Here is a 71,210-nt window from a genome sequence, read left to right as displayed (position 1 = left end):
AGGCAAAAATCACTGCTTAGAACTGAATGTGAAAAGAGGAGCCAGGGAGAAATAAAATCCCAACGGTACCAAAGCAAAGCCTGGCTGAAACCTGGAACTTTATAGGTCAAGAGAGCAAGAACTCACTCCCAGCCTCCTCCACAGTGAGGTGTGCCATGCCTTCATGATGAGAAACACCCTCCCCGCCGGAGGACAGCTCTGACGGCCACACCAGCATCCAGCCCTTCTCTAGTCCTCTGGGCTGCCACATGGAGGAAGGTGGGTCTCTCTCCACCTGCCAGCTCAGCAGGACCAACTTCACCGAGTCCTGCCTTCAATAGAGATCTGTGCATAATTTTCTGATCTAACTGTCATCTGCTAGATTTGAAAAAAAATAAAAAGGAGAAAGGAAGAAAAGAATAGAAAGCTCTGGACCAAGTATATTAACTTAAAAAGTTAGAAGGGACACCAATTATATTGACAACACTTTCTTTAAAAAATAGAATCACTTTCTTTTGAAATCAACCACAGTGGTGAGACGTGTTTTTCTTTCCAGGTGCCCCGTGGCAGCACACAGCTTGACCCGGCAAATCCTGACAGCTTCCGAGTCCGGGGAGCAGGGGTGGGGTGGGAGGCTGGCCTGCCCACACACGGTGGGGGGCATCACTTCCCACCAGCGTAGAGAAGAGCACATGTCACCACTGGGCAAGGAGAGCGCTGACATGGACCCTTGGCCTCTCAACGCCAGACACGGCGGGAGACTTTCCTTGTTCTGTTAGAAAAGTTCATGAGGAAGCTGTGAATAGGATCAGTCCAGAGAAGTCAAACTCTTTTCTTGTCACTGTCCGAGCATCAGTCAATGTACTGCGAGAGCCAGCGGAAGCCCTCGCCGTAGCCTTGCCTCTTGAGCACGCTGCACATGAACACTTCCAGGGGGCGGGCGTTGAGCTCCTTCAGGGTCACGTTGCCCTAAGGGGGGCAAGACCAAGGAAGACCCGTCAGTGGGGGAAATCACAAAAACAACTTTCTCCTTCCCTCATAGGCGTGAGGAATCTCAGTGCTAGGGAAGTACCACAAATGATCATCATGATTTATAACCTGAAACCTTCCCTCAAAACAATAAAAATGGTCTGGCCCAGAAATGCTCTTTCAAATTAAGTTTTCTCATAATCAGATCTGAAAGGAAAGTCTTAGGACAGTAATTCTGGCTTTTCTACCGTCGCCTTCCTTCCTCCTCAAATACCTGGGGAATTAATGTCGTTAGAAAACAGGTAGGAGGGGCTGGGGAGCTGGCTTGACAGGCTAAGCGCAGGAGCTGCACACAGGAGGCCTGGGCAGGTGGGGCCCAAAACAAAACAACTATAAAAAAAGAAACAGGTAAGAAAGAAAGTGCTCCTGCCTTCACGTAGAGTAAAGCAAATGCCAAGCTGAGTTAAACTAAAAGTAAAATTTATAGACTGCGCCCTGTGAATTTCCTTGAGGTGCCCCTGTTGATTTTTCTCTTACCTTTCCTGTGGTCTGTCCATAAAGTCCAAATATTTCACGGAGCTTTTCTTCACTGATTGCATCTGTTCTGTCAATTTTGTTGCCCAAGATAAGAATTGGCACATTGGATATTGTTTCATCAGTCATTAAAGCCTGAAGATAAAAGTTTTTAAAAAGAGCTAGATGAGGAACCTCTAAAAGACCACCAAACATTTAAAAACAAGTTTGACGTCCACCTGTCTCTAAGTCTTCAAGGTTAACATGAAAATACAATTTTCTTTATATCTAGGTGATAAACTAAAAGTCAATCTTGACATCAATAACACCTTTACAACTAAAATTAGGTAAAAATTATCTTAAAGTTACCTTGAATTTAAAAGATACCTTGATGTAAAATTCCTTAACAGCCTCAAACTTGCATCTTAGGCTGTGTTTTCTCTGAGGGCAGAAGTAGCCAGCCCTTAGTTTGAGCTAAATCAATCATCCACAGGTCACTCTCAAGACATCACCTGGCAAGTCCAAGAATAAATGCTCTGCCTTCAAAGCAGAGCCTTGACAGTTGAAGACCTTCAGAACTCAGCCACAGACATGCTCAAGGCCACTCTCCACACGGTCGGACAAGCCTCACACATGAAAGGACCGGTAGAGGAACCCAGATGTGCCGGATGCGGGGCTGAGACCTCCAAGCCTGCTCGGATTGGGACTGGGCCTTCTCCACCCAGACCCCCCATTTTCCAGTAGCTTGGCAGCCACACCCACAAACTGCCCCGTGCACCGTGTAATCCCACCAACGGCCAACATCCAGAGACTATAAAACCAAGCTCCCGGAAGCACACGGGAGTGGCAGAGTGGGACATGTAATACCCTTGTTCTCCCTCTTGGAGAACTTGACAAGCTACCAAGAGTCTATTGCCTGCACGGGAGAGCCTTGCAAGCTTCCCATGGTGTATTCATATCCCAAAAATAGGAAAAGATATATACATACCTCTCGGAGAGCCCGGCAAGCTACTAAGAGTATCCCATCCACACGGCAGAGCCTGACATGCTACCAGTGGCATATTCGATATGCCAAAAACAGTAACGATAGGTCTCAATCCCCTGACCCTGAAAGAGCCTCCAATCGTTGGGAAAGATGAGTAAGGAGAGGCTGCTAAAATCTCAGGGATGAGTGTAATAGAGACGTTACTGGTGCCCGCTCAAGTAAATCTACAAACAACGGAATGACAGTGATACATGCAAAGTGCTACTAAAGCACTCTGTCAGGAACTGAAAGGGATACAAGAGAAAGGAAAAGATCTACACTTGGCTTCAAGAAATACTCATTCTGGGGCTGGAGAGATAGCAAAGCGGGTAGGGCGTTTGCCTTGCACGCGGCCAACCTGGGTTGATTCCCAGCATTCCATATGGTCCCCCGAGCAACACCAGGAATGACTCCTGAGTGCAGAGCCAGGAGTAACCCCTGTGCATCACCGGGTATGACCCAAAAAGAAAAAAAAAAAAAAAGAAAAGAAAAGAAATCCTCATTCTTATGTTCATACGTTTCAACACGATTGTGTAGTAAAGGGGTCAAAATGAATTGGAACAGAACTACTGAAAGATCAGAAAAATTAACTTTAATAAAAATAAATCCTAAACTGGGCTCTGAAAGAGGAGCAGGATTTGGGCAGGTGAAAAGGAAAAAGGATCGAAGCAATGGCTTCAGAGGGAAAGGACCCCTGGAAGCCTCATGGAGCGTACGGCCAGGTTTAAGCACCTATGCTTCTAGAAATAGAGCAGATGGAATCACGAGGCAGACTGATGGTTTGAACCCCAACCCCAGAAGCTCCTGGACAGGCTTTCTTCCTTGATGAATTCACAAATAGCTCTCTGTCCTATCTTGAATGTTACTTCAAGGTAGGAAAGAGAGATAACAGAAGCTGCAGCAATAATACAGATGAAGCCCACTGGACAACTGCAGTATGTGAACTGAGCGTTTCCGCCAGGCCGCCCGTGCGGGGGCCGGTGTTCCTCTTTTTTTTTTTAATCTCTCTCTCACTCTCTCTCTCTCTCTCTCAACCTCTCCTGGGCACAGCACAGCCTCCACCCCACTTCTCTGAGCACAAAATGGAGACACGCACCCAAATGCGCGGCGCGGCTTGCGGGAGATAGAGGGGCGGGGAAGTACCGGTCTCCGCCCACTGCGGACACTTAAGGACAGTGAAGCCACGTGGGCTTCCCACTTCGCCGCGCCCGCCGCGCCAGTATGACCGAGGAGGACAAGGGAGCTGCTTTGGACACCAGCAGCCCACTGGACAACTTGCAGTATGTGAACTGAGCGTTTCCGCCAGGCCGCCCGTGCGGGGGCCCGGTATTTCTCTACGTTTTCCCATCTTATGACCACCATAAAAGGGTAAAAGATTGTAGCGATAGAATTTCAGGCAGAATTTTCCCTGGACTTTATACAGAAACCCAAAACCGCGCGGCCGCTGCCGTGGCAGCGAGACCTAATATCATCTAATCATCAGCAATATGAAATGGTTCCTTTATAACGGGTCGGACTTTGGTGGGAAACCCTAACAAGAATAGTAAGTTTTTTGTTGAAATATTGAAGGCAACCAAAGTGGTAGCCATCTCTCTAGATTGAACTAAGCCATACACCCACGCCAGCTGAGAAGAAATATCCTTCTTTCTCAGGAAGAAACGCGGCGTGGCATTAACCATAGTATTATGTCCATTAAGTTGACACGGACCTGGTGGCATGGGAATGGGATACAAGGGAATAAAGTATTATGTACATGGAACAGCGCGACGCAGGTGGAATCTCGAGCCGGGGCCGATACCAGCGCACTACTTTTGGTTCCAGAAATTGCAGACTTTCTACCAGACTATCAACTAAGGCGGAGCCCCACGCCGGCTGATGACGGGAAATAACCATCTTTTTTGGTTTTTTTTCCCTTTGTCAGGCAGCATGGTGAATACTAAACAGGCGTGAACTCGGTGGCGCGGGACAAGGGGGGAAAAAAATAGAAAAGTTATGTAACAAACAGCGGGACTTAATATCTCTACATTCTCAGCAATGGAGAACTATCAAATGATTCCTTGACAATATGATTGTCTTTTTCTTTTTGGGGGGAAACCCCAGCAACAATAGCGAGTTATGTGTTGAAACATAGAATGTTACCAAGATAAAGCGTAAACGAAGTGAAACTTATCACCTACAAGGGAGGGGACGGAGGGAGGGGAGGGGGTGGGAGGTATACTGGGGTGGTTGGTGATGCAATAGGGGCACTGGTGAAGGGAAGGGTATTTGTGTATTGTATAACTGACATAATCCTGAGAACTATGTAACCCTCCACATGGTGATTCAATAAAATTAAAAATAATAATAATAATAATACAGATGACCAGGTAGGATGGCAACACAACCCGAATAGAGCAACAGACCCCCCCCCACCGTGGAAAAGGACAAGCATTATCACTTAATAATGTGGCAGAGTCCGACATCTACATGACAAGTTAGGTAAAAAAAAAAAAAAAACCTACTAGCAGAGACTTCAAGTCTGAGACACAGTTCTTTAAGGACCGGAAAAGCTAAGAAAGGAGAGTGAGTTGAAAGCATAAAAGGTAACATGCCAGACCATCTTAAATGCTAGGAAATGGCAGAAATGGCAGAAAAAAAGAGCAAAGATGGCATTTACTTATTAAATACTAATAAAAGGTCTGCTAGGTATCCTATGCTTTGCTGGAAGCAGGGATTTTGCAAAGAACTATGGCAAGTCCCCTAAAATCAAAGCACGATTTGGTGGAAAAAGCTGGCAAGGAACCAGTCAAGCCAAGAGACTCTCATAAGGTGGAGAATGCAAGAGTGTGAGAGATCAAAAGCTCTTCTTAGCTATGGAGTAGCCACACCGGAACTCTGCAATCTCTTAAGCCTATGAGCAAAGAGTTGGGGGCTAGTGAAGTCAGGCAGGGAAAGGCACTTCTGCAAACTTAAGGAAGGACAAGAAGTTCTGCATGGCTGAAGTCTAGTCCAAGATAGTAAACAGAGAGAAAAGAAGCTGAAGAAAAAAAGCAGAAAAGCACATAAGATCTTACAATGAAGAAGATTTGTGGATTCCATCCCAAAGTAATCTGTTGAAGGATTTTGAACAAGTCTAAGAAAGTTCATTCTAGGGGCTGGAGTGATAGCACAGCAGGTAGGGCGTTTGCCTTGCACGCGGCCAACCCGGATTCAATTCCCAGCATCCCATATGGTCCCCTGAGCAACACCAGGAGTGATTGCTGAGTGCAGAGCCAGGAGTTACCCCTGTGCATCTCCGGGTGTGACCCAAAAAGCAAAAAAAAAAAAAAAAAAAAAGTTCATTCCAGCATTACAATTTGTAGCAGAGTGTTGGAGGAATCTTGAACAATTCTCTGGATCCAGGACTGCTTCATTCTGAGAGAATAAAACGGTAGGAAAGGGGCTGGAGCAATAGCACAGCGGGTAGGGCATTTGCCTTGCACGCGGCCGACCCGGGTTCAATTCCCAGCATCCCATATGGTCCCCCGAGCACCACCAGGAGTAATTCCTGAGTGCATGAGCCAGGAGTAACCCCTGTGCATCGCCGGGTGTGACCCAAAAACAAACAAAAAATAAATAAATAAAATAAAATAAAACGGTAGGAAAGTTGTTTTGTTACTTAAGAGATTGCAGCCTAACACAGAAATCCACTGAGGATCAATGCCTTAATGGGTGGCAGAAGAGGGAATCAGGGTGGACAAGTTGAAAGAAGAGCCTGGAAAACACTGACCCTTAAGACTAGGCAGAGAAACAGGAACAGGTTGGTCTGAAAACGTTTAAGAAGCGCTAGCCACAGAGTGCTCCTAACCAACGGGTATTTGTGTAAAAAAGTGCCAAGAAATCAAGTAAGGCTGGAAGGACTTCCCTGCATGTGATTCTATGGGAGACATGGGCTAGATTTGCAGAACAAACTTACAATTTCGAGACGAATTCAAATTGCCAGGAGTTAAGAATGAGTAGTAACAGTCGTAAGCCAAGGGAAGGAAACAGCACAGGGTTAGGCAGTAGGAGTAACATGGTCACGTTATAGAAACTGTCAAGTCACAAAAACACAATGCTGAGAAAAGAGAAAACCTGTAACCAGCCCTTGATGGTATCAAACACAGCACTGACCAGAACTTAAACCTCAGAATAGGCTGCTATGGTCTGGCGAGGTACACAGAGGCAGAGTATGCAGCCACAACCAAACAATGCAGATTCAAAAGCAAAGGACCTTAGCTCTTTCAAGGTTTCACTATGCCAACACATCAGAAAAACTAACCGTAAATGGTGTAAAAGTATAAAAGACATTAATTTAATTGTTCTGGCATAAAGAGGCATAAATTAGAAAATTACCCAGTAATGGATGCAAAGTTAATTTACTCAATTTCAAAATGAATGTCCACAGGACACTGAAAACCATTGTCTTAAGACTCTGAAACACTTCTTCCTATAACTCAGTCTTCTATTAAATGTTAATTGGAATGATGAAGTTCTGGCAGCACTAACCTACAGTCACTCAAGGAAACCCAGGCCAAGAATGGGAAAAACAGAACCTACATTAAGCTCCACTTTGGATTCCATGAGGCGAGGGTGATCTGCACAGTCCACCAGGAAGACAATCCCATTGATTGCTGGGAGGTAATTTTTCCAAACCCGACGTGCTGTAAGACAAAGTTTATAGTTACATCAATAAAAGTATTTATTTTTTTAAAAAATAAATGGCCTCACAGGTCTATAAAACTGGCAAATCTTGGCCAAGTTTCAGTATCTCTAGACTCCATATGGATTCGGCAAGTCGCAGCCAGTGTAAGGTCCGAACAGAGAGTTATCAATGGATGGTTCATGGACTGAATTTGGTTTCTCAAGTATGTAGATGATTCTGCCCAACACCCAGAGCCTCAGGCTGCCCACCTGGTCATCACTCAGCAGCAGGACAGGAGCAGTGGCTTCCCATTTCATGGGGTCTGGGCTCCACCCCAGTCTCCACTACTCCCTACCAGCCCAGTCAATTCACAGAATTTCAATGGCCTTCCTTGTCCCTAGTGCCATTTAAGTTTGCAAGCTCCAGAATTAGAATAGCAGGGTGCAAACTTGTCCACATAACTTACCTGAGAGTTTCACTGCAAGGACAGTTTACATAAGCTGAATACTCACACCACAGTGCTCAGGGAAACCGGGCCTGGTAGGGGAGTTGAGTTCATACACCAACTGTCCCAGACCTCAGTGTTCAACCCAGTGTACCCAGTATTTAATTTTTCCATCTAACATGAAGTGATGGTACTTTGGGAAGAAATGTTTTAGTTGCATTACTAAAGTAATACACTAGGGGCTGGAGCGATAGCACAGCGGGTAGGGTGTTTGCCTTGCACACGGCCAACCCGGGTTCAAATCCCAGCATCCCATATGGTCCCCTGAGCACCGCCAGTAGTAATTCCTGAGTGAAGAGCCAGGAGTAACCCCTGTGCATCACCAGGTGTGACCCAAAAAGCAAAATAAATAAATAAATAAATAATTTTTAAAAAAGAAATAAATAAAGTAATACACTAACTACTCAAGTAATTTCTAAGACCTTTACTGGATGAATAGGAAGCATCTGTCCTCAACAGTTAATAACTGTTACCATCTGAAAAAAGGAGACTAAGAAGGAAGAGTTGAAGGACTTTCCTTTGTTTTTCTGTCTTACTTATGGACCACCGTGTGGCCAGCAGCTGTGCTCAGGGCTTATTTCTGGCTCTGTGCTCAGGGATCGATCCTGGAGGGGCTCAGGGGACTCTATTTGGTGCCAGGGATCAAACCCCACTAGGCAGCAAGCATGGCAAGCACACTGACCCCTGCACTCTCTCTCCAGCCCAAACTTTCACTTTTCCCTTCCATTATCTATATACTGACTACATACTGAATTTGATACTCTGGGCCTGTACTACTTCTGCAACTTAAAATCTTAAAGTAATAAAAAATAATACCTATTTGTAACTCCACAATAGTAGCTAAGCAGCTACTGCTAAAAAGTGTTTCTTTTTCCCCCGGACAAATGATGTGCCATCAACACATTTCCCCTTTGAGTGTCGAAACCTGAAACCTGGATCTATCACACCAAATGCAAATACATACACAATTCCCAGTTTGGGTTAAAAAAAAAAAAAAAAGAAAAGAAAAAAAAAACCTATTCCTTCTGAAACTCCAGGTAGTCTCAGTTCAACTTAGAATTGTATTACCGAGGGCTGGAGCAAAAGCACAGTGGGTAAGGCGTTTGCCTTGCACTCGGCCGACCCGGGTTTGATTCCCCTGAGCACCACCAGAGGTAATTCCTGAATGCAGAGCCAGGAGTGACCCCTGTGCATCGCCAGGTATGACCCAAAAAGCAAAAAAAAAAACAAAGAATTGTATCACCTCTAAATCTAAACCTGCAAGCGGTTTGGAACTATTTGAAAGAAGCATAAAAAGATGCCGCCTTACTCCAATCAAAATAAAAACTGAAAGAAAAACAAGGCAAATTATAAAAATCCGTCATAAAACTTTACATCTACTGCTCATGTTCTCATGTACGTCCTTTCAACATTTTTTTCCCCCTTTTCAAACCCAGGGTCTCAAACATACCAAGTCAAGTTTTACTGCTGAGGTACATGTACATGAGGTCCTGTATCTCTTTTTCCCTATACATGTATTTCATGTGGCTATGATCATGTTATGTTGTGATTATAAATATTTCACAAATAGAACTCTACAGGACATAAAACTTAAATGAAATAGTAAAACAAAATTTTATCAATAAAGGGGGCTGGAGCAATAGCACAGTGGGTAGGGCGTTTGCCTTGCACGCGGCCGACCTGAGTTTGATTCCCAGCATCCCATATGGTCCCCTGAGCACCGCCAGGAGTAATTCCTGAGTGCAGAGCCAGGAGTGACCCCTGTGCATCGCCAGGTGTGACCCAAAAAGCAAAAAAAAAAATTTGATTTTTTACAAACTTACACTGAATAAGAGATACAAGGAGACATGAATAAGGCCTATGTGTAAAACACTGCACTGACCTTCATTTAAAAAGAAAGACACTATAAAGCAGCTTTAATGGTAAATGGAAAAAGCGTGGAGATTTAATTTTTTAATAGTAACTCTATAGAGTAAATGAAAACAAAATATCCAGACTTGATAACAATTATGATTATATTAAAGATCTAATGCTTTTCTTAGAAATATGCAATAAGCTTATTGCATATTAATTGCAATAAGCTTTTAGGTAGTAAAAGAATGATGAGCCAAAGAACAGCTCAAGAAAAAAATGTGGAGCTGGAGTGATAACACAGCGGGTAGGGAGTTTGCCTTGCACGCAACTGACCCAGGTTCAATTCCCAGCATCCCATATGGTCCCTGTAAGCACCGACAGGAGTAATTCCTGAATGAAGAGCCAGGAGTAACCCCTGTGCATCGGGGGTGTGACGCAAAAAAAAAGGAAAAAAAGAAAAATATACATTATATACAGAGGGAAACTAATAAATCTGTGTCTAATTATTGCACGCGGCCAACTTGGATTCATTCCTCCATCCCTCTCAGAGCTCAGCAAGCTACCAAGAGTATCCCGCCTGCACGGCAGAGTCTGGCAAACTCCCCGTTGTGTATTCGATATGCCAAAAATAGCAACAAGTCTCACACTGGAGACATTACTGGTGTCCGCTTGAGCAAATCGATGAACAGGACGACAGTGCTACAGTGCTAATTATTTCTACTATTTTTTTTAGTTTTGGGGGGGACCACCCTAGCTATGTTCAAGGTTTACACTTGGCTCTGTACTCATCAGTCACTCCTGGTGGGGCTCAGGGGACACTGTGTGGTGCCAGGGGATCAAACCCAGGTCAGCTTAGGGCAAGGCAAGTGACTAGCCATTGTACTATCTCTTTGGGCCCCCAGGAAATTACTTAAAACTAAGTGACCATAACAACATTATACAAGCATTAAGTTCTCAATCTTAAACATAGGGAACTTGAAGATAAACTGACAGAACTCCTCTGTAAAAAGAGGGCCACAAAATGAAGATGCCAACACCCACCACCTCCACTGCACCCTCTTACCTTGCTCGTGCCCACCGAGATCAAAAGTGGTGAACGTCATTCCTGCAATGGTCAGCTCTTCTGATGCTGAAAAGAAGAAAGAAATAAACTTCTCCTTCCAACACGGTCCAGCGGCCAATACAAACACAAAACTAACGACACTCTCACTTTGTAAAGGATACAGAATGAAGTCCACGTCTCTTCCTTCTCCCCTGTGCCCACAGCTTCTCAAACAGAGATGCGGGGTGTTCTGTCTATCAGAACAGACAGCGATCACGCCCAGGGATTCGGATATTCAAGCATGTGACCTGAGTCTGTGCAACCCAAGTTTTGTTTCTAGTGAGATTTCTTTGGGGACTTCAGTTAATTAAAGATCAGCATCAACTGGGGATTGATCCTCCAAGCCTAACACTGACCTTCAAGCACCAAAGGTCACTGGTATTTTCAAACCTACTCGGATGTAATGTTGGTACGTGCTGGCCCAATCTGTCATCTTTGAGCATGTGTAGAAGAGTGGTTTTCCCTGCATTGTCCAAACCCAAAAACACAAGTTTTCCGGATTTCTTGTAGAGTCCTACAAAGGAAAAGACATTTTTTAAAAAATCTAATTTAATTCTCTCTACACCCAAGGCAGCTCCTATTTATACTGGTGTAGGAAACTAACAAAGTTTGAAACCTATGATGAATTTTTCTTTTCCTTTCTTTTCTTTTCACTTCTTTTCTTTTCTTTTGCTTTTTGGTTCACACCAGCGATGCTCAGGGGTCCTGGCTCTCCACTCAGGAACTACTCCTGCCAGTGCTTGGGGAACCATATGGGATGCCAGAGATTGAATCCAGGTCAGCCACGTGCAAGGCAAACACCCGCCCTGCTGTACCATCACTCCAGCCCCCTATGATGAATTTCAAGGAAATGGCTTTCTTTACCTAGGAACTGGAGCACACTGCTGAAGCCATTGTAGATCCACTCAAAGATGAAAGACATTCTGAGCACTTACTACCTGCAGAAAACACAAAAGCAGCACAATTAGCTTTCCTAAGGCCGGTGCTGTTCTGGAAAAGTCAACACGCTTTGGCTGACACATGTTTACAGTTTCTTTCAGGAGGAAGAAAACAAAAGATTTGTGCACTTGGAAGGAAAGGTCTGGGGTTCTTTGACCTGGACAAATCTCTGTCTTTCTGGCGAGTTTTCCATCTCCGAGACTCAGGAGCACTTTCCCCTTTCCTTGGGTGACGCCCGAGAACCCTCCCAGCAGCTGCTCATTCACACTCCCTAGATATATCGCTGCTATCTACCAGTGACCGAAACCTCTAGAAAAACAGTCTCATTGAAATGATTCGGATCGAAATGCTACACACATGCCTGAGTAAAAATTAGGAATGAAAAATATACTATCTATCTCTCTTTAAACAACTCTAAACACTAAGCCACAGAGACGCTGTCAGCAGGCACAAACTTCCCTGCTGTTTACCAATGCCCTCCTTACACAACCTCCTTCTGAATTCCCTTTGCAGAAATAGATCTCCACTCGTAATGAGCACTCTGACTGGGGAACTATTTTGCACAGGGATAAGAGAATCCTTCATAATGTCCACTTCGCTAATAGGGTGTCCACTCTCACCATAAGACAAGAGTGCTCACGCAGGGCACAGCGAGGGTTCCCAGTCGGGTACACCTCTCGATTAGTACTGACAGGAACACCACAGCTCTTACTTTCCAGAGCCGAGACAAACCAAGGGAATGCCAAAGCTGCCAGACCTGCAAACTCGGGTAACAGGCAAGAGGAGCCTGCACTGGGCCTTGAGGCTGCTGAGAGCTCGCACTTCCTGGCCACAAAGAACGCCTGCCTACTTTTCTCCACTAGCAGGTACACCCACACGCCAGGTTTTATACCAGATGTGACCAACTGATACCAAACAAACACAGGCGCGACGGCCAGGAGAAAGCACCAGGCTTCCGGCACATGCCCTACATGCACAGGGGCCCTGGGCACAATCCCATCCCAGGTACCACAAGGCCTACCGAGTACCGAGCACCGCCAGATGTAAAGGCCTCTGGGACCCAGCACCACTGGGGAGGCCAGAGAGAAGATTTCCTAAGCAGTGAGCACAGCCATCCAGAGTCCACCAATATTCTTCACCCAGGTCAAATCAGGTGATGTTTTCTTTTTCGTCCAATTACTGGGTTTTATTGGAGAGGGGCTGGGGGTGAGCGATCGTGCAGTAGGCAAGGCCTTGCACGCAGCCTACATAACCGGATTAGATCCCCAGCACCACACACTGTCCCCCAAGTCCTGCCGGGAGTGATCTCTGAGTGCAGAGCCAGGATTAAACCCTTTACACACTGCCAGGGTGTGGTTCCAAAGAAACAAACAATTACTGTAGGGTTTTTTTTTTTAGGGAGGGGTGGTCAGGCCCATGACTGGACCTACAAACTTAATGCCTTAATGCTCACTTTCTATGGTTTTTACTAAGAGTACCAAATGAAGCCTGGAAGAGAAATAGAAACAAGAGAGAAAAGCTCTTATTATAAGATATTAAATGTGCTTCTACTGTTTTCTTTCTCCACACTCGGCAGTGCTCAGGGCCAACTCTTGGCTTAGTGCTCAGGGATCAATCTTGGAGAGGCTAGAAAGACCATATGGGGTGCCTGGGATTGAAGGCAAGCACCTGTTCACTGTACGATTGTTTCGGTCTGTCTGTTTAGAGATTCTAAACGTGGAGAGTAGGAGACACAGCATTAGAGTACTTTACCTTGATGCCCAAGACTGGGGGAAAAGTACTAAAGGAACTATTTGATCTTTTTCAATTCTATCAAAATATATATTACGGAAAGATGAAATCTAACATTTTAATAAGAGTTTTGCCTGGAAATTTAATGTGCACTTTAGGAGGTCTGAGGACTCAAGACACACACATGAAGCAGGTGTGTTTCAGTTCCTACTATGGGTAAGAGAACACTATCCCCTCCCCCTGCCAGCCAGCCTTCCTCTTCTCATTAAGGTTCATCATACTCTGATTTCGGTAGGACAGGTGGGGGGGAGGGAGGAGGAACACTTCCTGTGGTGTCCAGGCCAGTTCATGACACTGGGCCATGTGGTGTTGGGAAGTGCAGCCTGTGCTGTACTATTTAGCCTTTAACACACAACACCTATATATGCTCTTTTATATATATATTACACTGCTCAGCAGTCAATGCTTTATAAAACTGCCAACTTCATAGCGTTTCAGAAGTATTTCTAACTAGAGGGACTGCAAAGATGACAAGAATATCTCACTATTGATGGCATTTTCCATACTAAGTGAACTCCTTTAATTGTGGTATTTTCCCTTGCTATCCCGGCTTTAAAAATTCTCTAAATCCTCACTCTAAAACGATCGACAGAGTGTGTAAAGTAACCATTCAGGGGATGTTAAAAAAAAAAAAAAGAGGAGGAGCTGGGGAGACAGTGCCTGCCCGGCACACAGTCAAGCTGGGTTCAACACTCCCCCCCTCCTCGACACCCCATATGGTCCTGAGTCCCGGCCAGGAGTGATTCCTGAGTGCAGAGAGAGGAGTAACGACACTGGGTGTGGCCCCAAAACAAAACAAAAAGAGGGTCAGAGAGAGATGACAGAGTGGGCAGGGCACCTGTCTAGAATGCAACTCAAGAGTTCAGCCCTGGGTACCACATATGGTTCCCAGATCCCAACAGGAGTGATCCCTGAGCATCGCCAGGTGTGGCCCAAAATACAAAACTCAAACAAACAAAAAAGAATCATTTGAGCTGTAATGGTTCCCAATGTTACGGATCGGGTCTGGATGTTTCTCCATCTTCTAGATCTTAGACCATGTGTCCCTCACTCCTGAGTAGTTTCAGAGATTATTCGTGGATGCATGACTTCTGTGGCTCCAGCTGCCAGCTCATTCCCTACACTACACGGTTCCCCCCAGCACTGCACAGTCTAGTCACTGATGGCCCTGGCCCACCCCAGGATCGAGGCATGCAGGCCTGGAGGCCCCTGCAAATGAAAAACCCATAAACTTAAAAATAAGTTTATTGAGTGCCTGCGCAGACATCTCATTTCAACTTCACACCAACCTCACAAAAGCCAGAATCTCAAGCCTCATTTCCCAAGGCAGAAGCACTGATAGTCTTGGTGAGTTCCAGACAGCTCAGCTGAAAAAGGCAACAGTGGCTGTCACCCCTTTTTTGGGTGTGACACCTGCCTGGTGTTTGGGGAATCACACAAAGCTGGGGCGCCAACCGGGGCCTCCTGAATACCTAGTATTGGCTCCAGCCTCTTGAACTTTGCCCAGGAAGCCCTCCTCTTTTTATCCCAGCACCAAAGTTCTTCCCCATTACCATCACAGCAAATCCAAATCACCAAATAACTTTTTATCAGGAACGTAAAAACTTCCTTAAGGCCACCAAGAACAGACTATCACCTGGGAGAGTTTTCTTCCGTGTAAATTCCTCACCCCTCTGCATCTTGGCAACTAGCATTTACTTCTACTCGCTTTGCTCTAGCACCTAACAGCACGGGCTCTCGCAACTCCCAACGAAAGCACTGCCGGATGCACCGAAAAGCTTCCACTTGCAGATTTCAGGCCCGACTGACTCAAATAAAGAGGGGGATCAGCATTAGCCCATCAAGTGCCTATGCGCCGTTTCTCATACACCCTCGCACCAGCCCTAGGACCGATCCTTCCAGACTTGCCCGGGAGAACTGGCTTTTAGCTAAAAAACAAAAACCCCTGCTCAGAAGCAAGGCTCCAAGGTGGGCGCCAGTGCACATCTCTACAAACCCTCCAGCACGACCTGAGCAGATGGAGGGATGGGTTGGGGGGCACAGGAGAGGGCCGAGCGGGACAGTTTTATGCCAGCCTCCCCCCCCCCCGCAATGGCATTCAATACCCCATCTCTCAGCTGGGACCGTGAAAACCGTCCCCTACCACTGGACGCAGGTGAAGGAATTTTTCCTTGCCCCAGAGAGCAGGGGGGGAAGGGGAGGTAAATTAAAAAAAATTCGGCTCCGACCCAGAACACAGGGTACCACGGGGCTGGGGGGGTCTGACCCTCACTCGGCATCGGGACGGCACGGGGTGGAAAGGGGATGGGAGGCGCGGAGCCGGGGTCGAGGAGCCGCGAGGCGGCCGGGGTCACTCCTGCGGGGCCGGGGCCGAGGCCGGGGGGCTGGACACCCGGGCGGGCGCGGTCCCCGCAGCAGCTGCGAGCCCCCGGGAGGAATGTGGACCCACCAGACAGCTCCGCGGCCCGCAGGGGCCCAGCGGCCCCTCCCCGCCCAGAACCAACCCCAAGGCCCGGCAGAACCGCCTGCGTGTCACTTCCCCCCCCACCCCCCGCGCACACACACACGCCCCGCCCGCGCCGCCCCGCCCGCGCCCCGGCCCTGCGCCCCCGGTCCGCTCCCCCGCCGCCCGCCCGGACTCACCGGCCCCAGGGGCTCCTGCGGCGGCGGCGGCGGCGGCGGCGGGATGCCTCGACCCTCCTCCGAGCACACAGCACAGCAGCCACCGGGACCGCCAGCTACTCGCCGGATGTACGTCACTCCCCGCCCCCGGGACTTCCGGCGCGCGCTGGCCCCGCCCCCTCGCAACGTCACGGAGCTCGGCCTCCCCGGCGCTGCCCTCCCAGGAACTCGGGCGGCGGAGGGGCAGGGCTCGGGGTGGAGGGGCGGGGCTCTGGACGGAGGGGCGGGGCTAGACGTGACGTAGCGCGTGCGGGGGCGGGGCAGCAGGGCAGGCTCGGCCCCGCCCTCCCCCTGCCTGCGCTGCCCGCACTCCCGAGACGTGGCAGTGCTACCGGCCAGAGGATGGGCGTGGGTCCTGTCCTAGCCCTGGACGCTAGGGAGCGCGGCTGCAGATCCCGCTGTATTCCCTCCTCCGGACACCGCTAAAGATTATCAGGACCAGATTAGGCCTTGGACCTCGGCCTAAAGTGGATCCTGCTGATTTAAATCCCGTTTTCCCTGTGATAGCCCCGTTTTCAGAACAGTTTCTGTTCATTGAACATGTTTGTGTAGGCTATGCAAGGAGTATTAAGCAAGACCGAGCATTTGGCCCTGGGCAGTCAGAGGAAGCCTCTCTCTCTCTCTCTCTCTCTCTCTCTCTCTCTATATATATATATATATATATATATATACACTATTTTATCCCTATTTTATAAAAGCAATCAGGAGTTTAAAAATGAAGTAACCCTAACAAGTTTATTCTACTAAGAAGTGGGAAAGCTTGGCTCCTACTATATTGTCCTTGACATGCATTTTCTCATATGGTTCTGAAGACAGCCCTGAAAGGGGCGGGAGCGATAGTACAGCCAGTAGGGCGTTTGCCTTGCCAGCAGCCGACCTGGGTTCGATCCCCGGCATCCCATATGGTCTCCCAACCACCTCCAGGAGTAATTCCTGAGCGCAGAGCCAGGAGTAACCTCTGAGTATTGCTGGGTGTGACCCAAAAAGATAAAAGAAAAAAAAATAGCCCTGAAAGTCCAGTGGGCCCCTCTGGGCCTCCCCACATTCCTGCAAACAAAGCTTCCAGTACCAGAGGCACCAGTTGCAGGTTACTGGGGGCCTGACACATAGCCCTTCCCAACCAAAGGTCCAAACCAAGGACTCAAGTAGTGACTTCACTGGATTAGGGTGAAGATTTGGATTACCCCCACAATTTGGGGTGTGGGGAGTTAAGGGCATGGTTGCAGGGCTGCTGTGCACCATACGCCTAGCCTGGCACCTCCCCCACTGTCCCACAAGCAACCCTACCATTTGCAAAGGCACAAGACAAGGAGATAGAAACGAAATTTTGGGTTTTTCCTAGAAAAATGGTGGGAAGCACTGAGTGGAGTGTCTGCACTTAATTGACAATGGTTAGTATGATTCTTGTTCCCATTTTACAGATGAAAAAACTAAAAGAAAACAAATTATGTTTGGGGATAGAAGACTTAACATTATATAAATATATGTGTATATGTATGTATACATATACATATGTATTCTCTTTAAGGAAAATAATAAATTTCACACACTCTCAATTGAAGGTACTTGTAGAGTTAGAATGTCAAGTGTGTGTGTATGTGTTTTATGCTACAGTTTTCTTTCTTTCTTTCTTTTTTTTTTTTTTGCTTTTTGGATCACACCCACAATACACAGGTGTTACTCCTGGCTCTGCACTTAGGAATTACCCCTGGCGGTGCTCAGGGGACCATATGGGAAGCTGGGAATCGAACCCAGGTCGGCCGCGTGCAAGGCAAACGCCCTACCAGCTGTGCTATTGCTCCAGCCCCTTATGCTGCAGTTTTCTTTCTTTCTTTCTTTCTTTCTTTCTTTCTTTCTTTCTTTTTTTTTTCTTTTTTTTTTTTTTTTGCTTTTTGGGTCGCACCTGGCAATGCACAGGGATTACTCCTGGCTGTGCACTCAGGAACCACCCCTCTCGGTGCTCAGGGGACCATATGGGATGCTGGGATTCAAACCAGGGTCGGCTTCGTGCAAGGCAAACGCCCTACCTGCTGTGCTATCACTCCAGCCCCCTGCTACAGTTTTCTTAAAAATAAAAGGGAAAAAGTAAACAAGACAAGTTGGGAAACTAACAGTCAAAGCCTGCATAAAATTAAGGTGTTCAGTGTCATCTTTGCCCCTATTGCCTCTTGACAAACCCTTTGAGGTCTTCAAGGAAAGAAAGGTACTCTTGGTATTTGAGGGCTATGCTAAGCTCCACCAATTTAAAATGGTGAAATTTTTTTAACATATTCTCAAATTAAAAACACCAACAACAGCCAGAATTGGAGAGAAACTACAGAGATTAAGGTACTTGCCTTGCACCAAACTGAACTCAGTTTGATCTCCTGCACTAGAGAAGGCCCCCCAAAACTACCAGTAGTGACCCCTTTAGCACAGAGCCAGGAATAAGCCCTGAGTACCACTGGGGGTGGCCAAAAGAAACCCCAAAGAACAAAAAGCTGCTTTAGCTGAAATTTCACCAAGGTGTACTATAGTAACAAAAAGATGTTTGCCTTCTTTGCTGGATGTCAGGATGACAGTACTCTGATCTTCATCATTTTTTTTAATTGAAAGAAGGTTTTTTTATTGCTTAGCAGATAATTGATAGCATGAATGATCTAAATAGACATAAAATTTCCGGGTTAAGTGCAGTTGCTGACTTGTTTGCCTTTTCCCCCACCATTCTAATAAAGTCATGTGATAAAAAGGCCACTGGGGGGGCTAGAGTTATAGCACAGTGGGAAGGGTGTTTTCCTTGCACGCAGTCAACCCAGATTCGAATCCCAGCATCCCATATGGTCCCCTGAGCACCGCTAGGAGTAATTCCTGAGTACAGAACCAGGAGTAACCCCTGTACCTAGCCGAGTGTGGCCCAAAAAGCAAAAAAAAAAAAGTCCACTGGGAAGAACACACAGAAGGTGAAAAATAAATACACAGAGATTCATTCCTTTTGCTGAAATATTGCTGATTATTGCTGCATTGCAAAAGTTAGTAACTAGTGAGACTGAACAAATTTTTAACATTCATATCTTTTCCCATGAAATAGAAAATAGTGTAGCCTGTCTACGTATTTTTCTGTAGAATATTACCTGTTCATTTTATTTTTGACAACCCCTCTTTCCTGTACTTAAGCAGAACACTTTTGCTTCATGTTCAAATACATTAAAATTATTTAAGGAACAGTCTTAACTTATTCCTATACTGAGTTCCTCCCCATTTAGGGAGTTTCCTTCCCATTCCCTTCTATTTTCCAAAAAGCTTTCTATTTAAAAGAAAAGGTCTCTTTAAGGAATATTCCATGACAATATTTAACAGAATTAGCAGGATTCACTACAGATAGAAAGTGGCAGAAGTTGCAAATTTACCAATTAATTTCACAAATGTCAAATCACAACAGACATTCCAGTCTACTTCTCATTTTCTTTCTTTCTTTTCTTTAATGAGGGCCTTACCCGGGAGTGCTCAGGAATTACTCTTGTCTATGCACTCAGGAATCACTCCTGGCGACCTCAGAAACTATATGGTTAAGTAATGCAGCTAAAATTTAACCTGGATATGCCTGACCCCAAAGCCTTCCTAAGTTCCCAGAAGGCCCTTTCTCAAGCACCTAGAATCATTTGAATGGTTTCTGCCTGCCTTTAACGACCTGAAATGGTAGAGCTAGCTGCCACCAAGGCAGAACTTGGCCTTCTGGCTTGATCTGAGAGCACATTTGGCACCTGCCCAATCTGAGGCACAGCTCCAAGAGGTGGACAAGTTGAGTTGATGGCACTCACAACATTAGCTCTACAATTAGGCTTGTTAATGCTCTGAGGGCCTCCAAGGGCAGGGAAAAGCCTCAAGTGTAATCCCAGCTCTGCCATATCTAAGTCTTTGGTAAACCACTAAATCCCACTTCATTTACCAGTGTTTCCTGTTGAAAGAAAAGAAAATGGTCCTGATGATAGTCCATTGTTTAATTCCCAAGTGTTTGAGGTTTTTCCCCGTTTCTGTTTGTGATTAACTTTCATTTGCAATACATCCTGGTCTGAGAGGTTAGCTGATATCATTTCTATTCTTCTGATTTTAAGGAAATATGTTTTGTGACCCAGCATGTGATTGCTCTCAGGGAATGTCCCACTGGAGAAGAATGTGAAGAAAATTTGACTTTGAGGGTGTTGAAGAGCCCTGATATATCTCAAAGTCGATCTCTTTCGTTTTCTCCATTATTTATCTGTAGGGGTGGATTGGGTCATACCTGGAAATGCTTAGGTTTACTCCTGGCTCCGTATTCAGGGATCACTCCTGGTGGAGCTCGGGAGATCATACGGGATACTGGAGATTGAACCCCAGGTCGGTCGTGTGCAGGGCAAGTGCCCTACCCTGCTGGCTATCTCTATGGCCTCCCACTTTTTCTTTTTTCTTTTTTAGGCCACACCCATAGTGCTCAGGACTTACTCCTGACTCTGTGCTCAGGGATCACTCCTGGTGGTCTCAGAGGACCACATGGGATGCAAGGAATTGAACCCAGATGAGTCTCATACAAGACTACTTGCTAAGTCCGGCACCTGACTTTTCCCCTTAAAGCCAGTGTTTTCTTTCCTTGTTGAGATTTAGTCTAGCTGATACATCTTGAGGTGATAAAACAGTGTTGAAAGTGTTGATGTCTCCAATTGTGTTGCTATCAATATCTTCCTTCAGGTTTGTTTGTTGACTAACTAACCAAAGTATTTTAATGGCCCCTCAACCCCCAAAAATCTATTCAGAAAAGACATTTGCACTCCTATGTTCATTACAGCACTGTTGACTATAGCTAAAATCTACAGATGGCTGGATAAAGAAACTAAGGTACATAAATGCAATAGAATACTATAAACAGAATACTATCTGGCTGTAAGAAAAGATGAAATTATGCAATATACTACCAAGAAGATGGATCTGGAAGTAGCATGCTGAATGATGTGAGTCAAAAGGAGAGGGACAGATACAAAATGATCTCTCAAAGTAACATAATAAATGTATAACAAACTTCAGAGACAACAAAAACTGAGACCTGGTCTTCAGTAGGATGCTTACCACTTGGGAGGGATGGAAAGTTAAAGTGGGGGAGACACTGGGACAATAGTGGAAGGACGTGTACATCCTGGGGGAAGGTGCAGAGAGGGATTGGTGCATGATAGGGTACATGAAACCCTATCATTAGTAATACTGTAAAGCACAGAGACAAAAATGGTTTTTTAAAGATTTTAGTGTGTGTGGTGGAGTACAAAATCATCTAGCCTATATCAGAAAGACTATATGGAGGAGGGGCTAGAGCAATAGCACAGCGGGTAGGGCGTTTGCCTTGCAAACCGCTGACCCAGATTCGATTCCCAGCATCCCATATGGTCCCCAGAGCACCACCAGGAGTAATTCCTGAGTACTGTGCCAGGAGTAATCCCTGTGCATTGCCGGGTGTGCCCCCCTCAAAAAAAAAGTCTATATGGAGGCAGAAACAAAATGGTCTGTGAAAAAAAAATCCATGGAAAGGAGCATATCCACAGAGAGTGCTTATGAAATTCATGTTGCACATAAAACTATGAAGACAGCCTGCAGATTCCTGGTGGAGCTCGGGAGATCATAAGGGATGCTGGAGATTGAACCCCAGGTCGGTCGTGTGCAGGGCAAGTGCCCTACCCTGCTGGCTATCTAAGGCTCAGAGTGCGGCCTTAGATCCTGGCTGTTCAAGCACCACACATAGACCAGCAGCAGCTGCAGCAAGGGGAGAATGTTAGAAATGCTGTTTCTCTACATGCTCTCAGGGTGGGTCAGACATACAGAGGGGAGGGCGTTTGCCTTGCATATGGTTGACCTGGACTCAATCCCTGGTACCCCAGATGGTCTTCCAAGCCCCAACAAGATTATTCCCTGAGTGTAGAGTCAAGAGTAAGCCCTGGGTATTTCTTGGTATGACCCCCACCAAAAAGAAAAAAAGAAAAAAGAAATGCAGACAATTTTTAAAAATTTTTATTATATCACCATGTGGAAAGATACACAGTTCTCAGGTTTATGTCTCAGCTATACAATATTCAAACACCATCCCTTCACCAGTGCCCGTATTCCACCACCAGAATCCTCAGTATACCCTCCGCCCGCCCCCCACTGTATAACTGATGAATTTCACTTCATTTTCTCTTTACCTTGATTACGTTCCATATTGCAAAACAAAACTCACTATTGTTGTTGGAGTTTTCCCCCAAGAAAGACAGCCCTACTAAGGAAGCATTTGATAATTGGTTTTCCATTAAAAGATTGTATGTTTTCAGTTTTTAGAAAAGGCCGCGTGGCTCGGATGTGTTCCAGTCCCGCAACCCAGAGCCGTGTTAGTTGCTGCTCAGTGTCACCAGGGCTCCATTTGGAGAAGGCGTCCCAGCTGTACCTCCTCCGTCTGGATCCCTGGTGTTGTTGGCCCGGATTCCGGTCCGGAGCGTTTCTCCGGCCGCGTTGCTCACCAGACTGCCTGGCCTCTTCTCAGAAATGCAGACTTTAGGCCCTGCAGAACAAGCAGGTCTGGGGCAGGGTCAAATAGTATGCATTTCTTTTTTTTGTTTGTTTATTAGTAAGATTCGAAGGCAGGAACAATAGCACAGCGGGTAGGGCCTTTGCCTTGCAGGTGGCCGACCTGGGTTTGATTCCTCCACCCCTCTTGGAGAGCCCAGCAAGCTACCGAGAGTATCCTGCCCACATGGCAGAGCCTGGCAAGCTACCCGTGGCGTATTCAATATGCCAAAAACAGTAACAACAAGTCTCACAATGGGACGTTACTGGTGCCCGCTCGAGCAAATCGATGAACAACGGGAGGACAGTGCTACAGTGCTAAAGTAAGATTCAAATGTGCACATTCAAGCTTGACGGGACCTTGAGCATAGGGTTCTGATCTGATTCTCTAGGTCTCAACCTTAAGAGGGCACAATCTACTTCTCAATTATCCCTTACCACAAAATAGAATCAAAAGTTTCTTTGAAGATCATCCAGTCCTCGAAGAGTGAGCACTTGGCAAGGGGCTGCTCCTCCAACCCCGCGCCCAGAGCAGAAATGGCTAATCAGTCAAGAGCCTCAGGTGTTTCCCCTCTGTTCCACAACACGCCCCCTGGTAGTCCTCTCTTTCTCTTGGAGGCAATGTAAGTGTAAACCCTGCTGCCTTCCCACCTTCTGCCACCCTTTTGTTACTCATCTTTCATTACTATTTGCAGTTTAAATGTATTTTCCCAACTTTCCATCCAATTTAACATTTATCCTCCATTAGAGCATCCAATTAATTAGATGGCTGATGAAACAGAAACAGTACCATTAAGGATAGAAGATGCTCTCAAAGTGAAAATTCTATTCTTCTGGCACAAGCCCTCTCTCTTATCTGTCACAGGCCTTCTCCGCTCCCCCACCCATATCAGTGGTTTAGACCAAGGGAAGGTGGACTTGGAGCCATTCAAAAGCCTAGGGCATTGTGTCCAGCAATCCCAGTGGAAGAAGGACCCCAGGAATAGCCTGAGGCCTTAGAATACACCCTACAGCCCTGCCAACCATTCCCTGTGGGGATAAGAAGCTAAAAGTGTCATGGTTTGGAGGGATGGTATGCTGAGAAGGCTCACTTTGGTGGTCTCACCCCACTCTGCCAGTCGCCCGCCTCAAATTGCTGTGTGCAAAGAATTAAGAATACAAGGGGCTGGAGTGATAGTACAGTGGGGAGGGCACTTGTCTTGCATGCAGCCAGCCCAGGTTCCATCCATGGCACCCCAGATGGTCTCCCAAGTCCACCAAGAGTGACACTTGAGCATAGAGCTAGGAGTAAGTCCTGAGCACCTCCACATGTGGCCTAGAAACCAAAAAGGAAAAAGAAATTGAAAATTAGAGTGGGGTTCTGTACCCTGTCTCTGTTCACGTGTAAGAGGAGACTAGTGTTACTACAGCCCATGTTTCTGGAAGGCAAATCAATAAGAACCAGAAAACTGCACAGACCGATATTCTGACTGGCTCCAATTGTGAGGGGCCATTGATGGCAAATTCTAGGGGCTGAAGAGACGGTACAGTGGATAGGGTACTTGCCTTACACACGGCCAACCCAGGTTCAATCCCTGGCCCTGTATAGGGATCCCCAAGCACCTCCAGGAGTGACCCATGAGCACAGAATAAGGAATAAGCCCCTGCTGGATGTGCCCGCCCCCAAAGAATGAAAATATAATTGGGTCTTAAATGTAATAAGTTACTAGAAATATAGTAGATAGTGTTGCTTAGACAAATATAGTAAATAATAGGAAATAGAGCTCAAACTCACTGACATACATTTCTTCACCCCTTAGGTTGGCAGAAATCTTTACTACCACTGGGCAGGCTATTTGAAATGGGATAGTTGAGAAAGGTCCCTTCGGGTGCTTCTGGACAGGATCTGAAGGTTTTCTGGGTGTGGACTGTTCTAGGCTGACAGCAGAACAGGAGACAGCTCTGAGGCAGGAGAGAGCCTGCAGGTTCCAGGAACACGTGGGACGCCAGTGTCCCCAGGCAGCAGGAAGAGGGAAGGAACAGCAGGAGACAGTGGCGAGAGGTGTGGGGCAGGTGCCAGCACTGGGCAGCTTCTGACGCTGGCACCGACCCACATCACCGGGGCAGAGACAAAGGATCTCCTAACTCAGGGGGATCAAGCAGCGTACACGTGTTTGTCTTTCCTGCCGCCTCCCTCTCCTCCTCAGCCCCGGGGGACACCGAGCAACCAGGCAGAAGCTGCCTGTGCACCTAATGGGCTTGCAGAACCCAGCACACGGGGGATCCAGATGTTTCCTAACGAACTGCAAGCAAAGCCCCCTGAACTTTACTCAGAGGGAGGCAGTGAACTAACCTTTCCCGACCCAAATAGAGACATTAGCCTTCCAAGACTATCCAGTCATTAAACGGTCATCTCTGAGAAGCTAGTTAGGATGGACACATGTGGAGATCGGCTCCAAAGAGAATAGAAAGCTGCAGGGATAAAAAAAAAATTTTTTTTTTGGCTTTTTGGGTCACACCCTGGGCAATGCACAGGGGTTACTCCTGGTTTTGCACTCAGGAATTACTCCTGGCGGTGCTCAGGGGACCCCAGGGAATGCTGGGAATCGAACCCGGGTTGGCCACATGCAAGGCAAATGCCCCATCTGCTGTGCTATTGCTCCAGTCCCAGGGATCAAATCTTTAGAATCTTAGTGGGCAGGTGTGGGGTCTTGGCTTTTCTTGTGATCGGTACTGAGTGTTCTGGAAAGCAGGAGGAGGGTGAGAGCATGGGAGTTTCGTGCATTTTACTCCCCTAGACATTCCCAAGAGCAGGGGAAAAGGCTCTCAGGAACTAAAATGGGTACTGAAAAAGAGACAGCTATATTGGTTGGGATTTTCCAGAGAAGCCAGTAGTAGATACATAGATGATGGATATCTGGATAGATGGATGGATCGACAGGTGGATAATTAGGTAGATAGATAATGGATAGACAGATGGATGGATGGATTTTTAACTAGAAAATAGATAGGTGGAAGTTTAGTTAGATAGATAGATGGAACTGTTTTAGGAATTGGTTTACACAGTTATGAAGTCCCAAACGAGAAAATCAGGGCTTTTCTTCTGTTTTAAGGCCTGAATATCTACTAAAGTAAATCCAAGGGTCCGAAGGCCCAAGAACCAGGAGATCTAATGTTCAAGGTCAGGGAAGATGGCTGTCTCAGGGAGAGAATTGAAGCTTCCTTTGATTTGTTTGTGGTTGTTCTGTAAGGACTACACTGCCAGCCCTGATTGGTAAGGTGAATTTTACTCTGTGTTCTGAATTACATGCTAATAATTTCCAGAAACAGCTCACATACACACACACACACACACACACACACACACACACAGAGCAATGTTTTACCAGCTCCCTGGGCATCGCAGCTGAAAAATAAAAGGAACAAATAAGGGGCTGGAGCAATAACACAGCAGGTAGGGCATTTGCCTTGCATGTGGCCAACCCGGGTTCGATTCCCAGCATCCCATATGGTTCCTTGAGCACCGCCAGGAGTAATTCCTGAGTGCATGAGCCAGGAGTAACCCCTGAGCATCACCAAGTATGATCCAAAAAGAAAAAAAACAAATAAAAATGACAGCATCTATTAAAATTGTCAACAGAGGGAGTCATGAGTGATCTCATATTTATACGGTTTAAGGGTAGTGAAGGTTTTAGGTACTTAACTGAGCAACCTAAGGAAAGACCATGAGGGGGACACCTCTACAGTGGCCCTAATGCCTAAGGAAAAGTGGCTGCAAAGAAGGGGAGAGGCCAGGAAGACAAAGGCCACGGATAATGAAAATTAATGATTCCTTCCAGATCAGTATAGTAAAAATGGGAATACCATCCATGTTAGCACCTCCAAATGGCATTAGACTTTGAGTAAAATGTAAATATTTGCCCTTTTATCAGCTAGAAAATTTTATATAATGTAGATTAGAAAAATTGCTCTGAAAAAAATCCGTACTTCAAATATTCCATGACTTTTGATTTCAACTTACCCTGGTTTGCCCAAGACCATCCAAATTTGGGGCTGGAGAGATAGTACAGTGGGTAGGGCATTTGCCTTGCATGCGGCCGACCAAGTTTCAATCCCCAGCATCCCATATGGTTCCCCAAGCACTTCCAGAAGTAATTCCTGAGTGCAGAGCCAGGAGCAACACCTAAGCATAGCTTGGTGTGACCCAAAAATAAAAAATAAAAAGGTCATCCAAATTTATAGCCAGAAGTTCAGCATCTGGGACCTTGCTTGTCCCCACTCATGGGTAATCAGGACTGCAAAAAGCTTCCTCTTGGGGTTGGAGGGAGAGCACAGCATTCAGGACGCTTGTCTCACATGCAGCTGACCTGGTTGAATCCCAGATGCTGCATATGGACATCAAGCATGACCAAGTGTAAGCCCTGAGCACAAATCTTGGAGTAAACCCTGCGCACATTCAAGTATGACCCCACCATACCCTCACCCCAACACTAGATAAACTGTTGGGGACTGCTCAGGACCCTGAACAAAAGAGGACCCCGAAACCTTTACCCTGGACAAACCAGCTTTACTTGACCTGAGGCAAAGGTGCCCTTGTGACAAAGGAAATAGCCAAACTCAAGAGGTAAAAGTAGCCCAGGGCAGTTAACTAAGAGACGCCCCTAAGTAGAATACCTTCCTCTACCTTGTGCATTCCTCCTGCCAGATGCTCCTGCCAGATGGACCCTTGCCTTCCCCTCCCCACTATTTCTCAATCTACTCTTGAAGAATGTTGTAAGCCCACCTAATACACCCCGAACCTTTCCTTATTTGGTCTGAGAAGACACTTCCCTGATGATTGACAACTTATGTACCAACCCCCTGCTAAGAAAAGTATAAAGCCAGTGTGGCAGTTAATAAAGTTGCCCTTGATCGGCATGTGTCGTCTTGGGCCCCCTGTTTACTAACCTCACTAGTCTTATTTCAGATCGGGACCCTCACAGAATCCACCTAATTAGGAGCGCTTTCCACTGTTGTCTCTCCGAGGGCCGGAGAGATCTCCGGGGGAACGCGCAATAAACTCCAAATGTTCCTCTTGCCTCAGCAATTGGGTGACTCAAACTGGTGATCCACAGGATATGTCACATGCTCACCCACCCTACTTCTACGTGAACAGGTACCCGAAACTCCATCTTGTTCTCCAGAGAACTTTCAGACCTTTTGATTACCCCTTGCTTCTGTCTTTCTCGTAATGTGAAGTAATATTCCTATAAGCTGTGTTTAGTGTTAAACTAAGAACCGATAGCAGATGACACGAAAAGAGTATACCTCAGATGCCTGATTCCTAACAATGACGCATAGACCACCGAAGGCTCATTGCCCAATTGGTGTCATTCCAAGTTTTCTGATGAAAAAATAAGTCTGCCAAAGAACAGGTCAGCATACCCTCATGCTGTCATCAAACCACTGACGTCAGCATGACCCCTCCCCCTCACTATCTCATATACTTGACTGCTTTTGTTTGTTGTTGTTGATTTTATTTTGATTTGGGGCCACACCTGGCTCTTGTGCTCAGGGACTACACCTGGCGGTATTTGGGGGACCATAGTGCCAGGATTTGAACAAGTATTGTAGCTGCTGCCTCACTCTAGACAAGTACCTTAATCTTTGTACTATTTCTTCATCTTATTTTCTGCTTTTCTGCTCTGTGTGTATGTGTGTCTATGTGCGTGTGTGTGTGTGTGTGTGTGTTTTCCATGTCCTTTAGTGTTCGGGGACTACTCCAAGCTTGGTGCTCAGGGGTCATTTCTAGCAGTGCTCAGAGAACCATGCGGTGCCAAAGTCAAACCCAGAGCTCCTGAATACAAAGATTGTAATCCAGGGGCCAGCGCTAGTTCAGGAGGTTGGGCATTTGCTTTGCACACGACCAACGCGGGTTTGATTAGCATCTTAAATGGTCCCCTGAGCACCACAGCAAGTAATTCCTGAGTGCAGTCAAGAATAACCTTGGCATCGCCAGGTGTCTCCCAAACAGTCAAAAAAAAAAAAAAAAAGAAGTGAAGATTGTGCTTCAGTCCCTCCTCCTGCCCCCACTCCTTTTACCTCTTCCTCCACGAGCCCTTTGTATACCAAGTCCCAACTTCAAAGTGTGAGGCTGGAGCCATAGTACAGTGGGTAGAGCATTTGTCTTGCATGTGGCCAACCCGGGTTCGATTCCCAGCCCTCCATATGGTCCCCTGAGCACCGCCAGGAGTAATTCCTGAGTGCAAAGCCAGGAGTAACCCCTGTGCATTGCCGAGTGTGACCCAAAAAGAAAAAAAAAAACCTTGAGAGCTTGAGAGTATGATTTTTTTGAGGGGAACAAGAAGTCCATCTCAGGTTGCTAGCACCTGAATAAAGATTTTTTTTTTTGAGTCACACCCATATGGGATGCTGGGAATTGAACCTGGATTGGCCACGTGCCAGGCAAATGCCCTACCCGCTGTGCTATTGCTCCAGCTCCCTGACATAAAATGTTTGTCTTGCAAGAAACTCTTGTTTCTTGAGTGTTGTCCTTTGAGCCATGAACCAGACCTGATATTCTATTTTATTATTCACAGTGAAACAGAAGAGATGAATCTGATCACCTCCCGAGCCAGGGCTCCAGGTGATTTGCATTTGTCATACAATGCATGTGTCTAGAAAGTGCCTAGTTGGCAATCATGCAGTTGCCGCTGTGTGAGTGGCACTGGAGGCCATGCTGCGTGAAGTCAGCCAGAAAGAACAAGACAGATCCAGAATTATCTCTCTCGTGTGGGATTTAAAAAACCCATGGTCAGGGAGCATCAGATGGGCAGAGCAGCAGGCTCGAAGAATCATCTTCGACATGGAACTTCCAGGCTGATGTGAGCCTGTGGAGTGGGCGAGGGGGTTGGGACAGGGCCTGGTGGGGGGATGCCCTGAGACAGTGGTGGAGGAAATAGCGTTTGAATATTGTATGCGTAAAACCCTGCCACTGACAGTATTGTAAAATTGTAAGTCACAGTGGCTAAAAACATTAAAAATTAAAAGGAAAGAAAATTAAAATTAAATTAAATTTTAATTAAAAACATTGAACATTAAACATTTAAAACATTAAAGTATAAAAGGAAAGAAAAACTGTCCAGTCATCGAATACTTAATTATTGATTGACTGAGTCATCATGAGATACACAGTTACAAAGTTGTTCTATTTTTTTTTTTTTTTTTTTTTTGCTTTTTGGGTCACACCCAGCGATGGACAGGGGTTACTCCTGACTCATGTTATCGGGAATTTCGGAATTGCTCATGGCAGTGCTCGGGAGACCATGTGGATGCCAAGAATCGAACCTGGGTTGGAAGTATGCAAGGCAAATGCCCTCCCCAATGTATATCACTCCAAACCCGAAACCTCTCATTACCTGATCCATGTCTATCTTTCTTGCCTGCCTCCTTTTAGCCTCCAATATACAACCAGCATCCCAGGTACTTACCTACAAGATGCGAGGTTTCCAGAACATGAAAACAGGGAGTTTATCAAGAATATATGTTCAGAGACTGAACACAATGGCCACTCAACACCCCTATTGCAAACCACAACACCTAATTGGAGAGAGAGAACAAAAGGGAATACCCTGCCACAGAGGCAGGGTGGGGTGGGGGGAGATGGGATTGGGGGGTGGGAGGGATGCTGGGTTTATTGGTGGTGGAGAATGGGCACTGGTGGAGGGATGGGTTCTCGAACATTCTATGAGGGAAACATGAGCACAAAAATGTATAAATCTGTAACTGTACCTTCACGGTGATTCACTAATTGAAAAATTAATTAAAAATAAATAAATAAATAAATGTGAAAAAAAAAAGAATATATGTTCAGAACTGACTGGAGAGATAACTCAAAGGGGTGAATATAACCTCTGTATGCAGGAAATTCAGGTTTCTTCCTGGCACCATGTGGTCCCCCAAAATTTGGGGGAGAAACCTCCATGCATAGAACTGGAAGCAGTCCCCAAGTATGCCCAGTTGTGACCCAAATAAACCCCCACAATAAAAAAAATTCATTCAGGGGCCGGAGCGATAGCACAGCGGGTAGGGCGTTTGCCTTGCACGAGGCCGACCCGGGTTCGATCCCCGGCATCCCATATGGTCCCCCGAGCACTGCCAGTAGTAATTCCTGAGTGCAGAACCAGGAGTAACCACTAAGCATCGCTGGGTGTGACCCAAAAAGCAAAAAAAAAAAAAAAAAATCATTCAATATTATTGAATGCTATATTATACTAACTGTATTATATTTATCTGTATTATATTTACTTCAGTTTAAAAGAATTAGGTATGTTTATAAACAATGACAAAATTTCTAAAGTTTTCAAAAACATGGATATTAAAAAACTGAACTACATATTTTTATACTATACGTGTATGGGCTAGAGTGATAGCACAGTGGGTAAGGCGTTGCCTTGCACACGGCCAACCCGGGTTCACTTCCTCCGTCCCTGCTGGAGAGCCCGGCAAGCTACCAAGAGTATCCCGCCCACACAGCAGAGCCTGGCAAGCTACCTGTGGCATATTCGATATGCCAAACCCAGTAACAAGAAGTCTCACAATGGAGGTGTTACTGGTGCCTGCTCAAGCAAATCGATGAGCAATGGGATGACAGTGATACAATGATACAGTGAAATAATAAGTGTATAGAGGCATAAAGAAAAATCTATAAAGAGTCATACCAAACTGGTAACTATGGTTAATGAGAAGAAGGGAGTGGAATTGACAGGATGTGAGGAGGACTGTACCTATCTTTAAAAGTACTTAACATACAAATAATTGAGAAGTTTTTTAAATAAGTTTAATGGTGAATATGTTAGTGTGATAGTATGCATTTGTCAAACTACATCAACTCAGCACAGTGAGTAAATTTTAATCAATGCAGATTTATGCCAAGTGAAATAAGCCAGATTGAAAAAGGACAAAAAATGTGTAATTTCACTTACACGTGGAATCTGAAAATGCCAGACTCATAGAAAAGAGAGTCAAGTGGTGGTCACTGAAGATTGGGGCGACTGTGGGAGGGGGGAGTGACGTGGCAGGAATAGGGAGATATTGTTCAAAGGACACAGAAGCTTCTGTTATCCTAGGTTTATTTATTTATTTTTTTGGTCATACTTTTACCTTTTTAAAATTTTTATTATTTTACTTTTTAAAAAAAAATTTATTTATTGAATCACCTTGAGAGCAGTTACAAAGCTATCGGGTTTAAGTCTCGATCATACAATGATGAAACACCCGTCCCTTCACCAGTGCACATTTCCCACCACCAAAAACCCCAGTCTACCCCCCATCCCACACCCTCCCCCTGTGTGGCAGATGATTTCCACATTACTCTCCCTCTACTTTGATTACATTCAATATTTTGACACCAGACCCACCATTATTATTTGAGATTTTACCCCAATACTCAAATCTGCCAAAAGGGCAACATTAGACAATTTGTTTTCTGTTGCTGTTTGTGAAATTTTAATAATTAAATCTGGAGGGATTTCTGCTCAAAGCTGCTGGGTTCCTAGATTTGTTTCTAAGTCTCTGGGATCATGGTCATTAAGCAGCTTGATCAGTAGCCAGAGGAGCCATTCCCCAAGGTTTATTTAATATTAAAAATTAGTTTTATTGTGGGACTGGAGATAGCACAGCAGGTAGGCATTTGCCTTGCACACGGCCGACCCGGGTTCGCATACCATATGGTCCCCCAAGCACCACCAGGGGTTCCTGAGTGCAGAGCCAGGAGCAACCCCTGCGCATCACTGGGTGTGACCCAAAAAGCAAAAAAAATAAAATAATAAAATAAAAAGTTTTATTACCAAACCTGCAGCAGGCTAGATTTGGCCCACAGGCCACACTCCGTTGTGATGGAATACTACAACCTCATCCCTTCACTCCATAACATGAATTTCTTTTTCATACCAGCTCAAGCTGTGATTCCGTTCTTTAATATCTACATGGTACAGTTAATACATCTAGCCATTCCTCAGTTGGACATTTGAATCTTTTTCCAGGTTTTCCTAGGCAAAACAAAGTTGGTATGTACTGTTTGCTGATTTGACAATTCCCCGAATTTAAATTGAGAGTAGAATTATCTACTCAAAGGATAGGATGAATTTTAAATTTTTATGTCGACTACCAAAAGGTTCCCAAGCTTATTTTTTTAAAGTTCCAATGACCCCATAATCTTTTGCTTTTCTTTGCTTCATCTTCCTCCTGGTGAGAATTTTCTGTGACTTTAAAGGTTTTGTAATAAGTAAGGAAAGACCAACAGAGGGAGCAGTGAATTACCAAGTTTATCACCCTTAAAGAAATACTTGCTCACCACGAGGCAGCTTGCAAAATATTCTTATCAATGTAAAACTGAGCTTCCTGTTGCCAGACTTGCAAAAAAGCAGTCTGCAGACAGCGTTCTCAAATGGGAAGAGCATTCAGTGCAAAAGTGTGATTTAAGCTCTTGCAGAACTAATGTGTGGACCAATGAGGCCATTATAGCTGCAGCTATAATGCAGGGCTGGGCTCAGTGATGGGAGAAATGAACCTTGAATTTCAATATAAATTCTCATTCAAGGGCTGGAGTGATAGCAAGTGGGGCGTTTGCCTTGCACTTGGCCGAACTGGGTTCGATTCCCAGCACCCCATATGGTCCCCTGAGCATCGCCAGGAGTAATTCCTGAGTGCAGAGCTAGGAGTAACCCCTGTGCATCGCCAGGTATGACCCAAAAAGAAAAAAAAAAAAGAAGAAAAAAATATCATTTTTTAGTTAATTTTTTTAATTAGTGAGTCACCGTGAAGGTACAGTTACAAATTTACCCATTTTTGTGCTTGTGTTTCCCTCATACAATGTTCGAGAACCATCCTTCCACCAGTGTCCATTCTCCACCACCAATGAACCCAGTATCCCTCACACCCTCCAATCCTGTCCCCCCCACCCTACCCCCGCCTCTTTGGCAGGGTATTCCATTTTGTTCTCTCTCCTTTTGGGTGTTGTGGTTTGCAATAGGGGCATTGAGTGGCCATCGTGTTCAGTCTCTAGTCTACTTTCAGCACGCATCTCCCTTCCCTCGCGGGGTCCCCAACCACATTTTACTTGGTGTTCCCTTCTCTATCCGGGCTGCCTTTCCCCCAGCATGTGAGGCCTACTTCCAAGCCATGGAGCCAACCTCCTGGTATTATATACTACTTTTCTTGGGTGTTAATCTCCTACTCTGTTATTCTATATTCCACAGATGAGTGCAATCTTTCTATGTCTGTCTTTCTTTCTGACTCATTCACTTAGCATGATACTTTCCATGTTGATCCACTTATATACAAAGTTCATGACTTCACCTTTTCTAACAGCTGCATAGTATTCTATTGTATAGATGTACCAGAGTTTCTTTAACCAGTCATCTGTTCTCGGGCACTCGGGTTTTTTCCAGATTCTGGCTATTGTAAACAGTGCTGTGATGAACATATAAGTACAGATGTCATTTCGACTATACTTTTTTTGCTTCTCTGGGATATATTCCCAGAAGTGGTATTGCTGGATCAAATGGAAGCTCAATTTCTAATTTTTTGAGAAGTGTCCATATTGTTTTCCAAAGGGACTGAACCAGTTGACATTCCCATCAGCAGTGTAGAAGGATCCCTTTCTCCCCACATCCTCTCCAATACCGGTTGCTTTTGTTCTTTTGGATGTGTGCCATTCTCTGTGGTGTGAGATGGTATCTCGTAGTTGTTTTGATCTGCATTTCCCTGATGATTAGTGATGCAGAGCATTTTTTTCATGTGCCTTTTTGCCATTTGTATTTCTTCCTTGGAAAAGTTTCTGTTCATTTCTTTGCCCCATTTTCTGATTAAACAGCATGGTACTGGAACAAAGTCAGAGCCGCAGACTGGTGGAACAGGGTGGAATATCCCTACACACAACCTCAAATGTATGATCATCTAATCTTTGAATAGGGATCAAGAAATGCAAAGTGAAGCAAGGAAAGCCTCTTTAAGAAATGGTGCTGGCATAACTGGACAATCACATGCAAAAGAATGGGCTTAGACCTCGACCTGACACCTTGCAAAAAAAAACAGATCAAAATGGATTAAAGACCTCAACATCAGACCACAACCCATAAAGAACATCGAAGACAAGGTTGGCAAAACCCTCCACGATACTAAAGCTAACGGTATCTTCAAAGATGACATGCAACTGACCAACCAAGTGGAAACAGAGATAAACAAATGGGACTATATTAAACTAAGAAGCTTCTGCAGTGCAAAAGATACAGTGACCAAAATACAATCTACAGAATGGGAAAGGATATTTACCCAATACCCATCAGATAAGGGGTTGATATCAAGGGTATATTATAAAGCACTGGTTGAACTCTACAAGAAGAAAAAAATCTCATTTAAATCTTTATGCAAACTGAAATCTCCAGCAGTCTGATCTGAAAAAAGAATGTGCTGGTCACACTCAGCATCGTTGCATTGGTGTGCATTGGGTGTGTTAATTTGGTTTTGGCTTTTGAGCCACAACCCACAGTGCTCAGGGGCTGTTCCTGGCTGTCTTCAAAAGGGACCTCTGGTGGCTATCTATAGTCTCCAAACAGCAGACTTTTCCTCTTTACTTTTCTGGGTGGTACTAGGAGTTGAATCCAAGGCCTCACACATGCAAGGCAAGTGCTCTACTGCTGAGCTATATCCTTGGCCACACTGTGTGTCATTAAGATAGTTATATATGGGGCTGGAGCGATAGCACAGCAGTAGGGCGTTTGCCTTGGACGCGGCCGACCCGGGTTCGATTCCTCCGCCCCTCTCGGAGAGCCCGGCAAGCTACTGAGAGTATTTCACCCGCATGGCAGAGCCTGGCAAGCTACCCATGGTGTATTCACTATGCCAAAAACAGTAACAAGTCTCAACAACAAAAAGGAGACGTTACTGGTGCCCGCTCGAGCAAATCGATGAGCAACGGGATGACAGTGATACATACAGTGACTATATGCAATGAGCCTGTGAGCACCTGCTATGATGAGACAAGGCACCAGGCCCTTCATCTGCTTTCCCTCTAGCATGTTATAACCATGACCATTTCGCAGGTGGGAAAACTGACACACACAGGTTGTCCATGGGCTTTCAACCTTTTTACATCTGCAAAGTAGGGCAAAAATAACACAAAGATGTAGAAACACACACACAATTTATATCTGTCTTCAGGGGCAATGCACCAGGACATAGGCGCATGGTGTGAAGCAGAAAAATACCTTTTTTTGTGAACTGGATGGAAATTTCTACAACTCTGCAGACTAGCAATTGAAAACCATGGGTTTTTATCTAGTTTGGGGGACACATCTGGCTGTGCCCAAGGGACCAGATGTGGTGCTGGGGATGGGGCCCTGGTCTGCTGAGTGCAAGTTATGCACCTTAACCCCCAAACTCTCTTGGGTTGGGGTTAAGTAATTTAACCTGAGTTATTTAATCAAGTTTGAATCCTAAGCTTACACGGAAAAAATGTCAAAAAAGAAACACAAAGGGAACAATGTACCCCTGGAAATTTATCCTTAGAGAACAATCCTAAAGTGGGGAATAGCCAATGATAACAGAGCGAAACACTAAAACCCAATGTTTAACAGGAATGCTTGGTGGGTGATTAAAAATCCATTAACAATGATGGTGCAGGGGGGCCAGAGGGTATAGTGGGTAGGTGTTTGCCTTGTACATAATCATCCCAGGTTCAATCCCTGGCATCCTATAGTCAATCCCTGAGCACTGCCAGGAATGATTCCTGAGTGTAGAGCGGAGAGTAACCCCTGAGCATCGCCAGGTGTGCCCCCACCCCCCAAAAAATATACAAGAAACCATTAACAATGATGGCACAGATGGAAAAACAATGTAAAACACTGAGCAAGCCCCTAGCCTCAATGTCAGATGAGTGGGTTAAAGGCCTATCTCTACCATTTATTGGCACTGAACAAATTACTTAGGTTCTTTAAGGAACTTTATATATTCTATATAAATATATACTTTCTCCTCAAGGCTTATTACTATTATATTTTGGGCCATAACTGGCAATGCTCAGGGTTGCTCCTGGCTGTGCTCAGGAATTACTCCTGGTGGTGCTCAGGAGCCATATGGGATGGATGCTGGGGATAAAACCCGGGTCGGCCATGTGCAAGGCAGATGCCCTCCCTGCTGTACTATCACTCTGGCCATCTCAAGGGCAGAAGATTGTCTCACAAAAATTCCCATATCAAAGTCCTAACTCTGGGCACCTCAGAATGTGATCTTGATTGGGAACTAGCATGGGCTCAGAGGGGTCACACTAGAGCACGGGTGCTCTACTCATTCAACATGACCCATGTCCTTGTGGACAGTTTGAACAAAACCCCTAGCACAACAGATGTGTGTGATGCTGTGGGTTATGCCTCAGAGAACTGGGAACTTCCGGAGACAGGAGACAGGCCTGTCTAGTCCTTCCACACCACCTGCACAGAGGAATCTGAGTAAAACTGGGGAAGTATCCAACAAAGTGTTATGGCTGGACTAAGTGCTACACTCAGTTACAAAACCCTACCTTTGGGGGAAAACTGGGCAAGATGAAAGGAATCTCACAACTGCGTGTGAATCTAAAAGGACCTTGGTTAAAATATCAACTAAAGCACTCTGAATGCTCATTACATGGCATCTTATAAGCAATTCTTTAAAAATGAGGGAGCTAAAGCTGGCTGATTACTGACTCAAGATTACAGAGCTGGACTGGAGCTATACAGTACAGTGGGGAGGGTGCCTGCTGAGTACAGCTGACTGGGGTTTGATCCCTGACACCCATATGGTCCCCTGAAGCCTGTCAGGAGTGCCCTGAGTGAAGAGCCAAGAGTAAGCCCTGAGTTCTACTAACTGTATGACCAAAAAAAAAAAAAGAGTTAATAAGTAGTTGGTAAGACTCAAATTTCAGGTCCATATTGCTCTCCTGTAACTAACTTTAGTCACAATGTTATTTAAAATATATTACAAATTGCTTCAATTGATTACAAACATGTGCTTTCTGCTAATATAAACTTACAAAGCTTTATTTTATGTGGTTAGTGTGTGTGTGGAGGGGGCTTGGGGACCATACGTGGTGCTGGGGATAGAATCTGTATTGGCCGGTACAAGGGAAGTGCCCCGCCCACTGTACTATCTCTTCAGATCTTAAACTTATTTTGCTTCACAGTGTGATGCTGTATGTTAAGTAAAACCATCATATCAAGAATTCTTTAGGAATTCTGTTCTCTAGTTTCTAAAGTTGGTTGGTTTTAGTCTAATTACTATGAAACTGAATTGTAAGATCACTGATAGAAAATAAACACCAAACACCCATACCTGCTATATTTAATACTTCATATTAGAAATTAAAAAATCAAAAACCAAGTTTCAGGGGCTGGAGCAATAGCACAGCGGGTAGGGTGTTTGCCTTGCACACGGCCGACCCGGGTTCGAATCCCAGCATCCCATATGGTCCCCTGAGCACGGCCAGGGGAAATTCCTGAGTGCAGAGCCAGGAGTAACCCCTGTGCATCTCCAGGTGTGACCCAAAAAGCAAAAAAAAAAAAAAAAAAAAAAAACCAAGTTTCAGTAACGTAATTTTATTTCCTAACACAGGGGAAACATATACACCCAATAGGTACTTATCTTGCACATTTATTCACCACTGACCTCAAATTACAACCGCTTTGATACTTTAGCATGTAATAAAAGTTTCCTTAGTTGAAGATAAGAAAAATGCTTTTAGATGGGTAAAATTCCAAATATATTGGGATTGGTCACAGCAGAATTTGCTTTACCTAGATTAGTTCTACAAATTTTTTAAGCTCTGGAAAACTACTTTGTATCTAATACTTCCAGATGAACAGGATTCAGGAATCTCAGCTTGCATTTCAAAGACATTTTCTTAGTTTTTCTGGTGATGGAACCACTTATGCACTGCAATTCAGGGAAAAGAAAAACAAATTAGAAATCCTAAGAATCAAAAGGACACTCAACACAGAATAACTCAGTCACCGGCTTTCACCTATCCTATTCTAGACTACCAGGAAACAAACCCTCGCAAACAAAAAAGTTCACTCTGGCAAACAGTGCTTTGTTCTGAGCTGTCGACCTCGCTACTAACCATGTGTGCTTCTCCAGGAGACCCTTCCAGAGAATTCTAACACCGAAAGGGTTGAAAACTCTTGCCTGGGGTGAAGCAGCCTGTGGCCAGGTGGTCTAGACCGGGTTTGCTTCAGTGACTCTGGGGCATCTACACAGGACCCCAAAGCAAGCAGGGGCCCACGGTTTGGAAACCAGGGAGAGGGTGGCCCCAGAGGTGACATGCACAGGGTCTTTCTCCCCACATGTACTACAGAACTCATGTTATCTCTCTTCCTCCCGTCATTCTCTGTCTATATCAGGTATGTGTCGAATTTTTTCACATTGTACATATTTCAAAAATAATTTTACTAGGCTATAGGTCTTACCATCTGTTGGTTCTCTGCAGGCAGTTTCACATGGTGGTGGTAACTAAAACAAAATAGTACAAAATGTTAGTCCAGGGGCCAGAGAAAGAACACAACAGGCAAGGTGCTAGTCTTGCGTGTGGCGGAACCCCGGTCAAATCCCGGCACCCCATTAATTATGCTCCCTAGAGTCCCTCCAGGAGTGATCCCTGAGTGCAGATCCAAGAGCAAGCCCTGCTTGGTGTGGCCCCAAAACCAAACCCAAACAGAACATAATCTCAAAAAGCAAAAGCAAGAAAAAAAATTTTTTTTAAATCAATCAAAACAGACAGTAACCACATTTTTTTCAATTTCAAAGATAATCTATAGTATATAGGAGCAATACACGGTTTGCTCTACTGTTAAGAAAGACTAGGGGCTGGAGCGATAGCACAGTGGGTAGGGCATTTGCCTTGCACGCGGCTGACCTGGGCTCAATTCCCAGCATCCCATATGGTCCCCTGAGCACCACCAGGGGTGATTCCTGAGTGCAGAGCCAGTAGTAACCCCTGAGCATCGGTGGGTATGACCCAAAAAGAGGAAAAATAAAAAGAAAGACTAACATATTCAAACTTCTATAACCTATGACACACAGTCACTGTCACTGTCACCCTGTTGCTCATCGATTTGTTCGAGCAGGCACCAGTAACATCTCTCATTGTGAGACTTATTGTTACTGTTTTGGGCATATCCAATACGCCACGGGTAGCTTGCCAGGCTCTGCCATGTGGGCGCAATAATTTCAGTAGTTTGCCAGGCTATCCAAGAGGGGCAAAGGAATCGAACACGGGTTGGCTGCGTGAAAGACGAACGCCCTACCACTGTGCTATTGCTCCAGCCCATGACACACAGTAGAACAAAAATATTTTCAAAATCAAGAACACCAACTGACATATATATAATGATTATAAACAGGTACATATCCATATACTAAAGATGGACAGAGTGTTCTAGTGAAAAGCTATTCTTGTTAACCAATAGTGGCTTTTTTCTCTTCCTAGGATTTTTTTTTTAATTTACCTCAACTTTGTCAGGACATATAACATAAAGATAAATCTGAATGTGTTTGCATCTTTGTTAAATTGCTTTTCTCTCCTTATTGCCCCATTTACAAGTCACTAAAAAGTGACACTTCAAAGCTGGCACAATAGTTCAGTGGGTAGGGCATTTGTCTGCACAGCTGAGCCGGGTTTGATTCCCAGCATCTGATATGGTCCTCTGAGCACCGCCAGGGGTGATTCCTGAGTGCAGAGCCATGAGTAACCCCTGTGCATTGCCAGGTGTGACCCAAAAAGCAAAACAAACAAAAAAAACAAAATAAAAAGTGAGATTTCATGTCCTCTTATTTTCCCTGTTTAATATGGCAAATGAGAACAATGAGATTTTTTTGTTATTCAAAGGTAGATCATTAAATCAGTGCAAAACTATGATTATTTCTTTGATAAATGTTTACTACCTGAGAAAAGTCTTTTCTAGTATTTAAATACCTCTGCAGTGGTACTGAGATCTGACAGATTCCCAGTCTTCTTTTTTTTTTTCTTTTTGGGTCATACCCAGTGATGCCCAGGGGTTACTCCTGGCTCTGCACTCAGGAATTACTCCTGGTGGTGCTGGGGGGACCCTATGGGGTGCTGGGAATCCAGCCTGGGTCGGCTGCATGCAAGGCAAACGCCCTCCCCGCTGTGCTATCGCTCCAGCCCCTCCTAGTCTTTACTGTATAACCACACCACCGAGGCTCCCACTGCTTCTGAGAAAGACGGCGCATGGAAGGCACCCAGGCACCCGGGCTGGCTGGCACACTCTGGAATCACCGTGATTTTTTACAAATGGCACGACTTTGCTACTTGTTCCCCATTTATGGTATCCTCTGACCCTCCCCACAGCCAGACGACTATCTATGTGTGTTCAATGGCAATTTCCAGACCTCACAGGTTAACACAAATACAGGGGCCCCCAAATACTTGTGTAAATGCTTCCCCCCCTCTTAGCACCACCCGCCGCAGCATCGTATACATACAGCGTCCACGATGGCTTTGGCAGCGTCGGGGTCGCACTTGAAGGGGCTCTCGGACACCGTCGTGTTCATGCTGCCAATAAAACAGAAGCGGTTTTGGAGAGAAAAACACTTCTCTGCCACAAGTTGGAGATGGCAGACCACAGGATTTGTTCGAAAGCTTAAGCTTTCAAAGTTGAAGGCTTACTCTTTTTAAATATTTATTTATTTTGCTTTTTGGGTCACACCCAGCGATGCTCAGGGCTTACTCCTGGCTCTGCACTCAGAAATTACTCCTGGCGGTGCTCGGGGACCATATGGGATGCTGGGAATCAAATCCGGGTCGGCCGCATGCAAGGCAAACACCCTACCCCTGTGCTGTCACTCCAGCCCCTCTTTGAATATCTTAATGTTCTATTTTGAGAAGGTAAAATAGCTCTTTTTTTTTTTTGGGGGGGGTGAATGGGAGGAGGAGTTGTTGACTGGGATGGGCCACACCCAGCAAGGGCTTCCCCTTCTGTCTTATCTCTCTAGCCCTATGGTTATTCCATTATTCTTGTAGTAAATTTTACTTAAGTATTTTAATATATTCAGATTTAAAAACCTGATGTTAAATACTTTGAAATGATCACTAAAGTAGTTAAGAAATGCGAATTAAGCTGAGAAACCTACCTTTTCTAATTAAATAGGATGAAAAGAAAAAGCATACAAAAAAATCAGTATTTATGTGTGCTAAATTTTATCAGATAGATTTTATCTTCTCAGATAGCTGAGCCAGACATTCCTGGCAGGGGCAAACTCTGGGGTCAGATTCACTCTGGGGTCAGATTCCTGACAAATAGTCTAGTAAAATGTGTTCAAACATTTTTAAAAATTCATACGCTGGGCTGGAGAGATAGCAGCACAATGTGATTTCACTGCTGAGAATATGAAAGGCAAGAAGTAATATGAAATGATTAAAATTGGAGCTAGACCTAACAGCCATGATCCCAGAGGCACACAAACCAATCTCGGAACACAGTGGCTACTGGCATTAATACCTCTGGACTTAATTACTAAAATATCAGAATTCCAAAACTGCGCAGCCACTTTTGCGGCCATGCAACATCATATGCTCTTCATTATCAGCAACAGAAAACAAATGATCAAATGACACCTTTTCGAAGAGACAGACATAGAAAGATCTCACTCATATGTGGAATATAAAGTAGCAGAATGGGACAAAAACACCCAGGAGTAGTAGAGATAAGAACCAGGAGGTCTGCCCCACAGCTTGGAAATTGGCCTCACATGCTGGGGGAAAGGCAGCAGAGATTGAGAAGGGAACACCTAGTAGAGAATTTTGGGAGGACCCACTCAGGTTGAAAGCTGCATAACAAAAGTAGACTGTAGATCGAACATGATGGCCACTCAATACCTCTACTGCAAACTACAACACCCAACAGGAGAGAGAACAAAAGGGAATGCCCTGGCATAGAGGCAGGTCAGGGTGGTGGGGGTTGAGGTGGGGGTGGTGGGAGGGATACTGGGAACATTGGTGGAGGAGAATCGGCACTGGTGGAGGGTTGTAAACCAAAATGCAAACATGAAAGTTCATAGTTTGTAACTGTACCTCAAGGTGATTCATTAATAAAAGAGAGAAAAAAATTAAAAAATAAAATACCTGGAAAAGCTAACTTCAAAAAAAAAAAAAAGGATACCTTTTTGGCAGGTCTGATTGTTGGGGAGGGGGGAAATACAAATAATAATAGTAGGTTTTCTGTCGAAAACTGAATGTAATCAAAGTAGAGAGAGAGTAAAGTGAAAATCATCTGCCACATAGGCAGGATAGGGAGTGGGATGAGGGTATGCTGGGGTTCTTGGTGGTGGAACATGTGCACTGGTGAAGGGATGGGTGTTGGATCATTGTAAGACTGAGACTTAATCCTGAAAGCTTTGTAACTGTTCTCACGATGACTCAATTAAAAAAAAATATTTGAGCCAGAAACAGTTCAGCAGCTAAGGGGGTTTGCCTTGCACACAGCTGCCCTGAGCACTGCCAGGAGTGCTCCACCTGCAGAGCGCTGAGCACAGCCACATGGCCCCAAACCGACCAATAAACAAACATGATCACTAAGCAGGCCCAGAGAGCACAAGAGTTGAGGCATGTGTACTGTGTGCCCCACTCAATCCCCATTACTGCATATGGTTCCCCGAGCACCACCAAGAGCCGCTCCTGAGCACCATTAGGTGTGCCCATGCTGTCTCAAAAATAAAAAATAAACATGGAAAACATGGTCTCCTTGCTATGACATTAACGGCCGGGAATGACTGTGCTGGGCAAGACCTGAGGATTCAAAGTACAAAGTAGGGAAGGGATAGTCTGACTAACCCTTCAGGGGAGAGGAGAGGGAGAGGGAGAGAGAAAAGAAAGGGAGAGGAAGGAGAGAGGGAGAGGGGGAGGGAGAGAGGGGAGTGAGAGAGAGAGAGAGAGAGAGAGAGAGAGAGAGAGAGAGAGAGGTGAGTGCCATATAGTCAGGCTGGGGGGCGTGAGTGGGGGGGTGATAGGAGGGAAACAGGAAACAGGAGACACTGGTGCTAGGAGTGTGCCCTGGTGGAGGGTGGGTGTTGGAACACTGTATGACTGAAATCCAATCATGAACAGCATTGTAATTGGTCTCTCACAGTATTCAAAAAAATTAAAAAAAAAAAAGGTTTCCCAATACATAACAATCAATAAGTGACTCTCATGGATCCTGAGTGTATTCTATTTGGAAAGGCCTTCCCATCTCAAGTTAATATAAAAATTCATGGGCCAGATGACAGTACAGAGGGTAGGGTGCTTGCCTTAAATGCTGCTCACGGGGTCCAATCCCAACACCCCATATGGTCCCCTGAGCCCCACCAGATGTGACTGTTGAGCGCAAAGCCAGGAGTAAGTCCTGAGTACTGAGGGGTATGACCCAAAAGCCAAACAAACAGAAAAATTAAGTGTTGTAGTGAATGGGGTGGGGCCGGAGCAGCTAGACTGGAGGTGAGTCTTACTCTGTTGCAGTGACTTTGGTGAAGTTTAATCTCCCTACAGCTCTCGTACAAGCTTGACAAGCAATGGCCACTCCATAAATAATGCCTAGTGGGATTACGGATAACTAAACTCTACATGTTTGGTAAGTACCGGCGACCTCACAAAGGTGGCTGCCATGACTTCCTTTAAGGTCTCAGCTTGTACTTGTTCTAAGTGTCTTACGGCGCTTTTCAGTTTGTGTATTCACTCTCCTGCTCACTCAGGTGAGCACTAACTGACAAAACTGAAGGGGTTTTTTTTTGTGTGTATTTATGTGCTAGGAACCAGACCCAGGGCCTATGTGCAAAGCATGGCCCCACGACCTCTTTTCTAAGTAGATGGATGCTAACAGGACAGTTTGTTAGGACATGCTCTAATATCAGGAGGCCCAGGTCCAATCACAGGGGACACTGCATGGTCCTCTGAGCACTGCCGGAAGCAAACCCCAACATATAGTACACACAGGAGCACTGTCAGTGTTCCCAAAGAACCCAAAGGCTCCCAAAGGCCCAAAGAGCAACCCCCTCAAAACAAAACCCAAACAAACAGAACCCCACCAAAACCTTCGGACAAACTGGGCTGCTCTGGGTGTTGAGTGAGCAGAGGGGCACGGCCGCTTACCAGCTGATTCCCTTCCCATCGGTTTTCTTGGTGACTAAAGCTCTCCAATAGTCATGAGTGTTCTTAATAACATCAATCGCAAAGTCCTGAAATTTGAAAAGACATTCATTACAGGAGGAAGTGGAACTTCCCCCAAGCCTGAGGACTATGAATTTCTTCCCATGGCTTTCTTTTTTTTGCTTTTTGGGTCACACCTGGCAATGCACAGGGGTCACTCCTGGCTCTGCACTCAGGAATTACCCCTGGCGGTACTCAAGGGACCATATGGGATGCTGCGAGTCAAACTCGGGTCAGCCTCATGCAAGGCAAACGCCCTACCCGCTGTGCTATCGCTCCAGCCCCCCCCCCAGCTTTCTTGTGTCTAAACGGCAGAGCACATTTGAGTGTGTACAGCAGCATGAGGGCTCTCTTATGTCTTAGGGACTTAAGATCACAGAGTCTTCTGGAACGGTATAATGTAACCCTATGGTTACATTATAAGTCTTCACACAGATAGGTCTGGAGTGGCCATTCGGAATGGTGCGTTACCTTATTTTTAAATTCAGCATTGAAAGCGAACTGGTTCTCTGGCTTTCCATCAGGAACCTTGTACCTTTTAAACCAGTCCACAGTTGCTTCCAGGTAGCCAGGCTTCAGCCGCTTGACATCATCGATATCTAAACGAGAACAAGCAGATTACAAGGTGCCCATGTAACTCTTTCTGCACCCAATGAATGTGTTACCTACTTATTCTGTAAAACCTAGAGGATGAATTAACGAGAAGTTACAGATTATGTCAGAACTCATCACTCTGCTGATAGAACACACACACACACACACACACACACACACACACACACACACACACACAAAACCGCCTAGCATCATGAAATCTTACTAATCAGTACAGTAGTACATCTATGTTTTAGCCCAAAGGAGAGAAATGGCTAGGGGGCCACATGATCAAAAATATTTAAGAAGACATGTTTCGGGGCCAGGGTGTACAAAGTACAGTGTCAGAGCATCTGCCTTGCATGCAGCTGACTCAGCACCCCATATTGTCCCCCAAGCATCTCCAGGAGTGATCCCTGAGTGCAAAGTCAGGAGTAACTCCTGAGTAACGCTGCGTGTGACCCCCCAAAACAAACAAAAGACAAGTTGAAGCTATATTCAGATCACCTGCCAATTATATACCGAGAGATAATTAAGAAACTGCCTTAGGCTCATATCCATGATTAAGTTACATATCAATTATAATGTTTTTGTTTGTTTTATAGCACAGGTAATCTCTTAATACTTTAAAAGCATTTTCACGGGACCTCTCAAGTGATTCTCAGTCTACCAGATCAGTGGATCACTGTGAGGGCTGGACGACATGACACTGGCGCCTGGGACCAGATGTGCCACCCAGGCAGTGCTCAGGGGGCCACATCGGCAATGCCCAGGGGTCACTGGGATGGAGGACTGAGGTTTGAGGGCTTGCAACCTCCCCTCCTCTTACAACCTTCCTTGTTAAGGAGTAGAGGGCAGGGCTGAGGGCTGGAGGACTCGGGTCCGATCCCCAGCACTGTTGGGTGGTCCAAGCACCACTGGGCTCACTGGGAGTAGCAGCAAGACCTCTAAGCACTGCTGGGGAGACCACCTAAAAACTCCTTGTTTTATTTATTTTTTTTTTTGGTTTTGGGTCACACCCAGCAATGCACAGGGGTTATTCCTGGCTCATGCACTCAGGAATTACTCCTGGTGGTGCTCGGGGGACCCGGCTCAGCTATGTGCAAGGCAAACACCCTACCCGCTGTGCTATCTATCACCCTCCAGCCACTCTTTAAGTTTTGACAGAGCTCAACAATCTCAAGTTCATCAAACTCAGCTTTATCATTTTATACACACATGTAAATATAAATATAAATATGTGTGTATATATATATATTATATATATTATATATGGACTGGAGCAATAGCACAGCGGGTAGAGCCTTTGCCTTGCACGCGGCCGACCTGGGTTTGATTTCTCTGTCCCTGTCGGAGAGCCTGGCAAGCTACCTAGAGTATCCCACCTCCACGACAGAGCTTGGCAAGCTCCCCATGGCGTATTCGATATGCCAAAAGCAGTAACAAGTCTCACAATGGAGATGTTACTGGTACCCACTCGAGCAAATCGATGAACGATGGTCTAACAGTGCATATATGTATATGCACAGTGATACAGTGACATATATATACCTATATGTATACACACACATATATTTTATTATTGTTGTTAACAGGAACCAAATTGGGAGGGAGGAGCCAACACCCACCAGTGCTCAGGGCTCGAGATTCTCCAGGGGAATATACGTAGTGCCAGAGACTAACCCAGGCCAGCTGTGTACACGGCAAGCTACCTAACTGCCTATCTACTCACTCTGGCCCCCACTCATAGGAAATTAAAAATTTTGTTTTAAACTTAGATTTGCAGATTATTTTTGGAAGGAGGGAAAATAGGTTTGGGCTACACTGAGGGCTTGTACCAGACTCTGTACCTACCCAGCAGCAAGCCCTGGAGGCGCTCCAGGGACCAGACCAGACCATACGCGGTGCCAGAGACTGAGGCAGGTGCCATTTCTATCTCTGGGTCCTCCCTGCAGATTTTTTAAACTCGGAATTTTTAATCTATACATTAATTTTTTGATAAAAAAAAAAACAAAAACAAGCATGCCAATATTACTGCTTGCTACTTGCAGTGCTGCTCTACTGGCCCGTAGCCAGGGCACTACATGTCCATCACAGCACAAATTATCACAGCCAAGATCTGCAAACACACCAAGCACCCAGCTGCAGAGGTGTGGATGGAGAAGGTGGGACACACACAGTGCAGCACTCTTGGCTGTGAGCAAAGATGAACCCCTGCCTTCTGCTACTCAGTGGAACTGGAGGGCGTGGTGCTAAGTGACGTGAATCCAAAAGAGAAAGACAAACAGCAGCTGGTCTCACTCTTGGGCAGAGAATAAACAAACAAAGCCTGGGACAAGAGCAGTCCCAGTGGCAACAAGCCTGAGGTGACTTGAGGATGCTAAGGGGAGGGAGGGGCGGGGTGAGGAAGGGACCTTGGGGTCACGGTGGAGAGATCTTGGCAGACTCAACCCAACTTTCAATGACCAAACGGCTGCTGGAAGTAAGCAAATGATCTAAGTGCAAAAAACACACACACAAAAAAAAAGGGGGTGGGGAAATCAGGAGTACAATCAACTACAAAAACTTACTTATATCAGCATAACTTTGCTTAAGGCCCATTTATAATATACAAAAAGCTTACAGTTGGGAAGTATTTAATGACTGATAAATTTCCAGAATTACAATGTAGAACATCATCTGATTCGGAAATAACTCAGATAAACAGACAGGGCCCTAAAGTGGAAATGCTGCACCTGGCAAACCCCCCCACAGGCTCTTTCCCTCCAGGCACTCCTAGGGGGTCCGCAACACCCTTCCGACACATTCGTTCTCTGCAGCCTCCCCTCCTGCTATAAGCTAGAGGCTCCGCAATCGGCTCCCGAGGTCCCACGGACTGGAATGACTTGGAGAACTCGGGAAACCGCTTCACTTGCGCTCCTGGACGGGGGCTGGAGCGGGGCACGCAGCCTGGGTGCCGAGTGACTGCACCCCAGACTTGGGGAGGGCCCCCCGAAGCAGAGCTGGTGAGGAAATGAAGAGCTGCAGTGACTCCAGAGCCCGTGGTCTTTGGGGCTCCCAGTGCTGCCTCCTGAGGCCCCATCAAGATCCAGCCACAGCCCTGACACTCCCGTCTGGGGGCCACAGCCCTGAGGTGTCCTTCCCCGGGTGCCCACTGCAGGGAGGTGGGAGTGGTGTGGATTCTGGTGCTGTTTTCTCTTTTCTTTATTTTTTTGCCTTTTTGGCCATACCCAGTGATGCTCAGGGGTTACTCCTGGCTCTGCACTCATCACCCCTACAGGTGCTTGGGGGCATGATCCGGGTCAGTGGTGCTCAAGGGAAGTGCCCTGCTCGCTGTACTATCGCTCTGGCCAGACTCTGGCGGTCACAGGCCTCTCCCGGGGCTGCGGCCAGTGGAGTCCCCCTCACCCGGGCGCCGACCAACGTTGCAGAGCAGAGCCAGCGTGGAGGGCAGAGTGCTCAGGCTGAGGTTCGAGGAAGGCAGCAGGGCCACGCTGGCCGCGCAGATGAGGGCCCAGACCGCTCCTTCCCTGCCCACACTGGGTGGAGCATTATCTGTATTAGAGCCAAATCTTATTTACTATTTGTCATGTGTATTACGGTTTTCTCACACTTACTGAGATGGCTCTTTCTACAGTAAGGATACTAGAGATTCACCAGAGATCCAAATTTGGTCAACTTTCCTTACGTTTGAGGTTTGTTCATTCTTTTAATTTTTTTTATTTTGGGGTGGTGGGTTTTGTGCTGAAAATTAAGTCATCCAAACGCAGGGCTTAAGCTAGAGCACCTTCACGCCTGTACTGTCTCTCCAGCCAGTTCTCTCTGTCTAGAGAGTGTCCTTTGGGGCTGGAGCGATAGTACAGCGGGTCTGTGCTTGCCTTGTATGCTCCCAACCCGGGTTTGAACTCGGCACCCCAGCTAAGTTCCCCGAGTACCGCCAGAGTAATTCCTGAGTCAGGAGTGACCCCTGAGAATTGCCAGGTCCTTTGATACGCTCGATTTTCTCATCATGATGCGGTGTAAGTGTTCTGCTGTCACTTGGGCTCTTGGTGTCCTATAAAGAAGCCACTGCCTCACTCAAAGCACGAAGATTTATCCAAATGACGAGATCTGGGAACTCTGTGTCTTGTTTATCTTGGCCATTGTTCTATTAACCTTGTCTAGTTAATTTACCTAGTTAATTGCCCAAGTCTGCCTGCCTCAAACGGGCCTCACTGGGCTAAGATGGAGGCGTCAGCAGGAATGTGTGCCCTTGGGAGATACTACAGGCAAACCCTCCTCCGTGTCCTGAAGGCTGCTTGGAGCCCCTGACTCCCCTCCCCTGTCAGCCATTACGGCAGCAAGAGCAAGCCGGGTCCTCCCCCATGTCCTCTCATTCTCCTGCCTCCCTCTGCGGTTCTAGCAGCGGATAACCCAGGAATACCCAGGTGAGCTGACTGGCACCCTTGCTTCCACACACTGTCACAGTCATGGGCTTTTGGGATCCGGTGGGGGTGGGGGGGTGAACCCCCTTCAGCTGGGGCAGCATGATGGCCTCTACACCTATGCTGGTATTATAACGGTGGACACCAATACTGAGTATTTGTCAAAACCCACAGAATTTTATGGTGGCAGAATCTCCCTCCTTTTTCTCCGTCTCCTAAGGACTCCCCCTCCTAACCCCAGCCTAAGAAGACGTTCACCTTAGATGACAGATGGCCTTTCAGATGTGATCGCCGGGACTTTGAGGCCTCGCGTAAGCACACAACCTTCAAAAGCAGAGTCTCCCCTCGGTGGGCAGAGGTAGAAGGGCTGGCACAACCGTGGAAGGCGCACATGTCGCTGCCCTCAAGGATGGGAGAAGGGCGGCCGGAGCGACAGGGCAGTGGGGAGGCGCTTGCCTCACACACAGCCCACCCAGGTTCTATCCCTGGCACCCCGTGTGGTGCCCCAACCCCGCAGGAGTGACTAGTGCAGAGCCTGGAGCAAGCCCTGGCACCGCTGGGCGTGGCCCAAGACCAGCATCAGAAACAAGGAGGTTAGAAGGGGGAGCGCATGCCCAGACTGTGGGGGCAGAGCAGGGAACAACGGCTTAAAACACAGTTTCCCGTCGGGGCAGGGAGGGCCTGGAACCAGAGAGCGATGGGGACTCACCTTACAAATGTACTAAATGCCACCACACCTACACTTTGGTATCAAAATGTTGAATTTTGTGTTGAGAATTCGACCACCAAAAGGGAAAGAAGTACTTCTTCGACATGTACAACATGGTGGACCCTGGAAACAGGCTTGGTCAAGAGGGCAATCAAGTCATCACAGGGTCCCGTTTCCGTGAGAAAGACACATAGTACATTAGGGCCAACAGGAACTGGGGGAAGTGGGAATGAGAGGTGCCCAGTAGAGGGGAGAAATGGTCTGAAATTAGGTAGTAGTTGCCCTACCTAGTGACTATGTAAAGAACCACAGACTCACACACTTTAGAATAGCGAATTCTATAGTAGCTGAATATATCAACTTAAAGAGCCTTAATAAACAGAGCAACGGAGGGGCTAGAGCAATAGCACAGCAGGTAGGGAGTTTGCCTTGCACGTGGCCGACCCGGGTTCAATTCCCAGCATCCCATATGGTCCCCTGAGCACCACCAGGAATAACTCCTGAGTGCAAAGCCAGGAGGTAACCCCTGTGCATTGCCAGGTGTGACCCAAAAAGAAAAAAAAACACCAAAACAGAGCAATGGAGCTCTAGCCCGCATAGAAACAAAGGTGTGTGTGTGTAGGGGGCTGGGAGTGTGGGAGGACACAGCAGATTCAGGCTACCGGGTTATTTACTTTCCTGGAATGAAGGAGGAAGTTTCATTAGCTTAGTCTGGAGGTGAAAGTTCGGAGGTGGACACCGAAACACCCCGCCACACATTTTGTTCCTGTCTTTAACAGCGTGAAGGTCATGGTTGCACTCGGGGGTGAGCAAGATCTGGGTCCAAGACTGGGGATGCTTCCCTTACCGTTAAAATTGGCCGCATCTGGGTCGTCCACGTTAATGGCAATGACCTTCCAGTCGGTCTCCCCTTCATCGATCATCGCCAATATGCCGAGAACTTTCACCCGGATGATTTCGCCTCTATCACATACCTGAGTGAGAGTCAGTAACACAGTCAGGGCGTGGTACAGAAGGGGGCGCTGGAGAGCCCCTGTCCTTGGTGGACCAAGGGCGGGATGCACAATACTCAGTTTCTGTTTCTTCGGAGAGAAAGCGGTGATGAGGCTCTCACTCCCCTGCATCTGCGGTTTAAAGCTAAGCCCTGAGGACGCAGTGCCCCTTGGCCCTGCAGGGCCACAGACCACCAAGGCCAGCCTGGAGGTGCTTGGGGGCCACCAGGGCCACACCTGCTGGAGCTCTGGACGGAGGCTGGAGAGTGCTGGGGACCATACTATAAGGTTGTGCTCAAACCTTACATGTGGCTGATTCCCTGGTGCAAGATTGTTCCTTAAGGCAACTTTTAAAAAAGCTAAACAAATAAACACCAGAGCTAATAACAGGTACTCTCTGTCCTTATAGATTCTAAGACAATCAGTGACACGGTTCAGGGCAGTTCATGTATTCAAGCTGTCACTGACTTGATGGAAGCCGAAACTATCCCCGAGTACTTTCAAATATATATTTAAATGTGCTTTTGTCTCTGGACCACACCTAGTGGTGTTCGGGCTTAATTCTGGATCTGCATTCAGGCAACACTCCTGGCGGGCTCAGGGGATAGAACCTGGGTGCCAGGGATAGAACCTAGGTTGGTGCATGCAAGACATGGGTCCTACCCACTGTACATACTATGGCTCCTGCCCCAAATGTGCTTTCTTGGCCTTTAATTTTACAGAGGCCACCAAGTTAGGTAGCCAAACAAATGACTTAAATTTATTGTTAAAAAGTGAGTGACAACTTTCTATTCAGCCACCTCTTTTCCTGAGCCTGAGAAAGATCACAATTACAATCTCCAAAGCAAACCCACTTCCCAAAGGATTCCCTTCCATCTCTCTCCAACGCACGAGGCTATTTGGCCTGGGCAGTTCACTGGCTGCTCCAGATCTTTGGGGAAGACCAATGTTGCCTCCTTTCCGCCCACCGCCTGGTCATCTGCCTTTTAAAAGCAATGCAGAGCCCATCTGCCACCCACGCATGCAGCTCTTTCTCGATCAGTTTAAACGTACACATTCTCATCATCAATGCTTCGATGGAAGGTAAGCTTTAAACTTATCACACCAAGAAACATGGTTTCACCTTCAATTTTTTGTAAAGTATGAACTCTGTACACTTGATGAATACTATTGTAATACTAGAGAAAAGCATTTTAGATTTCATTACCCGGCTTCCAATTTCACACACATCAATGGGGTCATTGTCACCACAACAGCCAGTGTGTTTGTCGTTGTGTCCTGGGTCTTCCCAAGTCTGGAGAACACAGAAAGACTCAGATGAGCACACATTCCCACACATGTCAATGATGTAAGTGGATCGCTCACAGTGGCACTGAGAGATACCCGGGGCCTGAGAGAGAGCACCAGGGCTCGGGGACCTGCCTTCAGTCAGCCACGTCTGCAGCTTGACCCCCAGTAGAGCATACGGACCCCAGATCAGCGCGGGGACTGAGCCCCGAGCACAGAGCCAGGGCGACCACCAGGCACAGTAAAAGACCCAATTAATGATAACATATCATTCTTTTTATGAAGGGGGGCCACACCCGGGCTTCCTCTGTACCGGTTCAGGGAGTATTTTTTTAAATATATCCTTATCATTTTAGTTCTTCTCTCCCGCAGTCCAGAACACATTATTAAAATCTGTTTGCCTTCTCAGATGGAGTAAAGGCAAGCTGATCAAAGTGAGAAGGGATAAAGTTAGAGTGGATTCAACAAAGCCAATGCAGAGTCAAGAGAATAAATATTTCAGCCATGTTTTCCCAGCAAGCAGGTATTTCAAAGCTAAACATGAATTTAAATAAATGAAGTTCAAGGTGAAGTGCTGTACTTAAGCAGGTAAATGAGATCCCCTAACAAGATAGAAGAGTAGAACCTGTTTCATAACTTACAGACTGTTTCACAGTGGATTTCAATCAACAGACCTGAAGTCAACAATACATACCATGGATCATCAAGAAAAAGAAATTGTATTTTATGTAAAAATCTCAAGTGCCAAGTACTATTCTAGCCCACCCAGACTTAAATAAATAGATCATTTACTCATAACGGCACAATTCTAGGGATTCTTTACTCAGCAGCATCACATGGCACTGACATCATGCGGATATACTGATAATCATAGATCTCTCCCCGCTTCAAAGCGTTGAATGTTTAGAAAAACAGAACCCCACATTTATTTTACCATCAAGAGCTTAAAGAAGGAAGAACCAGGCTCCCAGACATGAAAGACAGAAGCTGTGAGGACTCCTGCGTGCCACCGAGTACCCTCACTGCTCATAACAGCCACAGGAGCACTCTCACTACCTCAAGGGAAGGAGTTAAGAGTCTGAGGGAAGGAGAAACAGGCAGGTTAGATAAGCTAAGAAGTTCCAGACGTGGGATCTAAATCTTCACCTGTGTGATGGCAAGAACCAGAGCTATCTGTGGGGATGAGGGGAAGCTCCCAAGTGAGGCTCAGGAGTGTGTGTGTGGGGGGGGTACCAGGTCTGTGACCCTCAGCCAGCTGGCTGCTGGTTCAGTGCAAAGGCTGAGGAGGTGATGCTCCTTGGGGCCCGCTTGGGGAAACTGGGCCACCTTGGCGATCCTCAGGGGACCAGGTGGTGCCAGGAATCAAACCACTGTATTACTTTCCAGACTAAGAATCAGTGCTTTTAACACCTTAGTTTCTAGTAAATTGTCCACTCATACTGTAAAGATAAAAATTTTTTTTTTGCTTTTTGGGTCATACCTGGCAATGCTCAGGAGTTACTCCTGGCTCTGCACTCAGGAATTACCCCTGGCGGTGCTCAGGGGACTAGATGGGATGTTGGGAATCAAAGCCAGGTTGGCCACATGCAAGGCAAACACCCTACCTGCTGTGCTATTGCTCCAGCCTCAAGAAAAAAATTTTTATAGCTTTTCTATATAGACATTTAAGCAGTCTACATAGAAAAGCAAACATTTCAGAAAAGAAAGTTATCTAATGTGCATTAAAAGCAATATCATATTCTGAGTGCAGAGCCAGGAATAACCCTTGAGCATCGCTAGATGTGACCCAAAAAGCAAAAAAAAAAAAAAGCAATAGCACAGTGGCAGGGCCCTTGCGGTATGCACAGCCAACCCAGGTTCGATCCTGGACAACCCGTATTGTCCCCCGAGCCCCACCAGGAGTGATTCCTGAGTGCAGAGCCAGGAGTAAGCCCTGAGCGTGCCAGGTCCCAAACAAAAACAAAACAAGCAAAAAGATTGTAAATATTTATCTTCCAGTTTCTCTTGAAAGTAATCTATTCAAAGAAGTATTAGAAAGAGCTCATTGCCCTATATATTTTAAAAATCAACAACAGCAAAAATGGTATGAGGATATTCTATCTCTCCTTGAAATAAAGTGGGTTTTTCATGCACAAAAGTATGTTTTTGAGTCACTGTTTTTGAGAGACTTACCTGTGGGATGGCCCCATAGTTCCAGATATATCCCTTATAAGGGAATAAATTTGCCACGAAACGCAGCTTTCCTTTTTTCACGTCTTGTTTAATTGGATTTAAAGGATCCTTTGTAGCAATCTACAATAAAGAATTTCAAATTACTGTATGTATGGATGTATCCTATTCAACTAAGAATCTGAAAGAATACAGTTCCCCTAAATCTGCTTTAATGGTAAACTTTATCTCTAAAATCTTTACAATCTGAAAAAAAGTTTCCCTCAAGTCAGCCTTTAAATGGAAAAATTATTTGAGGTAGAGAAGAACATTCGAGGAGGGAGAAAGAACATTTACTTATACCAGTGAGCAAAAATAAATTAGCTGAATAAATCCTAACACTTGAGAAATTAAAGTTAAATAAAGTTAAAATTAAATTTATTAGGAGAGGGCAAAATAAGTATTATCCAACTACAACTTCTCTTAAATATTGAAAATTAAATATTCAAAAGTCTATCACATGCAAAGAGAACTGTCTAACTGCTTAAAAATAAGTGATAGAAAACAGAGGAAGTATCCATTATAGTTAGGTGTTCAATAGAAATTTTTATTTTTTTACCAAACACAACAGACATTTCAGTAAATTCACTGCTGGCTGGTGACTGAGGGAAGACCACTGATTCCACGAAAGAATCAACAGCGGAGTCAGAGAGAATATGACAGCAAGAAGGGCAACCACAGACTCTGGTGCGGCAGGAGCAAAGGGGTGCGGGTGGACAGCAAGTAGCATTTTCCAACCCAAGTCTGAGTTTGGGTGAGCGCCAAGAGCAGGAGGAGAGGCAGATGATCAGAGGCACCCCTGAAATGCAGTGGAAAATAGAATGGAGACGGGAAGCAGAAAACCTCGAGGTTTAGGCTGTTCGAATCATGTGACTTAAGCAAATATGTGGCTTCATCAAAACAATCTCTCACTTTGCTCAATGAAAGGCAAACATACCTCCATCTTTGCGTTAGTCCAGCGTGGTACCTCCACGACCATGTGGAACACATCCTGAAAAAGAGGTCAGACGGTCACGGGCTGGTCAGTTCTGGGACTCCGGGGAGCATGCCCTCTGCCACCCACAGTTCAACAGGTGTAGGATAATATAGCCTCAGGTAGTTTAGGTTTATTGGGTTGCTCCCATCACAGTGTTCCCATTCCTCTGTTTATTTGTAGCTTCTTTCTTAGTGTTCTGTTGACTTGTAAATACTGTTTTTCTCTTCTCCTTGAGTCCTTTGCATAGTTTATTCAGAGCAATGTCTTTTTTGTATAGACACAGGAAGACTTAGCAAATGCTATGCTTTTGCAACCTGGGAGTCATTTGACTCTACATGATATTTTCCTCCTGGGCATCTGTTCTCTCGACCTAAGCCTCAGCTGCCCTTACTTCTTAGCACCCCTAAACGCAGGGTCTCCACAAGGGACGGGACGAACCCAGGGCAAGTTGTGAATTGTGTGCTACCCTGGGATCGAGATGGGCCTGGCCAAAGTGCCTAATGCTTAACTATAAGTTAAGAGCTTGGTCATGGACAAATGCTGTCATGATCCAAACAGTGATAACTAGATTTGGACCCTGCTAGGGTTAGGAAAGATTAATCTGGCCTGAGTGCTGTAGTCTGAGTCTGTGGCAAGATGTTGCCAGGAGAGCTGCCTTGCAAGCCTCAAATCTCTTGCTATGTCCGTATAAAAATAACTAGTATTAAGATGTGAATAAGTTCTTGAACCAGGGAAAGGAGAAAAACCAAAACCTTAAGAGGTATTTTGCCTGCTGGCAGTCAGGAAGGGTTTTGGAATGGTCCTAGGTTGTGTCCTCTTTGAACCTGGTGGCCCTCAGGAAGGGCTTTCTAATGTTGATTTTGCTACCTGGCTGTGTGTAGCCTAGGGGCAAGGGCAAGAGAGAAAAAGGAAGGAGAGAGACTAGAGAATTGAGCTGCGGTAGATCCAGAGAGAGGATGGAGTTAGGAGTGTGGGAGATGAGAAAGATGGAAGATTGAATAACCGGTAACTAATCAGCAACCAGCTTGGTCCTCATTCTTCCTTAGCCTGTCCTTGGCCAACAGTCGTCCCGATCCAGCCCATACACAGCAGCTCCAGAGCACCAGACATGGGCGGTGAGACAGAGCTGCCCGGAGAGCCCGCGAGTGCACACGCTCTTCAGCGTGCATAGTTTTTTACAAGCAGGCACTGCACGGCCACTGTGAAGTCAACAGACTCGCCACACAATTCATCGAAAAAAGAAGACCAGGTTGTGGTTCAGCAATAGAGCTACAGAGTGTGTGTGTGTGTGTTTGTGTGAGCGCGCGCATGTGTGCATGCGTGTGCACGCACATCCATTCACACACACAAGAAAGAGAAAATAAATGTAGCAAAATAATCATTATAGAATCAAGTTGATCGGTATAAATGGTCACTATATGTCCATGGTATAATTCTTCAAACCTTTCTGCATATTCAAATTTTTTAGCAGTAAGAATAGAGTGCTAAGAAAATTTCCTTATGGAAAAAAATATTTTTTTCACTTTTCTTAAAAAAGAAAAAAAAAGGGACCATGCCCAGATATGCCAAACGTTCTAGAGGAACAGGTGACTCCTGGTAATGCGGAGGGCCCAGAGGGAAGGCACTAGCTATCCCCTGTGGTGACAGGGGGCATGCTGTGTATCTGTGTACGTGTACGTGTGCGTGTGCGTGTGTGCATGTGTGTGTGTGTGTGTGTGTGTGTGTGTGTGTGTGTGTGTAGGGTGGCTGGGGGGAACCTAGATGCTGGCATGTGTCAGTGAGGATGAAACTCAGGCTCCTCTCACATGCTAGCATGTGCTCTATGGCTTGAACCCTCTTCCAGGAAAAAATATAGTTTATAGCTTTGTTTGGTTTCTCTGGTCCCCAAATACAGTTGTTTATTTATTTTAGTATCTCTGAGGAAGATCTTCAAAGCAAGCAAAGTAAAAGGCTAATTTTTCCCCTTGACGTTACAAGGACTGAAATGCGTTTGGATTTATAAGACAAACCTCAAATTAGTTTAATTGCTTCAGTATCTCGCCCGCAGGGCAGAGCCTCACAAGCTACCCGTGGCATATTCAATATGCCAAAAACAGTAACAACAACTCTCACAATGGAGATGTTACTAGTGCCTCTCGAGCAAATCGATGAGCAAGGGGATGGCAGTGACAGTGATCATATTTTAGTGTTAGCCTCCAATAATTAACATTTCATTTGTCTACACAAACCTTGCAATCTGATTTTTTAAAAAGCAAGAACTTGGGGCTGGAGCAATAGCACAGAGGGTAAGGCGTTTTCCTTGTACTCGGCCAACCCGGGTTCGATTCCCAGCATCCCATATGGTCCCCCAAGCACCGCCAGGAGTAATTCCTGAGTGCAAAGCCAGGAGTAACCCCTGAGCATCCCTGGATGTGACCCAAAAAGCAAAAAAAAAAGCAAGAACTTCTGGAGCTGGAGGGACAGTACAGCGGAGAGGGCACTTGTGCATGTGGCAGACCCAGGCTGGTTCCTCAAGCTCCCCCAGGGGTGACGGGTGAGCACAGAGCACAAGCCAAGAGTAAGCCCTGGGCACTGCCAAGTGGGACCCTCCCAGAAAACTTCACCAATGTCCATTCTACACAATGAATGTACAGTCAATAATTACAATGCTTGTTTTCATTTTGCTTTTTGTTTTTGGCAACACCTGGCAGTGCTCGGGGGTTCTCCTCTCAGAGATCACCCCTGAAGTTGCTGGGGGGACCCAGGTCAGCCACATGCAAAGCAAGAGCCTTACATGTTTTGCTTTTAGCCAAGCAAAATTCAAGAGTGTAAAACTGGGCTGGGGTTTAAAACCTGGAGCTACAAAAGGCCTCATACCACAACCAAAAACCTACATGTCTGTGACTAAAGGAAAAGTTGGCCTGGGAACGTCCGGCAGCAATACCCCAAGGGGTCACAAGATGGAGCTGTTACCACAGGAAAGATGAACTCAGGCAAGGCATGGGTTCTTGTGGATTTTTTTTTAAAGAAAACATGATCAGGGGCTGGAGAGGTAGCACAGCGGGTAGACCATTTGCTTTGCACACGGGCAACCCAGGTTCGATTCCCAGCATCCCATGTGGCCCCCTGAGCAAGGCTAGGAGTAATTCCTGAGTGCATGAGCTAGGCGTAATCCCTGTGCATCGCCGGGTATGAAACAAAAACAAAACAAAACAAAAAACCATTATCAAATAAACTGTCTCCAAACAGCACAGCAGAAAGCACTAAATCAGAGTTTGGAAACTATATTAAATACAATAAAGAAATTTTAAAAAATACATATAGTACCTAAAAATCCTATTACTCCAAAAAAAAAAAATCCTATAGCTCCAAACCTACATAACAAAGAAAGAAGACAGACCATGAATGTCTTTCAGAGAATGGCTAAAGGGCCTGAGCAAAGGGCTGGGCGCTTGCTTTGCATGAGGCTGACCCGCATTCAATGCCCAGGACCCTGTTGTGGTCTCAGAGCCCTAGGAGGGATTCCTGAGTGCAGATCCAGGAGTAATCCCCGAGCACTGCTGAGTGTGGCCCAATAAAACTCAAAAAAAGGGAAAAAAAAAGAAAAGAAAATGGGTAAACTCACTCTAATGCAAAGAGGGTGCTCTTTAGAAATAAACCCAGCCAAAGGTAGCACCAAGTGTCCAGCAAGGCACCTCAAAGTCCATCCACTCATTTTTCTCCCCAACAGATATTTACTGAGTACTACTATTTTTGTGCCAGACTGAAGACCAGCAACGAACAGAATAAAAAGATCTTTTAACTCCCTAAGTGTTGGCTCTCCCAGCAGTCACGCCAGCTGGTAGGCCCCAGTCCCTGGGCAGAAGACGGCCAGCAGAACACTCATGCTCAGACAGACAGCCAGGGAGCCCCCCAGCCCGCCGGTGTGCACGCTGACCAGTACAGCCTCAGCTTAAAGCCATCCCAGCCTGGGTTCCCCGCTCTCTGGGACCCCGCAACCTCCAGGCTCGCTGGCCACTGCCCGGACCTGCTCAAATCCAAGCCATGTCAAACTCCTCTAGACCAAGAGGACCTGCTCAGACCCAGGCCCCGGGCCCCGGCACAGCCGAGGAGCCTAAGGAGGCACCATGGGGAGGTGGGGTAGCTCGCAGCTGGGGAGGACTAAGACAGCGAGCTGGCAAGCTCCCTGAAGACCTCCAACCCGCAGAGCTCACCACGCTCCAAAGGGAGATCCCTGGGGAGAAGGGCCACAGAGACGGAGGGAGCCCAGCAGACGGCACGGAGCTGCTTCAGCCTCACAGCGACTACCTGGAGAGCACAGGGGACAGGAGAAGGGAAGCAGCCGGAAACCAGACCCGGGAGCTTGATGGCAAAGCGGCAGAACCCACTGAAAAGACCAGCACAAAGAAACTATCAAAAGCAACAAAGATAGGGTCGGAGCGAAAGCACGGCTAGGAGGGCGCTTGCCTTGCACATGGCTGACCCTAGGTCAGCTGGGTTCGATCCCTGGCATCCTGTAGGGTCCCCCAGCTCCGCCAGGAGTGATTCCTGACAGCAGAGCCAGGAGTAGCCCCTGGGCACCACCCCAAAACAACAACAAAAAAGGTAACAATGAAGTCAGGGCTGGGCGTTTTACCTTGCATGTGGTTCCAAGGGGCTGCATGGGGTTTGATCTCCTGAGCACCGGCAGGAGAGACCCCTGAGCACCAAATCAGGAGCAAGCCCTGAGCACTGCCAGGTATAGTCCCAAAACCAAAATAAATAAATAAATAAATAAATAAATAAATAAATAAATAAATAACAGTGAAGACAGCCTAAAAGCAATCTGGGATCATATCAAGAAGAATGACATATATGCCATAGACTTCTCTATGTCTATGAGAAAGGGCAGAATTTTTTTTTTTTTTTGCAGTGGTTTGGGGAGAGGGTGTCTCTGGGCCACAACCAATAGCGTTCAGGAACTCCACCTCAGTGCTCAGGGGTCACTCCCAGTGCTCAAGAGCCTGAGTAGTACCAAGGTTCAAACCTGGGCATCCCACATTCAAAGCTTGTGCTCCAGCTCTTTGAGTCATACTCCGGACCAGGGTTGGAATTCTTATTTGAAGAAATAATAGCCACCAATTTTGCCACAGAGAGAACAGATCTAGGCACCTCGTGGTAGTAAGCTGAAAGAGTTGAAGAATAAGGAAACAAACCCAGACTCACCAAGACAGAGTACAATTAAGGTGTTTCTTATGGTTATATGTAATTATAACATGTGGTTATGTAATTATAACCACTTACAGTTTAAACCTGTCAGGCACTTCAAACAACTGCAAAGAGAAACACGGAGTCACACAGAAGGAAAACCACAAGAGGATCCGCAGAAATTACCCAGCCAGGGGGCTGGAGCAATAGCACAGCGGGTAGGGCCCTTGCCTTGCACGCGGCCGACCCAGGCTGACCCAGGTTCAATTCCCAGCATCCCATATGGTCCCCTGAGCACCGCCCGCCAGGAGTAATTCCTGAGTGCAGAGCCAGGAGTAACCCCTGTGCATCGCCAGGTGTGACCCAAAAAGCAAAAAAAAAAAAGAAATTACCCAGCCAGGTGAGCACTCAGACTCAGAGCGGGAGGACCCTTCCAACAGTGAAGGGACTCACCTCCACTACACCTGCCTGTAAAGAAATACCTATGAATCTTTTATTAAAAGAAATGAAGCCCATTGGGAGTTGGGAGGTACCTGCAAAATAAACTATGATGAGAAGAAGAATAAGAATGGGAGCTCTTAATTTTCAAGCTTACTGATTCTTTTCTTCTTGTCTCCGTTCTGTGAAGTTTAAAGGACTTTAAACTTCAGATACTGTGTTTTTCTCTTCTAAAATCTGGGGCAGTACAGGGCGCTGGCCTTGCCAGCAGCTGACCCAGGTTCGATTCCCGGCACCCCATATGGTCCTCCGAGCCCCACCAGGAGTGACCCCTGAGTGCAGAGCCAGAACTAAGTCCTGACCACCGAGAGTAGCCCCCAAACAAAAATAAAATAAAATTTATCTTTGGTTCTTTTAAATTAGATGTGGGAGTTTAAGATCTGCACTAGAAGAACACTGAATTTCTGAAATTAAAAAGCAAGTCATGCTCTTTGAGCACCTAAAGATTTAGATAAAACTTGCATTTCCTGAGAATTTCATATTGTTTATACTATGTTCTAAAGTTCTTACACTTCAGCTACGTCAAAAATTTCTTGCTGGAAGACATTCACAGCTGTTTTTACATTCAGTCCCCAAATAGATCCAACACCAAGGACACGCCCACAATTTACAAAACTCCAAGCAGCCCTGGCCTTTGCCTTCCTTCCCCCGTAGGTCTGGAAATAACCCAGGCCAGAACAGCTGCACTGATACCTATGGCATATTTACCAAACCAAATGCAAATCCATGAGATCTGAGTGGGATCAAACATGTGTTTTTCCCTCACAGAGCTGACTGAACTGTGCTAGAGGCACCTTCCCCTGCTCAGCATCCTGATCCTGCAAATGACTGATATTAGCAGAATAGTCTTAAACATTTATCTAAATTTTGTTCTGGGGCCGCACCATGAGGTGCTCAGGGTTTACTCCTGGCTCTGGGCTCAGGGATCACTTCTGGCAGGGCTTGGGGAACCGTATGGGGTGCCAGGGATTGAACCCAGGTTGGCTGCTTGTAAGGAATATGCCCTACCCTCTGTCCTCTGTCTGGCCCTGTATTTACACAAACTTAATTGCACTGGGATTTTCTTTTTTTTTTTCTTAAATTACGCTCTTCTGTAACCTGAATTAGTAAAAATCTTCTGTTTAGACTATATCCCAAATAATATCTGGGTTCCACACCCTGGGGCTCTGTATATACTAAACTTGAAATAATTTAAAGAACTATTCTTGCCTGTCAGCAACAATCTGGAGTGCTAAGAATCACTGCTGCCTAGACACTTCGAAACTCTGAAACTGTCCCAAGCCTGTGCTTCGAAACCCACCAATGGGGTAGGAAGAAAGAATTTTCATTTGCATAATCCTGGATTATGAACACCAACCCTCAGGGCCTGAAGAGAAATCTAACCACAGATATTTTACAGAACACCCAGGCGTACTTTCAGCTTCTTCTTGGAGGTGACCGGAAACAGCAATGAGATTAGACACCACGATTGTTGCTCTCCTTAGGGTCTGGAGCTAGTCCAGTCACTTCTAAGTCCAGTCTCTCTCCCGTCCCCAGATTTATTTTTGCCACATTCTAACCACTGAAGGGGAAGCAGGTTTGATAAGTGAGACCTTTGAGAAATGCCTAAAACATGAACCCACGGAGAGAGATTAATGTCTTACAACAGAGGTTCCAGGGAGAAACCTCTTCTACCAGAGAAACAAGCCCACACCCAATTAATTCTGTGCCTTTGTCCCGGGCACTCGGACTCCACATGTGTAATTAAGATTCTGATGTTCATAACCCAGGAGTCCGTAAGGTCAGCTCCAACAGACGAAGATGTACGAACACAGGAAAGGAACATCTCTGCCAAGAACACATTTTCCTTTTTGAACAGATCTGCATGGCAAGGTGGGGTCTGGGATGACGGTCAAGTCCTTGGATACACATACTAGTCACACGCCAGGTATTTCAGCCCTACGTATCAGTTCAACAGGAAAGAGCATCCATCCCCATCCACTCCTGGATACTGGAGGGAACAAATCTGAATTAACAAGCTCAAGAGCCCCCCAGGAGAGCACGAGCCAATCAGCGGTCCCTCGGGTCTGGGTAGCACATAACTGGTTGCCTCAGTAAGAGCCCCTGAGGCAGCTCTACGGAAGCAAGTTTGGATTCTGGTCCCTGTCCAAAGGTTTGTATCCAACTGCAGGAAAACTTCCAGGTGGAGCACGATGACCCTGTCTCCTTGCCTCTCTGGTGAAGCACAGCACAACAGTAAAACCTGGCAGGACAACGGTGCGAGCTCATCCCTATGATTAACCCAGACACTCTCAGAGTGATCTGCACAAAGATTAGGTGGCAAGATCTAGCTCAGGGAGATTAAAAACCTAATAGCTTTCACCAGTTGAAAAAAAAAAAATGTGGGGGCTAGAGCAATAGCACATCGGGTAGGGCATTTGCCTTGCACGCGGCCAACCCGGAGCTAGAATACAGTCCAGTCACTTCTAAGTCCAGTCTCTCTCCCGTCCCCAGATTTATTTTTGCCGAATTCTAACTACTGAAGGGGAAGCAGGTTCGATCCCCAGCATCCCATACGGTCCCCCGAGTACCACCAGGATAATTCCTGAGTGCAGAGCCAGGAGTAACCCCTGTGCATCACTGGGTGTGACCCAAAAAGCAAAAAAAAAAGAAAGTGCCTTCAAAAGTCAAGGTCTCCTGTTGAAAGAAAAGAAATTGTTGCTTAAGGTAGGACAGAGAATCAGACACGCATCCTGTGGCAGATCCCGGATGCAGACAGGAGCCTGCTGGGAAGGAGGCTGTACAACAATTTTGCACTTCTATAAATAATGGATGCACTTCATGAAAAGAATAGGAAACAGAAACAAAGACAAACATGAAAATAAGACCATCAAGAGTTACTAGCAATTCTACAAGTCGGCTGGAATATAGAGTTGCAGACATTTCCTCCTTAGGGAAGGCTTCTTAGCAATTCTGGTTATACCTACCTATCTGTGCTAACATTAGATTTCTTAAGCTCAAGTGTGGGTGTAGGGACTGGCATTCCTTTTTTGAAGTTTGTGTGCACATACCTTTACTAACACCATTTTTACTGGGTTTTTTGTTTATTCTGGGTTGGGGTGACAAGGGGAGGGCTGTTTAGGCCACATCCAAGAGCTCCGGGACCACCCCCAGCTCTGTGCTTAAACTGGGCTGGCCGCAAGCAAGGAAAGCACCAGAAGTCCTTTACTATCCTCCCTATATTTTCACGGTTTAACAAATATTTCACAGCTCAAATTTTGTGTTAGTTACCTGGTTAATTTTAAAACCACTAGTGAAATACCAAGACTTCAGTGCCAAGTTACACATGGAAGAAAGACCAATGTGAAACTTTTTTTTAACCAATGCAGCTTTCAAACATTTGCTTCTCTTGTACCTACTCTCCCCAATTTATATAACTGCTTCTTTCATCAAATAATCTGTGTTTTTTTTTTTCTTTTTGGGTCACACCCAGCGATGCACAGGAGTTACTCCTGGCTTTGCACTCAGGAATTACTTCTGGCAGTGCTCAGGGGACCACATGGGATGCAAGAATCGAACCTGGGTCAGCCGTGTGCAAGGCAAACGCCCTACCTGCTGGGCTATTGCTCCAGCCCCATTCACCAAATAATCTGAACTTGAGGTTGATATCTCATTTGCTCACAACACAATGAAACATTCTGAGCGCTGGCCATGGCTGATTTAAGAGACAATATTTAAGAGATAAGAGACCTTACCTTAGCAGCGTAAATGGGAATATCATGAAATGGAGATATATATTGTCCTTTTCCATTTTCTGCAAAACAAAACAAGTTATTACTTTTGGGGGCTAAGTTCTGTGAAGTACGTTTCTTTGAGGGGTGGGGGGACACACCCAATGGTGCTCAGGGTCACTCCCTGTTCAGTGCTTGGGGAACCGTGAGGTCTTGGGGATTGAATCTGGACCTCCTGAAAGCAAAGCAAGTGCTCTGACTCTTTCAGAGACTTCCTTGGCCTGAAGTGCACACCTTTTGAAAAGATATTTTTTTTTAAAGAGTAGTTTTTGTTTACAATAAAATTGAAGGGTGCCAGGATTTCTCCATACCCCTGGCTCCCACAGAGTTTCCTGCATTATCAAGAACACTCACCCTTCTGCAATGCCAGGTTTAGTTTTCATCCTATGCATCCTTTTTGGTTTGTTTTGGGGCCACGCCTGGTGATGCCCAAGGGTTACGCCTGGCACTGCATTCAGGAACTACTCCTGGTGGTGCTCCTGGGAGCGAACCCTGATCAGCCACATATAAGGCAAGCACTGGCACTATGCCTCCAGCCCCACATCCCTTTCACTGGCCCAACTGCTAGCCATAAGCCTGGCCTGCCTCACGCACCTTTGCAGTCCTCGGCCCAGTGCCTGATAAACAAGAGGCTATCAAATTATTGGGGACTGATCTTCCATGGGTTAAACCTATTAGTCCTGTAAACTAATAGAACACCTGGGTTTGGAGAGAAGGGAGGAGACCAACTCGCTGAATTTTATAAAACTACATTGATTCAAATGAGGTGACAGGAAGACATACCCAGAGAGGTTCTTTTTCTTAAGGATAATCAAGTTGTAACACATCCCCAGGGAATTTGTGTAGACTAGAGACTTAACTACCATATCCAGAAAAGTAATTTTAAATCTCCTTTACTACCTCCTCAGGTAATCTAAGGCTCAGTCCACTTTGCCCCCCTTCACATTTAAAACCCAAAGCAGAGTAGGCGAAGTTGTCCTGTGACTGTACCCCAACCTACTACCAGCTTGAAAAGAATTAATTAGCATGTGTACAAAGGGTTTGGGGTTTTTATGCTTGGTTTGGTTGTTTTTTTTTTTTTTCTGGTTTGGGGGTCACACGTGGCAGTGCTCAGGTCTCATTCCCAGCTCTGTGCTCAAGGGACCATATGTGTGATGGGGATCAAACCCAGGTCAGCCACATGCACATTACACAGTGCTTCTCCTTCTTTTCGTTTTTATAGTTTGAAGCTGCTAAGAAATTTGTAATCAAAAAAATAATTTAGGGCTCCTGCCTGGGTACATGACTAGCATGCAGCCCCATAACACCCCCAGGGCCAGCCAGGAGTGATCCCTGAGCACAGAACCACTTGCAAGCCTTAAGCACTGCTGGGTATGGCCACAAAACAAAACCAAAAAATGTCTGGAGTTCAGGGATGCGGCGGAGCCATAGGGCGCTTTGTGTTTGTGTAAGTGAGGTCCTGGGCTTAATTCGGGTATTGCAAACTAAAAAAAAAAAAAAAATACATTTAATTAAAGGTAGTTCTAATTATTGACCTTTCTACGGTTCCAGGGAGTTCCATCTGATAAAAAGCTTTTACTTCAGGCAGTGCCAAAGTCAAGGAGTACGTTTGCTCTCCTGGCACGAATCCTCAATCAGTTCTGTGAATTAGTCATCAGGAGTTCCTGCCCTAGCCCTGCCGATGAATTAGAAACGAAACGGGGAGCCCGTCCCTTCCTGGATTCCCGTAGCAGCCCAGTCGCCCCCGTGGTGGTCAACTCCACGGCTCAAGTCCCATTTTCTCCCACCCACACCAGGTCACTTCTGCAGGGAGGTTCCATCATTCGCGCAGGATTCCTTCGCCTCCCGGGCCCAGAACCTCTGCACCTGCCCCTCTCTTTCCGAGTCACACCGGTCGAGAGACGGGAACCGGAGATGCCTTGGGGGATACCAAGCCACCCCCTCCATCCCCACCAATCGATTCCCACGGCTCGGGTGGAGCGGATGGACAGAGACAAGCCGTCCAGCGGCGGTGCTCCCCGGCCTGCTGCGCCCCCCACGCGCCCGGTGCAGCTCGCCGGACGCCCTGCAAGGAGCCGAGCTCCACCTGCGCGCCCGCCCCACGGGGCTCAGTCCCGGGCCCTGCCAACTAAGTACAAACTCAGTAAAAAGCTGCGTCCTCGGCGGCCGCCGCTGCTCCGGGCCTCAGTTTCCCCCTCTGCCCAGGGAGGGGAGGAGCTGGGCCGCGCCTCCCGGGTGCTCCGAAGGGCCAAGGTCTCCGCGGCTGCCCGCCCCTCCCCCACATCCTCCAAAGCCCCCAAATCCTCGCGGCCCGGATTACGCGACCTTCCCCGGGGACTCGGCGCCCGCTGCCCCCGCGCAGCGGCCGGCCCGGGCACCCGCACGGCGGGCGGGCCGGGCGGGCGGCGGGGAATGAATGGGCCCGGGGCCGCACTCACTGAAAAAGACGCGGTACTCGGCCGACAGGGACGCGGCGCGCTCCTCGCTGCTGAAGCCGTCCATGGTGCAGCCGCCGCACAACCAGCAGCCCGCACGCAGCGCACGGCGAGTCGCGAGCCTCTGCGCCGGCGCACTGCGGGGACCGGCCCGGGCCGCCCTGCGCCTTTAAGGCGGCCGCCCGGCCCGCCCCGCGCGCACGCAGGCGCAGTCCGCGCGGCCCCCGCCACGCCCGCCGGCCCCGCCCACGCCCCCGCCCCGGCCACGCCCCGCCGGCTCCCGGGCTGAGCCACGTGGCTGCTGCCTACTGGCGCTGCGCTGTCCTCGCTGGTCGCCTCTGGGGCCCTGACGGTGGAGGATGAAGGCGCAGGTCCTCGGCTTGGGTCACTTAGGAGCTGACCGTCGACCTCGCCACCACCACGCTCGCTGGGAACCCCCCCCCCCCCCCGTGGCTCTCCTCTCCCGCTGCTTGCGGCAAAACGCTTTAACTCAGTAGAGGGTTTAGGGACCATCTGCTTCTGGAATTTGCACATTTTCTTTGAAGCAGAGTTGGTTTAAAACGTGGAGCGTACCTTCTCTGACCCTCCTGGGGACCGGAGATGGGGAGAGAAACGGGTTGGTGGGTTGTCGGGATGATGACCTGAGTTGGAGAAAGAGCCTAGCTTTCGGGGCGCACTCCCCGCGTGTCTCACCCCACCCTTCCATCAGCTCCATCCTTGCACCACCCACCCAGGTCTCCAGGGACTTCAGATGGCATCATTGGGAGAGTCCACGCTGACTTCAGAGTCCCCTGAGCGTATTTTGTCTCGGGTGTAAACTCCTTGGAGCTTGTTTTTCTCCTTCTGCCTCGTGGTGTCAGGACAGACCCCAAAAGCTAGTCTGATGGAAGCTGTTGACATATTTGCATCACTGTCTCCCCACTCCTATGTGTTTTTAAAACGCGGAGGTGGGGGAGATATATTGAAAATCCTAATTATGAAGTAGAAAATGATTGTGCACTAATTTGATTAATGATTTTTTTAAATACCTAGTTGTGTTTTTTTTTTTAAATGTGTGATGGTCTGGGTTTCTTTAAATAATCTTAAAGATTTTTTTCTTCCCTTTATGGCATTAAGAATAATGTGCCATTTAAATTTCAAATTTTTTCCTAAAACAATATCAGCTATTGTGAAATGAAATGCACCCTGAATTAAATGGAAACATAATAAGGTCATTTTCTTATTAGAAAAAGTGTCCCTCCTCTGAACCCATCCACGCTGCCTTCATCCAGAGCCACTGTCTCCATCCAGGCTCCCATTCATTTTGAGACTGACCTATCCAACACTGTAACTGCCCATTTTACTTTGATTCAAGCACACTGTATTACCCAAAGGGATTATGACAGTGAATACTATGGCAGATCAAGTTCAGAGATTTTTAAGTGAATATCCTTCTGATATTCTGATAGAATCCATTTCATTCATTTGCCTGCCTTTGAGTTAACAACACATTTTCTTGGAAAAATCCAGAATTTCATCTGTGACTAACTTAGGAACAGACCGGGGTGACGCAATAATGTGTACTACACTCTCCCTTTTGCCTCCTGCCAACTCAGAGCAAGATATTAAAGTCTCATTGACCTCTGGACTTGCATATTCACCCTTGATTTATTGGATGTGTTCAGAGGCCCAATCAGTACCAACTCTCATAAAATGCCAAGACCTGACTTCACAGGGGCATAAGTTTGTGCTTTGTAACTTTCCCTGTTGGCTTGGGGGAGAGACCCACAGACCCAAGTTCTGTTGGTCTTGTTCTGTTTATGTCCCCTTGAGGCCTAGCATAGTACCTGGCCTCTAACTAATGTTTAATGGATCTTTCTTTGCTGGACTAAATAATAACTGACTTAATAAAAAAAAAGAGGGGGAAATACTCTGGAAAGTATTTAGTTTTGGAAAGGATGAGCCCAACTGCTATTTATTGTTTGGTTTGTTTTTGGGGTCACACCCAGCAGTGCTCAGGACTTACTCCTGGCTCTATGCTCAAGAGTCACTCCTGGTGGGGCTGGGGAGTACCATATGAGATGCCAGGGATCGAACCCAGGTTGGCCGCGTGCAAGGCAAGCACCCTACCTGCTGTACTATAACTCCAGCCCCTAGCCCGTTTGTTCTTGAAAAGTATCCTCTCTCTGTAAACAAATTCAACAGCATCTTTTCAGGCAGTTTGTATTCTTTTGCCTTTGCTGTGGTTGACCAAATTGGTTGGTCTTTTCTTTACTATTCCTCCTATTTACTGGCTGTTCATTTCCCATTCTTTGCCTTAGTTTCTTTTAATATCTTCACTTTAATCATCATTGACCATATTTAATTTGTATGTATGTTTGTGCAGTGGTGGGGGATAGGGCTACCCACAATGCTCAGGGTCCACTCACTCCTGGCTCTGTGCTCAGGATCACTTTTGGTGGTACTCAGGTACTGAGTACTGGAGAGCAAACACAGGTTGGCACCTGCAAGACAAGCGCCTTGACCTGTCCGTTTTCTCTGCTCTGCCCTTATTATGTCCTCTTGAGCTGGCCTCTCCCCAGGTTATCTCATATGTGATGTCAACTACAACTGGCAGGAATATAACAGGAATAATCAGAAACGTTCAAGTGTACAACAACTTTCTCTAACACTTACACTGTGGCCATTGCTTGTGCTCCTGATCATTTCTGTACTGTGCCCAGATAATACCTCTTGGCCCAGAGATTAATGAAGTTAAAAAACAAATAAAAGTCTTCTACTGCCTTGCACATCTATGCTTAATGTGAAATGACAAGACAAAGACAGGATAAATACAGAAATAAGCTCTCTGACTCATCCAGAGGAAGATTGGGAGGCACACAACCATCATGGGTTCTTAGAACTGCATAGTTAGGGACCAGAGTAATAATACAGTGGGTAGGAAGCTTGCTAGCATGCAGCTGACCCAAGTTCAATCCTCAGCATCCGATATGGTCCTCCTCCAAGCCTGCCAGAGTGCAGAGCCAGGAGTAACCCCTGAGCAAGTTGGGTGTAGCGTAGCCCAAAATCCAAGAAAAGAAAAGGAAATAATCCTTGATGAAGTTCTAGCACGAATTAGCCGTCAGTACTTGTTCTTCTTAGCTCCTGACTGGGATCTCTGAAAGGCCCTTTTCTTCTCTATTACGCTTCATTGGCCACATAAGGAAATTAAATGCTCCTTGCAGGCGGAATCGCTTTCTCTCCTTACTTTCTGGCCACAGAAATTCAGATCCCCAAACTTGTTCTCGAGCACTCATAGTCTTTTAACCCAGGCTGGTGAATCATCTCTATACATCTCTCTGTTTCAATTGTTGGTGCCCAGTGGTGCTCCCAGCTTACTCCTGGCTCTGTGCTCAGGGATCACTCCTGGCACTCCTGCACTCAGGGTCACTCGGTGCTTGGGGGAC

General features: G+C 46.3%; 2 protein-coding genes across 3 annotated transcripts in view; both read right to left on the bottom strand.

Annotated features, from left to right (window-relative positions):
• The window catches only part of SAR1A (secretion associated Ras related GTPase 1A), a 17,513-nt gene extending 1,428 nt beyond the window's left edge, over nucleotides 1-16,085 (bottom strand). Inside the window, exons 1-7 of the mRNA XM_055132785.1 lie at nucleotides 15,962-16,085; nucleotides 11,453-11,526; nucleotides 10,983-11,102; nucleotides 10,550-10,615; nucleotides 7,043-7,146; nucleotides 1,486-1,617; nucleotides 1-948 (exon numbers count right to left, since the gene is read on the bottom strand). The exon at nucleotides 1-948 is cut by the window's left edge and continues 1,428 nt beyond it. Of these exons, the coding sequence (XP_054988760.1) occupies nucleotides 832-948; nucleotides 1,486-1,617; nucleotides 7,043-7,146; nucleotides 10,550-10,615; nucleotides 10,983-11,102; nucleotides 11,453-11,510 (597 nt within the window). The 5' untranslated portion in view covers nucleotides 11,511-11,526; nucleotides 15,962-16,085 and the 3' untranslated portion in view covers nucleotides 1-831. The remainder of the gene's footprint in view (nucleotides 949-1,485; nucleotides 1,618-7,042; nucleotides 7,147-10,549; nucleotides 10,616-10,982; nucleotides 11,103-11,452; nucleotides 11,527-15,961) is intronic.
• Nucleotides 16,086-38,108: 22,023 nt separating this feature from the next.
• PPA1 (inorganic pyrophosphatase 1) lies at nucleotides 38,109-67,971 on the bottom strand. 2 transcript variants are annotated; one of them, XM_055133101.1, is made up of 11 exons: nucleotides 67,789-67,971; nucleotides 65,315-65,373; nucleotides 55,878-55,931; nucleotides 54,905-55,024; nucleotides 52,653-52,739; nucleotides 51,301-51,427; nucleotides 45,198-45,325; nucleotides 44,670-44,755; nucleotides 41,030-41,099; nucleotides 38,995-39,037; nucleotides 38,109-38,461 (listed from the first exon to the last, which is right to left on the bottom strand). In XM_055133101.1, the coding sequence occupies exons 1-11, from the start codon at nucleotides 67,850-67,852 to the stop codon at nucleotides 38,430-38,432; spliced, it is 870 nt and encodes a 289-aa protein (XP_054989076.1). In that variant the 5' UTR covers nucleotides 67,853-67,971; the 3' UTR covers nucleotides 38,109-38,429. The 2 variants fall into 2 exon arrangements, with proteins under 2 accessions (XP_054989076.1, XP_054989077.1); XM_055133102.1 differs by lacking the exon at nucleotides 67,789-67,971 and adding an exon at nucleotides 55,500-55,739 and having other exon boundaries at nucleotides 65,315-65,366.
• Nucleotides 67,972-71,210: the final 3,239 nt, after the last annotated feature.

Source organism: Sorex araneus, chromosome 3 (genome assembly GCF_027595985.1).
Source record: "Sorex araneus isolate mSorAra2 chromosome 3, mSorAra2.pri, whole genome shotgun sequence".
Taxonomy (NCBI): Eukaryota; Metazoa; Chordata; class Mammalia; order Eulipotyphla; family Soricidae; genus Sorex; species Sorex araneus.
Note: the sequence above shows the minus strand (reverse complement) of the source record. Positions and strands in the feature narration are given on the sequence as shown.

What these genes read in the sequence shown, in the direction of transcription:
- PPA1 (XM_055133101.1), bottom strand. Translation starts at nt 67,852, where the DNA reads ATGGACGGCTTCAGCAGCGAGGAGCGCGCCGCGTCCCTGTCGGCCGAG. An exon ending in GGACTAACGCAAAGATGGAG is followed by an intron (nt 55,025 to 55,877) that starts GTATGTTTGCCT and finishes TCTTTATTGTAG; the next exon opens with ATTGCTACAAAGGATCCTTT. An exon ending in ATGCTGAATTTAAAAATAAG is followed by an intron (nt 44,756 to 45,197) that starts GTAACGCACCAT and finishes TTCAAATTTCAG; the next exon opens with GACTTTGCGATTGATGTTAT.